The sequence below is a fragment of the Rhinoraja longicauda genome, chromosome 6 (assembly GCF_053455715.1).
Source record: "Rhinoraja longicauda isolate Sanriku21f chromosome 6, sRhiLon1.1, whole genome shotgun sequence".
Taxonomy (NCBI): Eukaryota; Metazoa; Chordata; class Chondrichthyes; order Rajiformes; family Arhynchobatidae; genus Rhinoraja; species Rhinoraja longicauda.
The window spans coordinates 56,241,159-56,313,247 of NC_135958.1; the positions used below are offsets into that span (position 1 = coordinate 56,241,159).

A 72,089-nucleotide genomic window follows, 5' to 3' on the forward strand; every position below is an offset into this window, starting at 1 on the left:
TTATTCAATTGAAAGTCATCTCGTGTGTATGTATGTACATCATCTAGCTGATTATGCAAAATTATTCCCAATATATTCAACTTAAAGCAGCAGCAGCAAACAACTATTTATTTTCTTCATGAATACTAACACAATTATTCTTATCGAAAATTATCATACAATTGCACTACACTGCTTTGTATGGACAGATTCCCAATGTTTCAATATACGTTTTACATTAATGCAAACCTTAGATTAATATTAGAAAGATTGAATTTTGCCGCATAAAAAACACATCTCCCGTTTTCTTTCTCCAGACTCGGGTAGAATTCTCCTTTAATTGCTTGCAACACTCTGCCTTCACAATTCTGTGCTTTGCACTTTCTCTGCTGTTTTGTAAAGGCCTGTTTCCAATTACATATAAAAGGGAAAAGCAACTTCATTTAAAAGAAGATGTATTTCTATATTAGAAGGTGTTGCTCCACGATTGTGGTTAAGTGACGTGAAATCATCTCCTGGAAGCCCCTTCATCCTGTCTGAGTTCAACCAATGTTGGAATTAGGTTCTACCCAACACCAGAGTTATGTTCATTTCAAGGCATTCCCCACTTCATAGAGACTCAGTGACACTTTACTCCAAATCCCAATGTTATTTCAGTTTAAATTTAATTTTACCTTCCGAAATGATGGAACCTTGACCAGAAGAAACCAGATGCACTAAAAATAATTCCGTGCATTAGGCATCCTCTAAGATTGGTTTACACAGGTTAGAAAAAGCCACCATCTGTTAACATTAAACCTTTTCACAGCAAGAACACTATGAGGGTGTAAGGTATTGACTTTTAATGTTGTTTCCCAATTATATATCTGAGTGAATTGGGACATATACATTTTATAAAGTGCAATAAATGCTGCTTGGTTATCATTCTGAAAACAAAATAATTTGATCAGTCCCATTCTTGTAGAATACTTCCCGTGCATGGTAAACATATCACGGAAATTAGGTTGATGCAAATTATAGTTATTTGTATTCCTCCTGCAACATTCAGGAAACAAGATGTAAACAGGTTCAACCCATGGGAACCTTTCCAAGTTTGATTTCTCAGTGAAACCACAACAAATAATCTCCGTACGCCACAGACCATTCTTAAGTTTGAGATTATATATAGTTGATAATGCAGAAAACATTTAAAGCAATTGCTTTAACCTTCAACTATTTCACATGTTCTTTCCACCTACAATTCATCGGTTGCATGGTTCTTTTGATGTTTTCGTTCAAAATACATGGGTGACATTTATCTTTTCATCATCCAGTCTCAGTTTTCAAAACTATTATTGCTTCCAGTTTGCTTGATGTTTTTTCATTTAGATGTTAACTATTGGAATCTTTCTTTGACTTGGCGTCTAAAAATTGAGATCTCCTTGGGTGCCTGCTTGTTACCAAAGGTGAGCAGTGCATCTTGATAAAGTAAATTTCAGAACAGCAAGAAACAAGGTTCAGAGCTGCAGGGACACAATCTCCCTCACACGCAGAAGAGGTTTAGTGTAGTTTAGTTTAATATTGTCACGTGTACCGAGGTACAGTGGAAAGCTTTTGTTTGCTTGCTATCGGGTCAACAAACAGACTACACACGATTACAATCAAGCTGTCCATAGTGCACAGATAAAGGATAAGGAACATATTGAATTGTGACAGCCATGTTATTTATGATCATTGGTCTTTAGACATAATAACGGATATTTTCAGATCAGTAACAGTAATAGTGCAGACACAAGAAACTGCAGATGATGAAAGCTTTAGCAAAAAACTAAATGCTGGAAGAACTCAACTGGTTAGGTAGCACCTGTGGAGGGAATAGCGTGATGACATTTCAAGTCGTGCTTATTTATCTTTCTGAACAAAGTTCCGACCCAAAACATCGTCCGTTCATTCCCTCCACAGATACTGCCCGAACTGCTGAGTTTCTCCAGCACTTTGTTTCTGTTCAGTAATAATGCAGTTAAAATGTATTGGATTCTAATCCCAATTTCAATTTGAATCAAGTTGTAAAATTTCTATTTGCATGAATATTGTATGCTGCAAATTTGTATTCCAATGTAGGTGCTGTTATTTATTACCACATAATAAGTTCATATTTTTTTACTAATTATAGAAAAATACTGAGAACGTATACTTCAAACCAAGATTTTTTTTAATCACAAAACTAATTTTATTAATTAAACAATAGTTGTTTAAGTTGATTATTATTTTAATGTAACTGCGGGTTAAATTTACACTTCAATATGATTCTAAACAATTAAAAAATAGAATCATATTGAAAGGTAAAGTTAATCTGCAGTCACATAAAAATAGTAAATATATATGTTGACAGTCTTCATGTGAAATACCAACTCAAAAATATTGATAAATAATTGTTAAGAAAATTTTAATTCAATCTCCTCATAGAACATGGGAGAGTACAGCCCCTTCAGAGTCACAAACTAATTGAACATAAATGAATACAAGGTAGACACAAAATGCTGGAGTAACTCAGCGGGTCAGGCAGCATCTCAGAAGAGAAGGAATGGGTGATGTTTCGGGTCGAGACCCTTCGTACCATTAAGAATTTAAAGAAACAAATGTACAAAATAAAGAATATGGCTCAGAACATAAAGATAATGCTGGCAGATATACTATTTGTTAGCAATATTTTTGTTCAAACTAAAGGATTATTTTCATGTTAAATTATATTTGCTTATCAAATTTTTTCCCTTTTCACAGCAAGAAGGTATTGACTTTTAATGTTGTTTCCCAATTATATATCTGAGTGAATTGGGCCACATACATTTTATAAAGTGCAATAAGTGCTGCTTGGTTATCATTCTGAAAACAATATAATTTGATCAGTCACATTCTTGTGGAATCCTTCCCGTGCATTGTAGACATATCACGGAAATTAGGCTGATGCAAATTATAGTTATTTGTATTCCTCCTGCAGCGTTCAGGAAACAAGATGTAAACAGGTTCAACCCATGGGAACCTTTCCAAGTTTGTTTTCTCCGTGGAACCACAACAAATGATCTCTGTACGCCACAGACCATTCTTAAGTTTGAGATTATATATAGTTGATAATGCAGAAAATATTTAAAGCAATTGCTTTAACCTTCAACTATTTCACATGTTCTTTCCACCTACAATTCATCAGTTGCATGGTTCTTTTGTACGCTTATTTTTGTTGTTGGTCTTCTTCAAAATATCCGTTCCATTCTTAATAGGCTTTCCTCTCCTTCCCTATGACTCTTTCAGACTCTCTTTCTTTTCCCAGCAGAGTCTCTATATTCGGAGGACCTAACATGGTCCAATAACACTGCTGCGCTGGTCAAGAAGGCACAAAAAGACTGTTCTACTTAAGAACACTGAAAAAGTCTGGTCTACCCCAACAGCTGCTGACGACCTTCTACCGCTGCACCATAGAGAGCATCCTAACGCATGGCATCCCTGTGTGGTACCTCAGCTGCACGGAGGCAGAAAGGAAAGCTCTACAGCGGGTAGTCCATAGAGCTCAGAGGGCCATCGGAACACAGCTACCAGACTTGGAGGACATCTACAACACACGATGCCTCAGAAAAGCCACCAGCATCCACAAAGACTCTTCACACCCCTGCAACAGTCTGTTCAAACTCCTTCCATCGGGCAGACGATACAAGGCCTTCTACGCCCGCACCTCCAGACTCAGGAACAGCTTCATCCCCAGGGCCATAGCTGCTATGAACCGGTCCTGCTGAGCCGGATGGCCACAACGCATAGATCAGCTTGCACTTTACCCTGTCTAAAAACTGTTACAATTGTTTCGTTTCATTGGGTTGCTGTTAATTACTTAAATTATTGCATCGTATGGGAGGCGTATTCCCAATCTCGTTGTACCCCTGGGTACAATGACAATAAAGATATATTGTATTGTATTGTATTGTGTAGCCGGTGCCATGTGTTTTGCTCCCATCGGGCAAAAGGGATATGTGTGAAAACGCACACCCCCAGATTCAGGGACTGTTTCTTCCCAGCTGTTATCAGGCAACTGAACCATTCTACCAACAACTAGAGAGCAGTCCTGAGATGCTATCTACCCATTGGAGACCCTCGAATTATCATCGATTGGACTTTACTGGACTTTATCTTGTAGTAAATGTTATTCACGTTATTCCCTTTATCATTTATCTGCCAGCACAGAGCAGAAGATGGATTGCTTCTCACAGGCCTGTGACAACTTTGGTCTCTCCATTAGCACCAAAAAGTTTGAAGTTATGTACCAGCCTGCGCCTGGAAAGCCCTACCAGGAACCACACATCACGGTGAAGGGGCAGAATCTACAGGCAGTCGACAGCTTTACCTATCTGGGCAGTACACTCGCGAGTGGTGAGCAGAGAGGACTCAGCCTTACCACCAAGCTGAAGGTCTACCGTGCAGTGGTACTCACCACTCTTCTCTATGCCAGTGAGACCTGGACTGTCTACAGCAGACATGCCAAACAGCTCAACCACTTTCTCTTGAGCTGCCTACGCAGACTCCTTCACATCAGGTTGCAGGACAAAATTCCCGACACAGAGGTCTTGGAACGGGCCGGAATCCCCAGCGTCCACACCCTCCTACGGAAAGCCCAAGCCAGATGGGCAGGCCATGTCGTCAGAATACCCAAGAGTCGACTGCCAAAACAGCTTCTGTATGGAGAACTGTGTCAGGGCAAGCGCTCAGTAGGAGGACAGAAGAAACGGTTTAAGGACTGCCTCAAAGTGTCCCTCAAAGCCTTGGACATCAGCACTTGGGAGTCTCTTGCTCTGGACCGTCCAACCTGGCGTAGCAAGCTCACCACAGGAGCCCGTGCAGCAGAGAACAGACGCACTGCAGAGGCCCAGAGGAAACGCACCGCGCGCAAGGCCTGGGCAACCTCCACTTCCACTGCAGCAGCCATCCACTTGTGTCCTACGTGTGGGCATGCCTGCCGGGCCCGGATTGGCCTCACCAGTCACTTCCGGACCCACAGTCACCAATCCTCCAACTGAAAGTGAAGTCATGGTCATCTTCGAACCCGAAGGACGAACAACAACATTTATCTGTACACTGTGGATGGCTCGATTGTAACCGTGCATTGTCTTTCTGGTTAGCATGCAACAAAAATTTTTCAGTGTCCCTCGGTACACGAGACCATAAACTAATCTAAATTTGTAATACATGCTCTTCTTAAATCCAGAGCAGCTTCTGAGCTGTGCATTTAAGGCTGTCATCTCGGCTTCTTTAAAACATGTAAATCCTTCCTTGAGCAAAACACAAAGTGCTGGAGTAACTCAGCAGGACAGGCACATCTCTAGAGGGAACATTTTGGGCTGCAACCCTTCTTCAGACTATTGTGGTTGTCAGACTCCTTGTGTCTCCTTGTGTCTCCATTGTTGGCAAACATACTATCATGCATAAGAGTGTTCCTTTGAAATTCAGATTTGTTATCTTCAATTAAATGTCTTTGTAAATGTTATACAACTTGACAATGTCACTGTTCGGATTTTTCATATCCATCCATAAATTAATTTCTGGACAGTAATTTTTAGTTGTGCACTATGATCGACCTTGTCTTATATCCATTCAAAACATTTATAAAAAAACTAGTGTTGACATGTGCGATGTCTTACTTTAGTTTAGTTTAGAGATACAGAGTGGAAACAGGCCCTTCGGCCCACCAGGACCGTGCTGACATGTGATCACCCTGTACACTAACACTATCCTACACACTTAGGACAATTTTTTACAATTTTACCAAAGCCAATTAACCCACAAACCGAAACATTTTTCGAGTGAGGGAGGAAACCGGAACACCCGGAGAAAACCCACATGGTCAGAGGGAGAACATACAAACTCCATACAGACAGCATTCGTAGTTAGGATTGAACACGGATCTCTGGCACTGTAAGGCAGCAACTCAACCGCAGTGCCCCTGTGCCGCCCCTCTTATTTCTTCGTTCATTCTTAAAAGAATTGCTTGAGGTTGTGCAAAATAGGTAAGCTTTCTTCTGTTTTCATGCAGATGTTGGAGTGCCTTGGTCTGCTTCACATCTAGACCATGGGCCACAATCATGCACATTGCTTCTTTATGCTTCCCTTGTCCCTATCATTATGCAGGCTCACATGCAGTTCACCTTGGTGCTGTACGCAGCCTCAATGGGAAGGCCTCAACCGGCAAGCTGTGTGGTGATGTCCAACTGATTCCTTTCAATCCTTGCAGCAGCATAAACAGTTTTTTTCCTGCGTGCATTTTGTGTCCAAAACAGGGTCGAAACATCTTCTAATATCTTGTGCTTTCTATGTAGATGATTCTTTTTCTCAACAATTGACATAGAGTCATGGAGTCATACAGCACAGAAACAGGCCCTTCAGCCCAACCCGTCTACGCCAAAATGCTGGAGTAACTCAGCAGGACAGGCAGCATCCCTGGAGAAAAGAAATGGATGACGTTTCGGGTTGAGACCATTCTTCAGGCTGACCAAAATACCCCTTCTACGCTAGTCCCCTTTGGCCACATTCAGCACATATCCATCTAAACCTTTGTTATCCATGTACGTGTCTTTTAAATGTTGTTGTTATATCTGCCTAAACCACATCCCGTGGCAACTCGTGCCAAATACCTACCACCCACCTATAATGTAATTGTTTTTTTTGTAGTTGCCTCAGTCTATTTAATTTCTTTGCATTATGGATGTGGAAAGCAGTTATTTTTTGTGACGCAATCTTCTCAGGTAAATGTTGTTTGCATTTCAGGTATTTCAAACAAGAGGAAAGTCTATCAGAAATGGTAATTTTGCAAGCCAGAGTTTTCTGACCGCCTTCTGAGGCCAAAACTAATTCAGGTTTTATCTTTTTCAACAGATTCCTCCATGTGTCATCCGTGTGAAAGCAATTTCCTTTATTGTAGTTGACCCGGCCTTCAGCATCAAGAGGTTAGAACAGCAATCGAGGTTCAAGACGTGATATTGTAGACTCAGTCAAAGCAAGATGCCTTCTCACTGGTGATTGATGGTAGATTTTCTCTGCAACACAAAAACATGATTCTAATCAGTACCAAATATACTAACCACATTGTTTCCAAGTACATCATTGTGGATGAAAACTCTTGAATAATTTATTTGGGTTTGGCCTTGCAAGTACTTCTAAAATTATTATGCACTATGTCATCAATCCTGATTAACTTCTTTGCAGAGAGAGTGTTTAGCATTTGAATGGGATGAATAAAATCAATGCATTTGAGAGGAAGCTAGATTAGCACGGGAGGGAGGAAGGGATGGAAGATATGCTGATGAAGAGGGGTGAATGGAGCCACATGTGGCAAGAAGGATCTGTTGGGTTGAGTGACTTATTCTAGTAACAATTATGGTAGCTCTTGGATTAGCGGTTCTAGGTGGCAATCAACAAAGAATAGCTTTGTATCAACGGAATGATCAAATCAAACAGAATCATCATGTGAACTCGAGGGCCTAAGCTGCAGGGAGAGGTTGAACAGGCTAGGACTTTATTCCTTGGAGCGTAGTAGGATGAGGGGTGATCTTTTAGGGGTGTACAAAATCATGAGAGGAATAGATCAGGCAAACACACAGTCTTTTGCCTAGAGTTGGGGAATCGAGAACCAGAGGACATAGGTTTGAGGTGAGGGGGGATAGATTTAATAGGAATCTGAGGCGTAACTTTTTACACAAAAGGTGGTGGGTATATTGGAACAAGCTGCTAGAAGAGGTAGTTGAGGCAGGTACTATCGCAACATAAAAGAAGAATTTATACAGGTACAAGGATAGGATAGGTTTAGAGGGATGTGGGTCAAACACAGGCAGGTGGGACTAGTATAGATGGGACATGTTGGTCGGTGTGGGCAAGTTGGACCTATGGGCCTGCTTCCACGCTGTATGACTCTATGACTCTATGTGCGACAGTAGACAATGAATAACAGAACATATGAGATTAGATCATTGAGTCTTCGATCCTTGCTCTGTTATCTACTAAAATCACAGCTGGTGCAATTCTAACTTTAACTCTTTAGGTTTAGGTTTATTATTGTCACGTGTACTGAGGTACAATTAAAAACTTTGTTTTACATGCTATCGTATCCACTTGATCGGAATTTTGCATAGTATTATGATAAAGTCAAACTTAATAGATAGAGCAAAAGAAAAGGTACAGAATGTAGAATATAATGCCTTGGAATAGTGCTTGATTTAAAAGTGGAAAAGAGATTTTAAAGAATTGGATGATTGTATTGGATGATATTAGATCTTCCACTGGTATAGCCCTCAAAGGGTCACACCATTCTTCATTCCCCATTTAGTATATCAAGAATCTCTCTGCCGTGAAAATCTCAGAGAATCTCTCTGCCATGAGAATATGAATACACTCTGTTTCCATTAGTTTAGTTTAGTTCACTTTAGTTTATTGTCACGTGTAGCGAGCAACAGTGAAAAGATTTTGTTGCGTGCCAACCAGTCAGCGGAAAGACAATACATGAATGTCCACAGTGTACAGATACGTGATAAAGGGAATAATGTTTAGTGCAAGATCAAGTCCAGTAAAGTCCAATTAAAGATAGTCTGAGGGTCTCCAATGAGGTAGATGGTAGCTCAGGACTGCTCTCTAGTTGTTGATAGATGGTTCAGTTGCCTGATAGCAGCTGGGAAGAAACTGTCCCTGAATCTGTCCAAATACCCTTTGTGGAAGAAAATGCCAAAGGTGCTTGATCCTCTGAGGGAAAGGAGCTCAAGTCGTTCTGTCCTCGCCTTAAACCTATGTCCTCTAGTTCTCAATTCCCCAGCTCTGGTCAAGAGACTCGGTGCGTTTACCCGATCTATTCCTCTCATGATTTTGTACAGCATACTGACCATACTGAGGTTGCAAAATCCTCACCCCTACATATAAACACTCCTTGGCCTCGTTCACCTCTTTCTTTGTTGTTTTCTCCAGCCTAAAACTTACAAATGATGAAAGACAGAGAAGGGTGGATGTGCCTAATTGACTGACATCTGTTCTTCCTTCTTTTGTTCTGAACCTTTCCTCCCTTTATAACTCTATTTCTTCTTGCGTGGCTTCTGAAAATTTATCTCTTCCACATTGCTTTTTATTGCATTTGGATTGTCAGTGCTAAGGGTTTCTTGTAATGGAGAGCAATGGATCAGTGTTCTCATAGAACTCCCTGTAAGTACTCTATTAACCTGACACAAGTCAGAGAGCACCATTTGGGACCAAGAAGCACATTATACCTGTTAGCTGGAGAAATAACCTATCTAATCAGCAGAGCGAATTTATGTTCCAAGAATCGCAATCCCTCTGCACATGCTAAAGATAAATGTGACTAAAAATTCAATGAAGTCTGAAGAAGGGTCTCGACCCGAAACGTCACCCATTCCTTCTCTCCTGAGATGCTGCCTGACCTGCTGAGTTACTCCAGCATTTTGTGAATAAATACCTTTGATTTGTACCAGCATCTGCAGTTATTTTCTTATAAAAATTCAATGTAGAAGTTACTGAATATAAAACACGGATACAATTATTTTAATTCCTGCAGCATTACTAAATAAACAATCAAAACCTGTTATTAAAATGTAATTGAACACCTTGAAAATTCCTTTCCTTGATGATTGAAGTTGGCCTGTTGAAGTAGCATTGAAGTCGATATAGCCAATGGATGTCTTCTGGGAACTACCTCTAGTTAAACATCTATCTTAGAGTCATGGAGTCGCGCAGCATGAAAACTGGCCCTTCAGCCCAACTGGTCCATGCTGACCAAGATGCCTCATCTAAGCTAGTCCTATTTGCATGTGTTTGGTCCATATCGTTCTAAACATTTCTCCCCCATGTACCTGTCTAAGTGTATTTTAAATGTTGTATTAGTACCTGACTCAACTACCCCTCTGGCTGCCTGCACCACCCTCTGAATGAAAAAGTCATCACCCTCAGTCAATCTTTGAATCTGGATACAATAGTTCTCCCATAATATGATCACTTATAAAATGTCTTTTAAGATATCAGATTATTTATTAATCTTTTCTCATTGCACAATAATAAATTTAAAATAGTCCGTTGGCTTGTTGCTTTATCAAAATACTGATTTAGTCAACTAGTCTCTTATACTATATTCTGCACTCTGTATCTTCCCCTTTGCTCTCTACCTATTGTTCTTGAGTTTGATTTGATTGCATTTATGTCAGAGTATTGTCTGATCTGCGTAGAAAGCAACTGCAGATGCTGGTTTATACCGAAAATAGACACAAAGCGCTGGAGTAACTCAGCAGGTCAGGCAGCATCTCTGGGACTAAGTCAGAACCCTTCTTCAAACTCGGGAGTTTGACTCAGTCTGACTCTCAAACTCAGTCTGCAGAAGGGTCCCGACCCGAAATGTCACCCATCCTTTTTCTCCAGTGATGCTGTCTGACCCGTTGAGTTATTCCAGCACTCTGAATCTATCTTTGGTCTGGTCTGATTGAATCGTATGCAAAATAAAACTTTTCACATTTCAAGGTATCTTGACAATAATAAATCGAATAAATCTAAACATAACATTTGTTTTTTGTTTGATTACTGTTAGTTTGCACAGCCTATACATAGATTTAAATTTCTCAGAATGATATATCACTGATGTTGATATGTCTTTGAAAAAGGAAAAAAAAACTGCAGATGCTGGTTTAAATCGAAGGTAGACACAAAATGCTGGAGTCACTCAGTGGGTCAGGCAGCATCTCGGGAGAGAAGGAATGGGTGACGTTTCGGGTCGAGACCCTTCTTCAGACTGATTTAATTTCCTGATTTCTTGTACCTAGCACAATACTCCAGGTTGGGTTCCAGCAACCCAAGTTCAACCCTGACTTCTGGTGCTCTCTGTGTGAGTTCATTACTATGTGGACTTCCCAAGGTGTTCCAGTTTACTCCGAACAACCCAAAAGTAAGTCAATTGGCCATCAATTAGGTGACTGATAGCATCTGCAGACAATTAATGGGATATTGGTAAGAAGAGGTCACCATGAGGAATGGACTTGATGCACTGAAAGTAAAATTCAAAGGACTGAGGTAGCATCCATCAATATTTTAAGAATTTAGAATATTGTATTATACTTGTGTATCATATGACGTGATTTAATTATATAGCATGTAAACAAAAGCTTTTTACTGTATCTTGGTACATGTGACGAGAGTAATCCAATACCAATCTATGCCTTTTGCTCAGTGCACATCCACCCCTTAACCCTCACCAGCCACCTTTCTTTCCTGTCTATCCCAGAAACTCAAAACTTTTGTTATCTCTTTTTTTTTTCCCCAGCTCTGATGTAAAGTCATTGATTGGAAACATTAATTGGTTTATCCCTTCACTGATGCTGCCTGCCCTGCTGAGTTTTTTTTTGTTTGATATTTCTCTTTATGTTAATTCATTCTTCCAGACAATGCTGACAAACCCTAGCAAACCACGGATCATGATTTGCAAGGATCAATAACTGGCTCCTGAACGAACCACAACTTGAAAATAAGTTAGCTGATTCTGGTTAGTTCCCTGTATTGAAGAATTGAGCAGAGAAACAGATAGAATTTCATTGTAAACTTTTATGAATCTGGATTAGAGGGTTCCAGCTACAGGGAGAGGTTGGATTGACTTGGATTGTTTTCTATGGAACATGAGAGGTTGAGGGGAGACTTGATAGAAGTATATTACACTTTGAGATGCATAGATCGGGTAGACAGTCTGACCCTTTTTCCCATGATGGAAGTGTCCAACACTAGAGGGCATATAAGGTGAGAGGGGGAAAGTTTAATGCAGATGTGTGGGGCAAGCTTTTTTTACACAGAGAGTGGTGGGTGCCTGGAACACATTGCCAGGGATGGTGGTAGAGGCAATTATGATAGAGGCACTTCAGAAGGTTTTATATAGGCACAGGGAAGTGCAGGGAATAGAGAGATATGGATCATGTGCAGGCAGATGAGACCAGTTTAACTTGACATCATGCTCAGCACAAACATTGTAGGATGAATGGCCTGTTCCTGTGCTGTATTGTTCTATGTTCCATGTAACATAGTAAAAGTCAATGTGCTTTTTGTACACAAAAACATATTGGTACGCACGACCAATAAATAGACATGTCACGTGGCTGAAAAATACAATTGTGACGTTTTAATATTTTAATATTTTAATATTTTAATATTTTTTTTATTTTTATTTTTTTGTGACTGTACACACGGATACGTGTGTACGTGTGTACAGTCACAAAAAAATGCAATTAAAATTAGAACTGCCAGCTCTTTTTGGTGATAACACTTATCTGGTTGGCCTGTTTATTTTAATATCTACTTTGGCAACACAGACCTTCCAACCCTTTCTCCTTTCTCCGTTTTGGCAGCTCATACAGGTCCACCACTGATTTGGCAGCTTATACAGGTCCACCACTGATTTTCTGGCAACGGATGGTCTGGCACCTCCTTTAATCCAGACAAAATTACAAGTGTGCACTTGAAATCCCCCTGAAATTCCCCCCAAAAATGTAGCGCCTAGGCCGGGTGAGGAGGCCGGTCTCAGTCTCATCGGGACTTCCGCGCTGATCGGCGTGTGGAATTTGCCCCCCCTGTGGCCATGGCTCTGGAACTGCGGTAGATCCATTCCCATAGCAGACTTCCAAGGCCAACTTTGCCGGCCGGTATCACGGACCCACCGAGGCCGTGGTCTGTGTAGGTCCGGCAAAACAGACAATACAGCATGACCCTGGAACCAAGGGTGCCGGAAAATTGGTGGTGGATCTGTACTGTACCCGTGTGACAAAAGAGGTGCCCATTTACATATTAGTAATGACTCCCTTTGAGTTAAAGACCATTCATTATTCTTTTGCTTATTCTCCAAAACTACCCTATTTTGTTTTGATATATTATTTCTATCACTTCAGAAATGTTCATTTCAGATCTCCTAAATTATTCACAAATACCGGCAAGTATTTGTGACAGACAAGTATTCATTATTTTTAAATTCATTTATCTGTTGCATCTATTTGGGCGGCACAGTGGTGCAGCAGTAGTGTTGCTGGCTTATGGCGCCAAAGTACCGGGTTGGATTCCATGTACCTGTCCAAATGTATTTGAGACAAGGCCAGAACAAATGAAGGCCGGAAACACATGACCAAAGAGGGGTGGAGCCCATAATGGCCCATTGTTGGCTGGGGAAGGGGTGATAATCAATAGTCCAGATCTCAGGCTATTAGTCCAATGACTTAATGACTGTCCCACCATCTCCTTGGTGTGTGTACAAATTGAAAACAAAATTACCATGATTGAATCTGGGCCAAAAAATTTGGTCATTAGTCATCTTATATACACTGTTGCTTTCCAATGTAGGTACTTTGGGGAGCTAGCCGCTTAAAGACTGTTCAACCATATAAATGGACACAATCTAATTACATTAGCAATAGAACAATAGAGTTATTAACTGGTTGAGGGCAAGAAGGAAGCTGGAGTACTAGCCTCTCAAGCAGATTCCACCATTTGGTTAGATCATGAATGCTCTATATATCTAGTATATGATTTGTATATCACAACTGGACAGGTTAGGTTTACAGGGTTACGGGACAAGTGTGGGCAGATGGGACCATTGTAGATAGGTCATGTTGGTCAGCGTGGGCATGTTGGGCGAAGGGTCTGTTTCCACACTATGACGTTATCTACCCCACTAACCCAATCAGGCTCAATAACCTTTAATACTGTTGATGAATGTAAATCTATAAATCTCAGTTTAGAGAAGGATTCCAACCTGAAATGTCATCTCCAGAAAAGCTGCATGACTCGCTGAGTTACTCCAACACTTTTTGCTTTCCTCAATTCAGATATGTTATGGTTACACATGCTTTTTGCTTTGTGCCAGCCAGCTCCATAACATATTCCACTGCATAAGCTTCTTATAGTGATATTTCCAGATTTTCCTCACAGTCTCTGCCTCAACACCTGAGACCTGGGTTCATTCCTGACCTTGGGAGTTGTCTGTGTAGAATTTGCCAGGGAGACCAGGAGGGTTCACTTTGGCTGCTCCAGTTTCCCTCCAAATCGCACAGATATGCGAGCCGGCAGTTAATTGGCCACTGCCAATCGCCCTGAGTGTGCATGTGATTCTGTGTTTCATCAAAACTTTCCTTCTGCAGACTGTACGATATTTCATTCCATTTCCAGCTCCTCAGCAAATGAAGTATGATCGAGACAATATTTGGGCATAGTGCTCAGTCTCAGCCTCTCCCTGTAGCTCAAGCCCTCAAGTCCTGGCTACACTCTTGTAAATCTCTTCTGTACCTTTTCAATCTTAACAACATCTTCCCTATAATAGGGTGACCAAAACTGTACACAATACTCCAAATGTGGCCTCAGCAATGCCTCATATTCCTAAATCTCACTGGTTGCCCCATTGTTATGAGCTACTGAACTATTTTCCTCATTGCAATGTGAATGGTAATACACGTTGCTCGGTGAAGTCCATCAGGTATGAACATCACTGTGTGACATAATTTAATGTAAACAAATTTATATTATAGGGTTTTCTATATCTTCACCCGAGTAATTTATTTATCATGTGAAAAACCAAAGCCCCAGTAAAAATCCCTTGGAAACATGACTAATTGCATATGCCAATTTTGTAAAATATCTATTATCCCCGTAAACTCTGTACTCTCTTAACTAATTCCACGTCTAAACCAGTAGGTTACCTCATGTCCCGTATACACTCCCTTTTGTAATAATATTTTGAACAGAACCTTATCAAAGGTCATTGAGGGGGTCCAGTTAAATATTATCATCTGCTTCCCTTTACCTCCTAAAAAACAATCAACTACATTTCATAGATTTTACAAATTCATGCAAGGCATCTCTGATCAACTCATTTTTCCTCAAAAGTGAATTGTGTAAAAAAAATGAATTGCAGACCTCCTAAATGGTTTGGCATAAACGTTTTGCTTCATTCTATATTTAATTCTACTACATCTGAAACTGTGCAATTGAAAGAAATGGTGTTTAGTCTCCAATATTAACTTCTGTCATTTAGAGCTGTACAACATGGAAACAAACCCTTTGGCCCATCATATTAATGCTGACCTATTTGGCATACTAGACTAGTCTAATTTGCTTGCATTTGGCCCACATCCCTCTAAACCCTTCCAATCTAAGTATCTGTCCAAATGTATTTTAAGAATCGTAGCTGTATTCCCCACCCCCCACCCTCTCACCTTAAACCTGTGCCCTCTAGGTTTTGAATCTTCTACCCTGGGAAATGGAATCATGGTAACATGTCATGAGAATGAAGAATAAAAGTGACCACATAGCTTCTTTACTTTCACCTAATTTGGACAATCACAGATGACATTAATGTACAAAAAATCTTGTGCCGGATTATCTGGAGAAAAGGAATAGGTAACGTTTTGAGTCGGAATCCTTCTTCAGACTATGAAGAAAGGTTCCAACCAGAAATGTCACCTATTCCTTTTCTCCAGAGATGCTACTGACCCGCTGAGTTCCTCCAGCATTTTGTGTCTATCTTCGGAATAAACCAGCATCTGCAGTTCCTTCCTACACGCCTTGCCTGATAATGTTCGTTGGATTTTTGTTCCAGTTTTAGAGCAAAACTTGCTAAATTTTACTTCTTTTTCAAGCTTAATTAAAAGAGAAATAAAATCCTACCAGGTTTTTTTGGGGGAAATTTTAATGCACCTCAATTGAATTAATTCTTCTGTCTTTTAGGGAGAATATATGAACACATAAAGTGAACACGAGAATATTAGGAACATGAGAATATGTTTCTTAACAGGTTGGCAAATGGTTTGGTTAGACTTCTGCCTTATTAACTGTAAGATTACTGACTGAGGTAATGAACTAAGTAGATTTTCAATGTATCAATTATCCATAAAATAAATCACTAGAATGATCTTTTCAAATTTTGTCTTCTAAGTATTATTCTAGAGTAGGGAAATCTTACTTACCTTTCCGTAGCATGTAATGCTATTCTAATAGAGTCTTGTGGATTATGTTCACTCTTTCATTTCTTTTTATAATAGGCCCATGGATTATCTTGATTAAACAAACATAAAGCCATGTTTATAACATGAGATTTTCATCTGTTCTGGGAATCAAATTTGGTCCTCTTATCTATCTTTCGATAAAATGCAGGAGGCTGGACTGCTTTATGTTTGGGCTAATGCCTGTAAATGTTTTATTATAATCGGTGAGGAGAAAATAATACAAGCTTCATGGGCTCAGGATATAATAAAAGTCGACAAAGGATTAATCAAATGGCTTTTAATCAATTAAGGAATGCCCGATGCCCTTTCTAAATTAACTGTTCAATTGCACCTTCATTTTGAAGCAGGAATAACTGAATGGTCGAGCTTAGGAGGATAATCTTTGAGAGACAGTGATAACTCTGAAAGAATGTCGGGAATTAATTTAACTGACAATTCGATATTGACCTAAGGCAATGAAGTAACTCAGTGGGCCAGGCAGCATCCCTGAAGAACAAAGATAGGTAACATTTTGGGTTTGGACCCTTTTTCAGACTGCAGAAGTGTCGCGGCCCAAAGCGTCATTTATCCATGTTCACCAGGGATGCTGCCTGACCCACTGAGTTACTCCAGCTTTATTGTCTTTTTTCTGTAAACCAGCATCTGCAGTTCATTGTTCTACGCCCAATACTGACCTACGGTTTTGCTATTTTGGGTACATTCCTCATTGTAAGAAAAGCAGTTGTGAGAATAGATTTCTATAACTGATAATTTATCCAGTGGCCTGTGGCCATTTGGTATTTAGTCTGTTGATTTTAACCCTACAATTTAGATTGAATGTCAGATTCATGATACAGAGGGCCGATCAATTTGTTAAATGCACAAATTACATTTCCTTCAAATTTACAACTGGGAATCATTTTATTCTGAAGTTAAACTGTTTTCTTTTCTGGAATATGCAAAATTAGCATGCAATTTATTTTTGATAAAATCAAAGCAAAGATTTTTTTTACTGACGAATAGAAAAGTTATTACTAAAAATATAGCATTTACAAATATCTGTCAACGTTCTGTATGAACTAAATTTATATTCGGGATATGTAATTCCAGTTCAGTTCCACAAGGCTAATCTTATTCCTGTTATTCATTCACTTCAACCAGTTTCCAGCAAATAAACAATTAACGATCCTAGATGATTAGTTTCCAATTTATTTACTTATTTATTTATTACATTCCACAGCTCACTGAATATGTTGTAAAAAATGCTGAAAAAATTGATTAGGATAAATAAAAACATCATTGCAATTCTGTTAGTGTGTCATTTTTACATTGGTGATTACAAAATGTCAAATAAAGAAACTGTATATGTATCTGAATGGATTTGTACCATGAGTTTAGCAATGTTAAGCAATGTTGCAGCAAATTAGACTTTTCTCTGTAGGTAATTGTCATGTTTTAGATGAAACATTGATCATTTTCAGTAACTATCTGCCCATTCTATCTATCTTAAGGAAGAACATAGTAACAGTCTGAATCGGCCTATTATTGTAACGCGAGATTAAAAAATTGGAAAGTTACGTTTACTAAATTTTAAATTATACTTTCTTCAAAAAAGCCCTCAAAGACTTAAACATTAATGAAACAAAACAAAAAGAATTACCATAAATAAATACATCATGGCAATTCTGTTAGTGTGGAATTTTTTACCTTGGTAATTTCAAAAGTGCCAAAGTAACACTAAAAATCTAGCACTGATAAACGTTCTAATAAGCAGAATGGTAAATTGAAAACACCAAGACTACCTCACGGAAGAGTAATTCGTTAGTTAAGTTTACTTGGTTAACTTTCGTTCTGTAATCACTCAAATTTATTGTCCACTTGGTCTTATTACAGCTGAGAAGAAGCTAAATGAGTTCATATACCACAGCACACATTGTTAGAAAACTCAGGAATTCACAAAAACCCCAGATGTAAATGTGGGAATACTATTGGTTTTTAATCAGGGATCTGAAAAAATCCGATGCGGAAAGTCAATGACTATGTTGAAGATGCATGCTATAATTAAGTTTCCAAATGATTACTCTGGGGGGAAACGAAAGTCCCCAAATTATACATAGAACCATCCCATATTTTCATTGCAAAATTGAGTTATAATTTGACTTTCTGCTGTTTGTGGGTAACCCCATGAACTAATATTACTTATTCTTAAAAACCTCCAGCTTTCTAATTTTTTTTTTAATGTTGGCATTTGTTACAATTGAATGATCATATCTTTAAGAAGAGTATTTTAAGTAGTTAAAGGTAGACACAAAATGCTAGAGTAACAGCGGGACAGGCAGCATCTCTGGAGAGAAGGAATGGGTGATGTTTTGGCTGGAGACCCTTCTTCAGTCTGAAGAACCAAAGTTTTATTATTGCCTAAGACCAATGAGCAAACAGTACTTTCTGCTGGAAGTCAGAATTATATAGTGTGTTGGATGCAGATGGAAGTATGATGCAAATATTATAATTCATACAGTAATATAGTTTATCATTGTACCTGTTCTAGCCTGAGAAGAGGGGTTTGAAATTATGTGCAAGGGAATGAATTATAAACATGCCTTTTCCATCAAAGAAGAGAGGGAAATTTATTTCCTGGAAATTCAGTTCGATTAAAGTGGTCCCTTTAGGAACAATTACGTCTTGATCTACAAACAGTGCCACGAATGTTTGAGCGTCTGCAGTACATGATAGATGTTGGTTGGGATGAGAGCGGTGTGGCGGTGAGATAGGACGTCTCTCTCTGGCGGCCTTACCTAGATGCAGTTGGTGTTTGACCCCGTGATCTGGCTGAGGTTCACGGAATCGGTGTACTGTTGGCTACTGGTGGACAGGGAGCGACGGCAGGAGCGTTTGAAGCGGTGGCTTCTCCCGTGGAAGGAGCCGCTGCCCCTGTGCTGGTTGCCCAGGTACTCCTTGTAGTTCTTGGTCAGCAGCGTGTAGAGGAACGGGTTGATGCAGCTGTTGCTGTAAGTCAGGCAGGTCATCAGATAGTTGATGTGGCTCCTTGTCTCCTGGGTCAATGAGCGAGGGGACTGGAAGTGCTGGATCATCTGCCAGACCCAGAAAGGGAGGAAGCAAACCCAGAAGGCCACTACGATGGCAAAGATCATGTAGAGGACCTTCTGGTTGGGCGTGCGCCTGGTTTGTTTATTGTTAAAAGTGGTCACTTGGGAGACCCAGTATGTCCTCGCCAACCGTATGTAGAGATACCCAATGATTAACCCAGGGGCGAGGATACTCGTGATGAACAAAGCGCTCAGGTAGATCCGGAAGACGTGTTCGCTCCAGGTGGGGTTGCAGATGTCTTTGCCCCGGGTTCGGGTCAGCCTGACGGCAATGATCATGGGCAGTGTCAGAAGCAAAGAGGCGAACCAGACCACCAGGGCGATGGCTTTCCTGTAACTTTTGGACCTCTTGACCGTGTCCAAGGGTTTGACCACGGCCAGGTAGCGCTCGGTGCTCATCACGGTCAAGGTGAAGATGCTGGCGTGCATGGTGAGGAGGTCGACACTGAAGAGGACCCTGCAGCCCACGTCGCCGAAGTACCAGCCTTTCAGGAAGTAGGTGCTGACGATGAAAGGGATGGAGGAGAGGTAGAGGAGATCGGCGAGCGCCAGGTTGATGATATAGATGTACATGGAGGCGGCCGACCTCATGGCCTGACACATCACCGCCAGCGTGTAGATGTTCCCCGTCACCCCGACGATGAACATGAGGGACAGGATGGTCCCAATGGAGCAGGTCACCACCAGCTCTTCCACCGAATCCGCCGCTGGTAGCCGGGCAGTCACTGAAACGTTGGCGGAGAGAGTACTGTTCCACTCAGGAAGACCAGATACAGTGGCCATCTCTCCAGAGAACAAGTCCCAGTTGGGAAAGTCCACCTCCACTGGAGTCTCAGCGGTTAGAATGCACGAAAGTTTCTCCTTTGGGCATCAGGACTTTATTTCTCTCTTGATAAAGCAACATCACACAAACTCCCCAGTAACACCCCGTTACCTCCTTCTGGGGGGGGGGGGGGGTTGAGTTGTACCTTGAAGAGTAGAGACGAGAAACTGCAAGGTGCTGGTTTATGGAGAGGAAAAAAAAAGATGCAAAGTGCTGGAGTAGCTCAGCTGGTCAGGCAGCATCTCCGGAGAACATGGCCAGGTGACTTTTTGAGTCCAGACCCTCCTTCAGAAGATTAGTAGCCAGTCTGCGATCCTTTGGTCGAACCGTCACAGATGAGCAAGACGCAAAAAGAACTGCATGTGCAGGAATCTTGAGCAAAACCCAAAGTGCTGGAGGACCTCAGCGGATCAGGCAGCATCTGGGGAGGAAAATGGACAGGTGACGTTTGGGGGGGGGGGGGGGGGGGCGGGACCCTTCTTCAGACTGAGGAGGATGGAGTCAGTGGACCTTCTGAAGCTCCCCGTCTCTCTGGCTTCCAAATGTAACGACCGCGGTGCGTTCTCCACTGTCCCGCCGATTGCTTTTTTATGCCATGGATGACGCTGACTTCTGCTTCCCCCTTGTTTGAAACGCCGACAGTCTCTGAGAGCCTTTCATTCGTTGCTTGCATTGCTGTTTCTGGTCAATAAAATGATCTGCAAGAAGCGGCAACGCGTGTGAGTGTGTGTGTGAGTGTGTCGGAGGTGGGGGCGTGTTGTCCAATGCAGGTCCCAGTACAAGCCGGCACTAGCGTGAGTAGCCAGAGATCCCTGGTGTGGTGGAGCTGGAATCCTCAGGAAGCGAAATAAATCAGTAAACTCTTTCACATCACTCCAAAGTGCGAATGAATGCATTTAAAATGCACTATTGTGCAGGAAGGAACTGCAGATGTTGGTTTACACCGAAGATAGACAGGCGATAGACTATTTACATGCACATGCATGCATATGCACTATTTTCATGCAATGTAATGACTGCATTCTTTTAAATTACATTAAATAGAATTCTATGAAGGAGAATGGGATTTGGTGCTTTTTTTCCTTAACATTTTAAGGTTTTTGTTTTTTTGGAATTACTCTGATATTGTTCAAGATTATGATTATTTTGGGCAGATTACAACGGTTTGAATTGCAATGTTTCTCCTGCCCCTTTTGGGAGCGATTTTGTGCATTGCTCTCTCCAACACGGAGTGCAGTATTTTTTTTTTAAACAGACCGTGCAAGTTGTCTTTTAATCGCTTAACAATTAAACGAGACCCTTTCTAACGTCGTGTGTTTTCTTGTTAGTTCTTGCAATTGATCCCATTCACTTTCCCCATCTTTCAAGAACGCGTCCTTTTTAAAAAACGTTTATCCCATTTTTCCTCCGCGTCCAGATCTCAGGTGCCCATCAGTGTCAAAGAGAGGAAAGAAATATAGCAAGGAAACGAGCCCACGCCGATCTGCGATCACCTGTTCACACTAGTTCTGTTTTCCCACTTTCGCATCCACACTAGGGGCAATTCACAGAGAGCCAATTAACCGACAAACCTGTGAATGTCTTTGTGAATGTGGGAGAAAACTGGAACACGTAGGAAGCCCACGCGATCACAGGGAGAACGGGCGAACTCCACACAGACAGCACCCGAGGTCAGGATTGAACCCGCGTCTCCGGCGCTGTGAGGCAGCTGTACCGCCCTTAACTAATCTGCCTCCTCCCTGCTCTTGTACAACAAAGCTGAAGACGTGTGACTAACCCTGATATACAATAGGACATCATATTTTAAAAGCGCAGTCGTCCTGTGTGATTGTGCCCCGCACACAGTCTCTTTCTCATTGATCTTTGTGCAATCTTCAGCTAAATATCATCTGTAAAAAAACCTTCCAGTTTGCTTTGTTGAGTCTACCACTTTATAAGTGACAATTTACACGAGCAACAGAACAATTAAATGCCTTTTCCCGATCCAAAACATAGATATGACCATATTTTATGATAATCTGAATCTATAGTAATAATGGCTCAGATTTGTTAAATTTGCTATCGTAATAATGGCTCAGATGAGAATAGAAGTTGGGAGGTCATGTTTCAGTTGTGTTGGTGAAACTGCATTTAGAGTATTGTGTTCAGTTCGGGGCACCATGTTATAGGAAAGATATTGTCAAGCTTGAAGAGGTTCAGAGAAGATTTACGAGGATGTTGCCTGGGCTAGAGGGTGTGAACTATAGGGAGAGGTTGAGTAGGCTGGGACTCTATTCCTTGCAGCGCAGGAGGATGAGGGGTGATCTTATAGAGGTGTATAAAATCATGAGGGGAATAAATTGGGTAGATGCACAGAATCTCTTGCCCAGAGTGGGGGAATCGAGGACCAGAGGACATAAGTTCAAGGTAAAGGGGGAAAGATTTAATAGGAATCTGAGGGGTAACTTTTTCACACAAAGGGTGGTGGGTCTATGGAACAAGCTGCCAGAAGAGGTAGTTGAGGCTGGGACTTTCCCAATGTTTAAGAAACAGTTAGACTGGTCAACGTGTCCCAGCTACACTAGTCCCACCTGAGTGCATTTGGTTTGAAGGGATATGGACCAAATGCACTCAGGTGGGACTAGTGTAGCTGGGACATGTTGGCCAGGGTGGGCAAGTTGGGCCAAAGGGCATGTTTCCACACTGTATCAGTGTATGACAATTAGGCATTCAATAAACTGCAGCCAGTGACACAGCTGGTAGAGCAGCTGCCTCACAAACATGTATTCCATCCTGACCTTGTGCGCTGCCTGTGTGGAGTTTCCATTTTCTTCTTGTCAATGCATGGGTTTCTTTTAGGTATCCCGGTTTCCTCCCATGTCCCAAAGACATACTGACAGCACCCATAGTCAGGATCAAACCCAAATCTCTGGCGCTGTAAGGCAGCAACTTCACTATGCCACCCATGTGATCTGGAACACATGACAACAGCTTCACGACCCCCCCCCCCCCCACCCCTCCTACATCAACCAAATAGGTTTCAGAATCCCAATAGTTTATTTCAAGATTTCAAGATTTCAAGATAGCTTTATTTGTCATCCAAAAAAAACGGATTTTTTGAACGAAATTCAGTCACCCACAGTCCAACAATAAAAGCATTAAAATAGGCAGATTACACAATAACCATTAAAATAGGCAAATTACACAACCCCAAAAACACACAAAAAAAGAAACATCCATCACAGTGAGTCTCCTCCAGTCCCCTCCTCACTGTGATGGAAGGCCACAATGTCTTAGTTCCCTTCCCCTGCCGTCTTCTCCCGCGGTCAGGCTGGTGTCGTTGCCACGTTCCAGGCCGTGCCGGACGGTGGAAGGTCCGCAGCGGGCCGACCCAGGCCCTTCACCCCATCTCATCCATGCGGACCAGGATGATCCATCCAAGCTAGCCCCATTTGCACGTGTCCCACTCATATTCCAAATCAGAAAGCAAAATGGGATTATATAACAAGTTATAATTAATGTATACCAAGTGAAATAAAGATTTGGGTAGTGAGGTGGAATTAATGGAGAAACTTTGATCATATAATGAAACGTAATAACATCAAGCAAATATTTCTGTACCTGTTAGTCTTCTAAAGTTCCACACATAAAATTAACTTTGCACAGTGAGAGATATTTATCACTATTAATTATGCCAATCAAATTCATTTCTCTGGCTGAACTAATAGGTTCTAATTCCAACAGATTTTATTGCAGCAGTATTTTTTTAGTTTAGCTTATTATCACAAGTACCGACGTACATTCAAAAGCTTTTTGGTGAGTGGTATCCAGTTAGCGGAAAGACAATACATGATTACAATCGAGCAGTCCACAGTGTACAGATACAGGATAAAGGGAATGACGTTTAATGCAAAGATAAACTCCAGTAAAGTCCCATTAAAGATAGTCCATGGCTTTCCATTATGATAGACAGTAGCTCAGGATTGCTCTCTAGTTGGTGGTAGGACGGTTCAGTTGGCTGGTAAAAGCTGGGAAGAAACTGTCCTTGAAACTGGAGGTGTGCATTGTCACACTTCTGTACCTTTTGCCTGATGGGAGAGGGGATGATGGCGGCGCTGCCCTAGCAGCTGCGGCTTACCTGCAGTCCATTTGTCTTTGTGTTTTTGTTGTTTTTGTTGTCTTAATTGTAGTTGTGATGTGGTGTTTTTGTGTTTGTGTACTATGTGTGTATGTGGGGGGGAGGGGGGGAACTGTAACATTGTAAATATGTGTCCCTTCCGAACGGAGACCCGACCTTTGTGTTCTGGGCCGTGTCTCCGTTCCTGCTGCGGCCTACCATCGGCCCAACTCCTGGAGCTGGCGGCCTCCAGGGCTCCGGTTCGCAGAGCCAGCGGACCAGACTCACCATCAGCGGAGCCGGCCGTTCTCGGAGGCTGCGGGAGCGGCTGCGACTCGCCTTAGGCTCGGGCAGCGTGGATGCCGACATCGGGAGCTCCGGCAGCGGCAGCGTGTTCGCCCGCCCCGGATCGCGGGGCTTGGGTCGGCCCGCCGCGGATATTTCACCGTCCAGCGCGGCCTGAAATAGGCCACGGAATTTTCTCTGCTCGGCGGGGGCTTCAATGTCGGGAGCCCCGACCGCCCCGACTTACAGCGGGGCTTGGGTCGGCCCGTTGCGGACATTTCACCGTCCGGCGCAGCCTGGAACATGGCAACGACAACAGCCTGACCGCAGGAGAAGACGGCAGGGGAAGAGAAAAAGACATTCTGGCCTTCCATCACAGTGAGGAGGGGACTGGAGGAGACTCACTGTGATGGATGTTTCTTTTTGGGGGGTTTTGTGTTGGTTGGGGTTGTGTAATTTGCTTATTTTATTGCTCTTATTGTTGGACTGTGGGTGACGAAATTTCGTCCAAAAAACTTGTTTTTTGGATGACAAATAAAGATATCTTGAATCTTGAATCTTGAGAAGGGGGAATGTCCAGGGTGAGACTGGAATGTCCAGGGTGACTCTGGTCCTTGGTTATGCTGGTGGCTTTGCCGAGGCAGCGTGAAGTGTAGGTGGAGTCAATGGAAGGGAGGATGATTTGTGTGATGGCTTGGAATGCGGCCACAATTCTCTGCAACAGTAATGCTTAATGTGCTGAAGTTCACAAGGCAATGATTTCTGTGTTGATTTTGTGGGAGAAAGTGGCAACAGCACACAGTGTGGAGAAGCAAGGTATCACTGATAGTAGTTTTTGAATTTCTGCTTTTGACTGCTCTTGACGGGACACTAGAGGTTGCTGTCAGATTTATTAGGTTGCAGTATCAAGTCTGGGCAGACTCAACGTTTCTGACACAGCAAATTCCAGACCACTGCAGTCTCCATTAATCCTTATTTTTTAGCCTTATCCCAATTTCAATCAGGGAACAGGGACCAAGGTTTCTGTTTGTTCCTATTTTAAAGCACTTCCAACAATCCTGCGTTAACACAAATATTTAGCGTTTAGAGATACAGCAGCAGGGAGGCACAGCGGTAGAGTTGCTGCCTTACAGCGCCAGAGATCCAGGTTCGATCCTGACTACAGGTGCTGTCTCTATGGAGTTTGTACGCTCTCCCTGTGATTACGTGGGTTTTCTCCGGGTGCTCTGGTTTCCTACCACATTCCAAAGACGTGCAGGTTTGTAGGTTAATTGGCTTCTGTGAATTGTCCCTAGTGTGTAGGATAGAAGTAGTGTGCAGGTGATCGCTGGTCAATGCGGACTTGGTGGGCCAAAGGGCTTGTTTCTGTGCTAAACTAAATTCCAAACTCTTTAAACTAAAGTAAATAACATCGCAACAGGCCCTTTGACCCACTGGGTCCATGCCAACCATTGATCACCCATTCACACGTTCTCTATTATCCCACTTTCTCATCTGTTCCTTACACACAACACAGAGGCCAATTAACCTACAAACCAGCATGGCTTTGGGATGTGGGAGGAGACCGGAGCACCTGGAGAAAACCCACAAAGTCACAGGAAGAACGTACAAACTCCATACAAACAGCACCTGTAGTCGGGATCGAACCCTGGTCTCTAGTCCTGTATGGTGTCAACTCTACTGCTGCGTCACTGTGCTGCCCCAAGTTGCATGTATCAGTTGCTGCGTAACATTTTATACAACGATACACACCTTAAATGGTAAAATGGGACAATATAAAATCCACAACAAATACAATATATATGGCCTCACCTTATTTTTAGTTTTTGATTTGTTCAGAGATATTCTTTTGCTTTTCATTTTTTGGCAAAATCTGTATCATCTGTTATTAAGAAAAGCCTCAAGCATCTTTCATTTTCTGTGATAAATTGGCATTGAGAGTGATAAATATCTTTACATTCCAAGCTGTCCATCGCAGTCCATGTTTTCCCATTCTAAGTCTCTTGCTCCGAGTTATTCTGTAACATCATTGACTAGTACATTCTATTACTTGTTAACAGACAGAGTGACTGGTTGGTACTGTAGGCATAATATGCAGAGTTTAGAAACCATATTCTCCAAGGGTATATGTTGCCAGCATCGTACTTTACAGGTACATAAAAATAAACTTTTGGCGTTTTTTTTTGTTATTAATTGCTTTTGATTAAAAATATAGCCCACTATTATTTTGATGCCATCTAGAATAAACAGAACTTCAATATTTAATTTAGTTTAGTTTAGAGATACAGCATGCAAACAGGCCCTTTGGCCCACCAAGTCTATGCCAACCATCGATCACCCATTCACACTAGTTCTATATTATCCCACTTTCACATCCACTCCCAACACAACAGCGGCAATTTACAGAGGCCAATTGATCTACAGGCCCGCAAGTCTTTGATTGCCCAAAATTAGTATGATCCTTAATTATATAAGTGTGCCTGAGATTACAAGGGCATTCAAATATTGGATAAGGATTAAAAATTATGTACCCATTCAACTCTAAACTCTATTCCACCATTCAATTAGATCATGGAGCTCCAGAGACCTATCTTTGCTTCATACCCTCAAGAATTTTGCTTTTAACAAAACATCTGTCAAAGTCCAGGTTTTAAATTAGCACTTGATCCCAGCTTAATTGCAATTTTGCAGAAGAGAATTTCAAATCGCCTCCAAAGTTTGCACATGGCAAGCTGAAAAAGTTCCCCCATCTTTTTCATCAGCTCCCATTGCTATTACTTGAAGTCTCTGTTTCACTGATCCCCTCAACCTTTCAAATACTGTCCTTGATGCAGGATCCTTTGAAGTCCAAATATCATTCCAGTAAATCTAGTAGACGTGTACAAAGTCATGAGAGGAATAGATCGGGTAGACACACAGTCTTTTGTCTAGAGTAGGGGAATCGAGAACCAGAGAACATAGGTTTCAGGTGAGGGGGGAAGGATTTAATAGGAACCTCAGGGGAAACCTTTTTACACAACGGTTGGTGGGTAAATGCAGTGAGCTGCCGGAGGAGGTAGTTGAGGCAGGTCCTATTGTAATGTTAAAGAAACATGTAGACTTGTACATGGATTTTGAGAGATATGGGCCAATGCAGGCAGGTAGGACTAGTGTAGATGGGGCAGGTTGATCGGTATGGGCAAGTTGGGCTAAAGGGCCTTTTTCCACACTGTGTGACTCTATGACTCTATGACACTAAATCTAACTTGCTTTTTCCCCATGGATGTTATATCCTTCCTAAAAAATGGTTCTCAGAGCTACTGCAATTAAATTGATGCAACCCAGACAAGACTTCATATTTGAATATTAATTGAAGCGGTTAAGAACATTCTGTTCCATTGACTGGAGACTGAAATCGGAGCATTTATATTTCTGGCAAGATGAATCCAAATCAACCCAGAAATAAGTGTTAGGAATTTACATATTAAATAGTGGTACAGCTGGCAGAGCTGCTGCCTCACAGTGCTTGAGACCAAGGTTCGATCCAGACCTTGGATGCTCTGTGTATGGAGTTTGCAAGTTCTCTCCCTGTGACCACGTGGGTTTCCTTCGGGTGCTCCGGTTTCCTCCCACATCCCAAAGATGTGCGGGTTTGTAGATTAATTGGCCTCTGTAAATTGCTTTTCGTGTGTGTAGGGAGTGGACGAGAAATTGGGCTAACATTGCACAAGTGTGAACGTGGATCGAGAGTCGACATGGACTCGGTGGGCCGAAGGGCCTGTTTGCATGCTGTATCTCTAAGGTAAACTAAAATTAAGGTTCCAAGGTAAACTATTCTCATTCCTGTTTCACTCCAGTTTCTATAGAATTGACAGCACAAATTGGTAGCTTCAACTCAAGAAATAGAAAGCAAGGGAATGGAAACCAAAAAGAATAAAAATCATCCCAGACGTTATTAACTTTGGTTTGGAAAATAAAAAGACAGATTATTATCTGTAGGTAGATTGTTTAGATTAGTTCAGTTTAGAGATACAACATGGAAAGGGGCCCTTTGGCCCATCTAATCCACATTGACCATCAACCACCCATTTACACTAGTTTTATGTTATCCCACTCTCTCACCCATTCCTTGCACACTAGGGACAATTTACAGAGGACAATTAACCTACAAACCCGCACGTCTTTGGGATGTGGGAGGAAACCCACACAGTCACAGGGAGAATGTGCAAACTCCACACAGACAGCACCCAAGGTTAGATTTGAACTTGGGTCTCTGGTGCTGTGAGGCAGCAGTTCTGCCAGCTGTTCCACCATGCTGCCCTAAATGTTCTCGCACTGCATTTAGATATTTACCAGAGTTTACACCCGATCTAGAACCTTAATTCTTCTTCTTATCTTGTCCACACATACTAGATATTGTGTTTCAGCCAAAACTGAACACAATTCTTGGTAATATCATATTCTCTGTGAGGTCCTCAGCTTTGCATTCGTGCTACAATAGAGGACATCTCAATAGGTGCTCCACAGTTTGCGGTTCAGTGCCACATATGCAGAAGACATCTTCAGTGTCTATATAACCCCACTTCTTGAGAGTTACTTTACAACGACCAGTACCAGCTCTCGGTCTGTTGAGGCATTTCCATTTAGCCCAGCTTGATTCGGCCCCAGCAGGAAGTTCTTCTTTGGCACTTATGGACATGGATGTCGTTGATGGGAGTTTGGCTAGTCTCTCTTCCCATAATACAACTCTAGTACCTTCAGCTTCAATCTAGAACCAAGTTTTGGTGAATAAGTGAATTTCTTTGAAATGCCTAACAATCTTGTGGGCATGAGGGGGGGAGATGCGGGGAATATGTTTCCCGAGAATCACAACCTCAAAATATTGCATCAGCCATTCAATACACAATAGACAATAGACAATAGGTGCAGGAGTAGGCCATTCAGCCCTTCGAGCCAGCACCGCCATTCAATGCGATCATGGCTGATCACTCTCAATCAGTACCCCGTTCCTGCCTTCTCCCCATACCCCCTCACTCCGCTATCCTTAAGAGCTCTATCCAGCTCTCTCTTGAAAGCATCCAACGAACTGGTCTCCACTGCCTTCTGAGGCAGAGAATTCCACACCTTCACCACTCTCTGACTGAAAAAGGTCTTCCTCATCTCCGTTCTAAATGGCCTACCCCTTATTCTTAAACTGTGGCCCCTTGTTCTGGACTCCCCCAACATTGGGAACATGTTTCCTGCCTCTAATGTGTCCAATCCCCTAATTGTCTTATATGTTTCAATAAGATCCCCCCTCATCCTTCTAAATTCCAGTGTATACAAGCCCAATCGCTCCAGCCTTTCAACATACGACAGTCCCGCCATTCCGGGAATTAACCTAGTGAACCTACGCTGCACGCCCTCCATAGCAAGAATATCCTTCCTCAAATTTGGAGACCAAAACTGCACAAAGTACTCCAGGTGCGGTCTCACCAGGGCCCGGTACAACTGTAGAAGGACCTCTTTGCTCCTATACTCAACTGCTCTTGTTACGAAGGCCAACATTCCATTGGCTTTCTTCACTGCCTGCTGTACCTGCATGCTTCCTTTCATTGACTGATGCACTAGGACACCCAGATCTCGTTGAACTCCCCCTCCTCCTAACTTGACACCATTCAGATAATAATCTGCCTTTCTATTCTTACTTCCAAAGTGAATAACCTCACACCTATCTACATTAAACTGCATCTGCCATGTATCCGCCCACTCACACAACCTGTCCAAGTCACCCTGCAGCCTTATTGCATCTTCCTCACAATTCACACTACCCCCCAGCTTAGTATCATCTGCAAATTTGCTAATGGTACTTTTAATCCCTTCGTCTAAGTCATTAATGTATATCGTAAATAGCTGGGGTCCCAGCACCGAACCTTGCGGTACCCCACTGGTCACTGCCTGCCATTCTGAAAGGGACCCATTTATCCCCACTCTTTGCTTTCTGTCTGTCAACCAATTTTCTATCCATGTCAGTACCCTACCCCCAATACCATGTGCCCTAATTTTGCCCACTAATCTCCTATGTGGGACCTTGTCGAAGGCTTTCTGAAAGTCGAGGTACACCACATCCACTGACTCTCCCCTGTCAATTTTCCTAGTTACATCCTCAAAAAATTCCAGTAGATTTGTCAAGCATGATTTCCCCTTCGTAAATCCATGCTGACTCGGAATGATCCCGTTACTGCTATCCAAATGCTCATCAATTTCGTCTTTTATAATTGACTCCAGCATCTTCCCCACCACTGATGTCAGACTAACTGGTCTATAATTATCCGTTTTCTCTCTCCCTCCTTTCTTAAAAAGTGGGATAACATTTGCTATCCTCCAATCTACAGGAACTGATCCTGAATCTATAGAACATTGAAAAATGATCTCCAATGCTTCCACTATTTCTAGAGCCACCTCCTTAAGTACCCTGGGATGCAGACCATCAGGCCCTGGGGATTTATCAGCCTTCAGTCCCATCAGTCTACCCAAAACCATTTCCTGCCTAATGTGGATTTCCTTCAGTTCCTCCATCACCCTAGGTTCTCCGGCCCCTAGAACATTTGGGAGATTGTGTGTATCTTCCTCAGTGAAGACAGATCCAAAGTAACGGTTTAACTCGTCTGCCATTTCTTTGTTCCCCATAATAAATTCCCCTGCTTCTGTCTTCAAGGGACCCACATTTGCCTTGACTATTTTTTTCCTCTTCACGTACCTAAAAAAACTTTTGCTATCCTCCTTTATATTATTGGCTAGTTTAATAATAATAATATTCATTTATTGTCATTGCAACGAGTACAACGAAATTAAAAAATAGCCAATCCTGACGGTGCGTACAAACATATATGCAATAAATGCAAAAACAAATAAATACATAAATACAATTAAATACAATTATATTAAGTACAAGATTTTTTAACGGTGTTGCCTAGTGCAAAGGTAGTGTTCAGTTCTCGTATGGCCCTGGGGTAAAAACTGTTCTTAAGTCTGTTTGTTCGGGATTTGATCGACCTGAAACGTCGACCAGAGGGCAGATGAACAAACAGACGGTGGCCGGGGTGGGATGGATCTTTTATTATTTTGCCTGCTCTACTGAGGCAGCGTAGTCTGAACAGGTGCTCCAGGGAGGGCAGTGAGCAGCCGATGATCTTCTGGGCCGTCGTGATGACCCTCTGAAGGGCCTTCCTGTCCTTTTCTGAGCAGCTGGCATACCATGTGGTTATACAGTATGCCAGCACACTCTCGATGGAGCAGCGATAGAAGGACAACATGAGCTTCTCCTGCAGGTTGGTTTTCCTGAGGATCCTCAGGAAGTGGAGTCTCTGCTGTGCCTTCTTTACTGTGGTGATGGTGTTGGTAGACCAGGTAAGATCCTCTGCGATGTGCGTACCCAGGAACCTGAAAGCTGGTACCCTTTCCACACAGACCCCATTGATGTAGAGTGGGTCGTAATCTCCACTGGTTTTTCTAAAGTCAATTATAAGTTCCTTTGTTTTGGAGGAGTTCAGGACCAGATTGTTCACTGAACACCATGCTGCCAGCCTTTGGATTTCATCCCTATAGGCTGTCTCATCTCCTTCTGAGATGAGTCCAACCACAGTCGTGTCATCCGCGAACTTGATGATGGTGTTGGTGGGATGGGTGGGGGCGCAGTCGTGAGTGTAGAGGGAGTAAAGGATGGGGCTCAACACACAGCCCTGTGGTGAGCCGGTGCTCAGTGTAATGGTGGGGGAGAGGTGAGGGCCTATTTTGACGGTCTGGGGGCGGTTGGTCAGGAAGTCCTTGATCCATTGGCAGATGGTTTGGGAAAATCCAAGGTCGGAAAGTTTGGTGACCAGTCTGCTCGGAATGACCGTGTTAAAGGCAGAGCTGAAGTCGAGGAAGAGCATCCTCACATAGCTCCCCTGGTGTTCAAGGTGGGTCAGTGCAGTGTGAAGAGCAGTGTCGATGGCATCCCCTGTAGACCTATTTGCTCTGTAGGCAAACTGGTGTGGGTCGAAGGTGGGTGGGAGGCTGGCTTTGATGTGCTGCAGGACCAGTCTCTCGAAGCACTTTGTGATGACCGGTGTGAATGCTACCGGACGGTAGTCGTTAAGACCGCTGATGACAGACTTTTTCGGCAGTGGGATGATTGTGGCGGACTTCAGGCAGGGAGGGATGGTGGATTTTAAAAGGGACAGGTTGAAGATTTTTGTGAAGACCTCAGATAATTGGTCTGCACATTCCCGCAGCACTCTGCCCGTCACACCATCGGGGCCTGCAGCTTTCCTGGGATTCACTGCTCTGAGCACGCGCTTAACATCATACTCCTGCACAATGAAGGTGTTGCTGTCAGGTGCTGGAGAGGGTGTTATGTCTGCCACTGTAGCTTTCACCTCGAAACGAGCAAAGAAACAGTTAAGTTCCTCTGCCAGCGAGGCGTCGCCGTCGGCAGTCGTGCGGTTGCTGGTCTTGTAGTTGGTGATGTGCTGGATGCCTTGCCATACCCGCCGTGGGTCATTGTTGGAAAAGTGGTCCTCAATCTTCCTCTTGTAGGACGCTTTGGCATCCTTGATGCCTCTCTTCAGGTTGGTTCTAGCAGCACTGTATAGAGCTCTATCACTAGACCTGAAGGCGGTGTTACGGTCCTTGAGGAGAGACCTGACATCCTTTGTCATCCAGGGTTTTTGATTGGGATACAACCGGATGCGTTTGTCGACGGTGACATTGTCAACACAGTTTTTGATGTAGCAAAGTACAGTTGATGTGTACTCCTCCAAGTCATGATCCTCAAAAATATCCCAGTTGGTCCTTTCGAAGCAATCCTGCAGCTGCGAGGAAGCTCCTTCAGGCCATGTCTTAACAGTCTTTATGGTGACTGGAGCTTTCCTCCTGAGTGGGGTGTATGCTGGAGTTAGGAATATGGACAGGTGATCTGACTGCCCCAGGTGTGGTAGTGGTGCTGACCTGAAACCCTTCTTAATATTTGAGTAAACCTTGTCTAGTGTGTTTTTCCCCCTGGTAGCACATCTTATGTGTTGTTCAAGTTTCGGGAGAACTGACTTTAGGTCTGCATGGTTGAAGTCCCCGGCTATGATGTGGGCTGCTTCTGGATATGTGCTCTGTTGTGAGTTTATTGCACCGAGCAGGTAGCCTAAAGCTGTGCTAGCGTTAGCATTCGGTGGGATGTAGACTGCTGTTACTATAACCCCTGTAAATTCGCGAGGAAGGTAAAAAGGCTTGCATTTAACTGTTAGGGACTCCAGATCAGGAGAACAGTGGCTATCTATGATTTGGATGTTAGTGCACCAGCTGTTGTGCACGTAAATGCATAACCCCCCCCCCCTTGCTCTTACCGGAGTCGATGTTTCTGTCCCAACGAAACGCTGTACGCCCGGCTAGCTCAATGGCTCCGTCTGGGATAAGTGGATGAAGCCATGTCTCTGTTACTAAGAGAATGCAACAGTCCTCCACGAGTTTGTTTGCTGATATCTGTAGTTTTAGTTCGTCCATTTTGTTGATGATGGATCTGGCGTTGGTGAGAAACATGCTGGGTAGCGGTGGTTTGTGTGGCTGTCTCTTTAGCGTGGCAAGTATACCGGACCGGCATCCTCGCTTTTGCTTCCTGTTTCTCCTCCGCCTGCGACGCCTGTTCGTGCCGACAACTATCCACGGAGCGCCCGGTGTCCTGGCTATCTCTTCCGGTATATTTCGCGGGTGTGGAAATTCGCGCACAAGGTCCCGATTGCACTGGAATCCTATGAACAGAAGATCCTTTCGGTTGTAGGTAGGATTTGCCTGATTTTCCTGATTTTCCTGACTAAATTTGACTAACAGACATAACACAGATAACACACATAAAACGCACCGAAAGGGAGAGCTGTGAGCCGCTGCGTCCGTGCGCGCCGCCATCTTTACCCTCGTACCTCATCTTTTCTCCCCGTATTGCCTTTTTAGTTAACTTTTGTTGCTCTTTAAAAGACTCCCAATCCTCTGTCTTCCCACTCTTCTTTGCTATGTTATACTTCCTCTCCTTAATTTTTATGCTGTCCCTGACTTCCCTTGTCAGCCACAGGTGTCTCTTACTCCCCTTAGAGTCTTTCCACCTCTTTGGAATAAATTGATCCTGCAACCTCTGCATTATTCCCAGGAATACCTGCCATTGCTGTTCTACCGTCTTCCCTGCTAGGGCCTCCTTCCAGTCAATTTTGGCCAGCTCCTGCCTCATGCCTCTGTAATCCCCTTTGCTATACTGTAATACCGACACTTCCGATTTTCCCTTCTGCCTTTCCATTTGCAGAGTAAAACTTATCATGTTGTGATCACTGCCTCCTAATGGCTCTTTTACCTCTAGTCCCCTTATCAGATCAGGATCATTACACAACACTAAATCCAGAATTGCCTTCTCCCTGGTAGGCTCCAGTACAAGCTGTTCTAAGAATCCATCTCGAAGGCACTCTACAAACTCTCTTTCCTGGGGTCCATTTCCAACCTGATTTTCCCAGTCTACCTGCATGTTGAAATCTCCCATAACCACCGTAGCATTACATTTTTGACACGCCAATTTTATCTCCTGATTCAACTTGCACCCTATGTCGAGGCTACTGTTTGGGGGCCTATAGATAACTCCCATTAGGGTCTTTTTACCCTTACAATTTCTCATTTCTATCCATACTGATTCAACATCTCCTGATTCTATGTCACCCCTTGCAAGGGAATGTATATCATTCCTTACCATCAGAGCAACCCCACCCCCTCTGCCCACCTGTCTGTCTTTTCTATACATTGTGTACCCCTGAATATTCAGTTCCCAGCCCTGGTCCTCTTGTAGCCATGTCTCAGTGATCCCTACAACATCATACTTGCCCATGACTAACTGAGCCTCAAGCTCATCCACTTTATTTTTTATACTACGCGCATTTAAGTACAACACTTTAACTTCTGTATTTACCTCCCCTCTCACATCGGTCACAATTGGCCCTGCCCTTAATTTCTTTTCCCCTCTTGAACTTCTGTTCCCATTCTTCCGAGAGTCTTTTGCAATATCTCCTGTATTCCCTTTTACCTCATCTTCATATTCACAATTTGTTAACCCCTCCCCCCACTACTTAGTTTAAAGCCACAGGTGTCACACTAGCAAACCTGCCTGCCAGAATGTTTGTCCCCCTGCTGTTAAGATGTAACCCGTCCCTTTTGTACAAGTCACCCCTAGCCCAGAAGAGATCCCAGTGGTCCAGAAATCTAAATCCCTGCTCTCTGCACCAGCCCCTCAGCCATAAATTCATACCCTCTATCTCTCTGTTCCTGGCCTCACCAGCACGAGGTACCGGTAGCAGTCCAGAGATAACCACCTTCGACGTCCTACTTCTCAGTGTTTTTCCCAACTCTCTAAACTCCCGCTGTAGCACCTCCTTCCTCTTCCGCCCGACGTCATTCGTGCCCACATGCACAACGACTTCAGGTTGATCGCCTTCCCTCACTAGGATTTTCTGAAGCCGGTCCGTGATGTGTTGAACCCTGACACCAGGGAGGCAACAGACCATCCTCAAGTCCCTCCTGCTGCCACATTCGGGACAGAGATGAGGAAAGGTTTCTTCTCCTGGAAAATATCTTTGGAACTCTGTTCTCCAGAGATCTCAGGAGGCTCAGTCACTGCATCACCCAGAGCAATAGATCCATGGGCTTTTAGATATTGAGGGCGTCATTGGATACGAGGTTTGTGCAGAAAAGTGCAGTGAGGTAAAAGATAGTCTGCGATCTTATTGAATAGTGGAGGAACAATGTGAGAGACTGAAGTGTCCACATCTGTTTCTCTGCGGTACATTCTTAACCCATTCCCTGGACTCATAGAGTCACACAGTGTGGAAACAGACCCTTTGGCCCAACATGTGAATGCCAACAAACATGCCCCAGTTACACCAGTCCCATCTGCCTGCATTTGGCCCATATCTCTCGAAACCTATCCTATCCATGCACCTGTCTAGATGTTTCTTAAACCTTGCGATAATACTTGCCTCCTCCAGCAGTTTGTTCCATACACTCACCGCCCTTTATGTAAAAGTTACCCCTCAGTATTCTATTAAAGTAAATCTTCAGTATTCTATTAAAGTAAATTCAATAAATTAATAACTGTAATACTAGTGTAAAACATCACAAATGCAACCAAGATGGTCCATAGAAGTTCATAGTTGTTGAGGTTAGTTTAGTTTAGAGATACAGTGCGGAAATAGGTCCCTCGGCCCACGAGGTCCATTCCGACCAGCGATCCCCACATATTAACACTATCGTACACACACTAGGGACAATTTTTACATTCCAATTAACCCACGGATACGTCTTTAGAGTGTGGGAGGAAAACCGAAGATCTTGGCGAAAACCCACGCAGATCACAGGGAGAATGTACAAACTCCGTACAGACAGCACCCATAGTTGGGATCGAATCTGGGTCTCTGGCGTTGCAAGCGCTGTAAGGGAGCAACGCTACCACTGCGCCACCGTGCCGCTGTTAGTGTTCAGTGTACAATAGACTGATGGTTGGTGGGAAGAACATTTCTTGAACCCAATGATCACGGTTTTCAGGCTTCTCTACTTTCTTCCCGATGGAAGGAATGAAATGAGAGTGTGGCCAGGGTGATGTGGGTCTCTGATGATGCCGGCTGCCTTTTTGAGGCAGTGCCTCGTATCGATCCCTTCGACGGTGGGGTGGTCAGTACCTATAATGACCTGGGCAGTGTCTACCACTCTCTGCAATCTCCTTTGTTCCTGGGCGATGTTGCTGAGTTCCTCCAGCTTTTTACAAGGGATTCCAGCATCTGCAGTTTCTTGTGGATCCAGCTTCAGTGGTTAGGTCTGAATTGAGAAAAGATAGGTACATAGCTTCTTGAAAGTGGTATCACAGGTAGACAGGGTAGTCAAGAAGGCTTTCGACACATTGGCCTTCATCAGTCAGGGTATTGAGTATAGAAATTGGAAGGTTATGTTACAGTTGTACAAGACGTTGGTGAGGCCACATTTGGAGTATTGTGTTCAGTTTTGGTCACCCTGCCATAGGAAAGGTATTGTTAAGCTGCAGAGAAGATTTACGAGAATGTTGCCAGGACTCGAGGGCCTGTGTTATTGGGACTATTCCTTGGAGCTCAGGAGAATGAGGGTGCTCTTATAGAGGTTGAGAAGATACCGAGGGGAATAGTTGGGGTAAATGCACAGATATCTTTTTGCCCAGATTGGGGGAATTAAGAACTAGAGGACATAGGTTTAAGGTGAGAGGGGGGGTTGAGGAAAGATTTAATAGGAACCAGAGGGGGAACCTTTTTACACAATGTTTGGTGGGTATATGAAACGAGATGCCAGAGGAGGTAGTTGAGGCAGGTCCTATCATAACATTGGGTCAAGTACATGGATAGGATAGGTTTAGAAACATAGAAACATAGAAACATAGAAAATAGGTGCAGGAGTAGGCCATTCGGCCCTTCGAGCCTGCATCATCCAGCTCAGTAACCTGTACCTGCCTTCTCTCCATACCCCCTGATCCCTTTAGCCACAAGGGCCACATCTAACCCCCTCTTAAATATAGCCAATGAACTGGCCTCAACTACCTTCTGTGGCAGAGAATTCCACAGATTCACCACTCTCTGTGTGAAAAAAAACTTTCTCATCTCGGTCCTAAAAGACTTCCCCCTTATCCTTAAACTGTGACCCCTTGTTCTGGACTTCCCCAACATCGGGAACAATCTTCCTGCATCTAGCCTGTCCAACCCCTTAAGAATTTTGTAAGTTTCTATAAGATCCCCCCTCAATCTTCTAAATTCCAGCGAGTACAAGCCGAGTCCATCCAGATACAAATCTCTAATATACATCATTATATTTTTAACTAAACTTGAGAGCCTAGCTTTATTGACATTAATATATTCAGATATCCTTCTACTTTACAATCAAAATTGGCTTTAGACTATAGATACAGCATGGAAGCAAGCCTTTCGACCCACAAGTTCGCATTGAGCAGCGATCCCTGTACGCGAACACTATCCTACACACTAGCGAGAATCTACAATTTTTACCAAAGACAATTAACCTACAAACCGGCACGTCTTTGGAGTGTGGGAGGAAAGTGGAGCTCCCGGAGAAAACCCACGTGGTCACAGGAAGAACGTGCAAACTCCGTACAGACAGCACCCGTAGTCAAGATTGGACCCGGGTCTCTGGCGCTGTGAGGCAGCAACTATGCCGCTGCGCCATTGTGCTGACTTTATTCCTATTTCACTTGTTGAGGCAGTTTCCTTTGGTTAAAATTATTTCCTTATTCTTTGATTCTGACACAGAATGATCAAATAAGTAAGAATAAAATAATAGCTTTGATTGGATGGAGGATTTGTTATAAAATTACATGAGCAACTATATATAGCAACTATTTACATCGCACGGCGCGGCTCGGCCGCGGGACTTAGCAGCGTACGGTACGGTCGCGGGGCCTTCCATCGCCCGGCTCGGCCACGGGACGTTTCAGCACCCGGTGCAGCTCGGCCGCGGGGCCTTCAATCGCCCGGCTCGGCCGCGGGACGTTTTGGCGCCGGTGCGGCTCGGCCGCGGGGACTCCCATCCCCTTGCGGGGACTGTGCGGGTCGGTCGGGGACGAGCTGTCTGTCCGTGGGCGTGGGGAAGAGAGTGGAAGTTTTGTTGCCTCCATCACAGTGAAGGGGTGTTTGGTGTTTGGAGTCACTGTGATGGACGTTTGTGTTGGGGTCATGTGTCTTGTGTTCTTTTTTTTTGTGTGACTGCTAATGTAATTTCGGTACCGAATGACAAATAAAGCTCTGTATTCTGTATTCTGTATATTATTTTTGTGACCTAATTTGTTCTTTATCATCCAATTATTTTTTCTTTTTGTTTTTTTGCTTTTTATCTTGATAAAAATATTTCTTTTGTTATTCTGCTTCAGGGTGACATGGGACATAAGCAGGAGAAATAATAATTAATTGGTACATGAATGGATTTGTTTGGGTGCATACTTTTGAAGTGGGAGTCTAATTGAATATTACGAGGCACATACAATTCAGAGCTTCAAGTTTTTATTGGAACTTAACTAACTGAACTACAAAGACAAAATAGCCAAAAAAATCACTTGATCCAAAACAAAATCATTTCTCTTCCGATGTAGATTTAAGGGGACATCAAAGAAAATCAGAAATTAAATCCTCTCCTGTAGTTGTTCATTTGTAAGGCATATTTAAGGTGACAGTCCAGGAATCTCTTCAATTCACAGAGCAAGTGCTCAGCCTTTTGTTTGTACAGGATGTAATTTGAAAACTTGTTTACAGCGGATTTCTGCCGAAGGCAGATACCAAATGTAAGAGTATAGCAGACAGCAAATATCCAGCCCAGACAAACATCTTTAACATTTTCAGTTTTCGGTGTTGCTGTCAGTTCCTATCTTGGTTAAGAGAGTGGGTCATGTATAATCTCAGCCAGGACTTGCCATGAAATTTCTAACAGTCAGCATCAATTATCCTGTACCGTTGACATCAGTGGTGATCATTGCTCACCTTATCTTCATGGGAATGAGTCCGTATGAGAGGGAAAAGATTTAGTGGGAATCTGAGGGGCAACGTTTTCCACATAGGTGGATAGAGCAGCCAGAGGAGGTCGTAGAGGCAGGTACTATAACAACATTTTAAATATTTGGATGGGTATGTGAATAGGAAAGGTTGAGATGGATATGGGCCAAACGCAGGCAGGTGGAACTAGTGTAGATGGGGCATCTTGGTTGGCATTGGCAAGTTGGGTTGAAGGGCCTGTTTCCATGCTGTGTATCTCTATAACTCTATACATTCATAAGTCATAGGAGCAGAAGTAGTCCATTCAGACTATCAAGTCTACTCTGCCATTCAGTCATGGCTGATTGAACTTTCCCTCTCAACCACAGTCTCCTGCCTTATCCCCATTGCCCCTGACACCCTTACTAATTAAGAATCTGTTAATCTCTGCCTTACAAATACCCAATGACTTGGTCTCCACAGTCATCTGTTGCAATGAATTCCACAGGTTCACCACCCTCTGACTAAAGAAATTCCTCCTCATCTCTTTTCAAAAGTTGCGTTCTTTTATTCTGAGGCTGTGCCCTCTGGTGCTACACTCTCCCACTAGTGGAAGCATTCTCTCCACATCCGCTCTATCCAGGCCTTTCATTATTCAGTAGGTTTCAATAAGATCTCCCCCCTCATCTTTCTAAACTCCAGCGTGTACAGGCTCAGTGTCGTCAAACGCTCATCATACGCCCATTGGGGAGACCTTGCCCAAGCTTTCCCCTTGTTTAAATTACATAATGAAACACAATCAACAGTTCAAAACAAGGAGCTTTAGCCAAACATCGGCACTTCTAGCAAGCACACATAAACTTTCAAAAACTTTACACACATTTAAATTAACTAAGTGGTGCAAAAAATCAGATGACACACTTCTGTTCTTCTTCAAACTTATTGCTGAAAAAGTGAACAAAATTTGTAAGCAACCAAATAATAACAAAACTTCATAAGCACGCAGAAAAATATTGCAGGGCCATAAATAAATGATAAAATGATCTTGAAATAGTAAGAGGTCTGTAGAGTTAAATCAGATCTTGGGGCATAAGTCCATAACGCTCTGAAAGTGGCAACACAAGAACATAGAGTAGTAAAGAATGTGTATAGTATGCTTGCCTTCATCTGTCGGTGCATTGAGTATAGGAGTCGGGAAGTCATGATGCAGCTTTATAGGACAGTTGGAGCACTGTATGCAGTTCTGCTTGCCCTATTATAGGAAGGACATGGAGGCTTTGGCGATGGTGTGGAAGATGTTTACCAGAATGCTACCTGGGTTAGTGGGTATTGGATAAAAGTAGAGGTTGGACAAATGTGGATCATTTTCCCCTAGAGCTTTGAAGGCTGAGGGAGGGACCTGAGAGAAGTATATAAAATTATGAGAGGAATAGTGTAGACAGTCAGAACCATATTCCCAGAGTGGAAATGTCAAAAACTAGAGGGCATAGCTTTAAGGTAAGAGGGGTAAAGTTTAAAGGAGATATGCCTGGCAAATGTTTTTATATACAGAACCCTACATGTGAGTACAATCCAGCTGTACACAAGTACAACAAGAATGAGAAAAATATCAGTGTGCAGAATATAGTGTTATAGCGTTGTAATGTTATAGTTACAGAGTAAGTGCAGGTTAAAAAAGTGGAAGGTCCGTAATGATGTAGTTTGGAAGATCAGGACAAGGTAGGAGGATGGCCAATCTTCTGATAACAGTGGGGTAGGAAGCTGTTCCTGAATCTAGTGGTACATGCTTTCAAGCTTCTGTATCTTCTGACCGATGGGAGGAGGAAGAAGACGGAATGAGCCGGGTGAATATAATTCTTGATTATGTTGGTTGGCTTACCGAGGCAGCATGAAGGGTCGATGGGACGGGGAATCTGTTTTGTGTGAAGGACTGGGCTGTGTCCACAACTCAAATTCTTACGTTCCTGAGATTTCCTGCGTTTCTGGGCAGAGCGGTTGCCAAATCAAGCTGCAGTGCATCGCGATAGTATGCTTTCAGAATGTCCTGGGCTTGCTCAGAGACATCTCAGTGAGTCACCACACCACCCTGGAGTCTCGCTTGCACAGGTCTGTGCTCATGACCATAGAGACTCCATCACTGCCGCTTGCTTACATTTCAACCCTGCCTGCTGTACAACAGAAGAGTTCATTTCAGCTTTAGTTTAGTTTAGAAATGCAGCACGGAAACAAGCCCTTTGGTCCATTGAGTCCACGTCAACCATCGCTCACCCATTCACACTAGTTCTATGTTATCTCACTTTCTCAACCACTCCCCCCTACACACTAGGTGAAATTTACAGATGCCAATTAACCTACAAACCCAAGATAGACACAAAGTGCTGGAGTAACTCAGTGAGTTAGGCAATATCTCTGGAGAAAAAGGATGTTTCGGGTCAGGACCCTTCTTCAGACTCTGTAGAAAGGAACTGCAGATGCTAGTATATATTGAATATAGACACTAAATGCTGGAATAACTCAGTGTCCTGACCCGAAACGTCACCCATCCTTTTTCTCCAGAGATGCCGCCTGACCCATTGCGTTACTGCAGCAATTTGTATCCATCTTTTGGTATTTACCAACATCTGAGTTCCTTTCTACACAACCTACAAGCCCACACCTCTTTGGGATGTGGGTGGAAACCAGAGCAACCGGAGCAAACCACACAGTCACAGGGGGATCGTGTAAAACTCCGCACAGACAGCACCGAGGTCAAGATCGAACCAGGGTCTCTGGCACCGTGAGGCGGCAGCTCTACCAGCTGTGCTGTTGATGTTGCTGATAGTCCATCTCCACAACAGTTTCCAAAGTGGTGGACTTGTTTGAGAGAGGAAGGTCGCTCCTACATTACCTGCCTGCCTCCCTTGGCTATCACCTTTCTGTCTGCTAAAACCTCAGTGGAAAGACTGGAACATATCGGCCTTGAAAGGATTTAACATGAAACACCATCTGATCATATCTGCTAACCGAGAGAACGAGCAAAATATGTCAGAAGTTGCTAAAAACATCTGGCTCCAGAAAACCCCCAGAGCAATTCCAATGACATTTGGAGATAATGAAGGATGAGAATGCGACGTGACAAGGGCTTAGCCTTAACAATTCGGTACATGTAACCAAAATCCTGACATGTTTTATTGCAACGGACATTGAGATATGAATTAAAAAACTTTAGAGTGTTAAAAGCACAATGATCCAAAATGTTTTTTTCATCGCTATTGTTGATTTTGGAGCCAACTGCAATCTTGAAAGGGAATGTCTATTTTTGTTTGTAAAATTAAGGCAAAATACATCACTCAACCTATTTCATTACCAGATCTCCTAAAATGTGCTCGAGTAGAAATTAGTCCTCGATCACATGAACAATCCACATTTGGCCAACCTCTCCTTGTACCTAATCCCCTCTCATCCAGGCAGCATTCTGGTAAATATCTTTTGCACCCACTCCCAAGCCACAACATCCTTCCTGTAATAGGCAACCAGAACTGCAAGCAATATTCCAAATGCAGCCGAACCTAAGCACCACAAAGCTGTATCATAACTTCCTGACTCTTGTACTCAATGCCCCGACCGATGAAGGCAAGCATATCATACGCCTTCTTTACCACTGTTCATAAAAAGGCGCAAAGTGCTGGAGTATCTCAGGTCAGGGAGCATCTCTGGCGATCATCGACAGGTGATGTTTTGGGTCAAGACTTCCTCAGACACACTATTTGCGATATAAGGTTGTGTTGAAGTTAATGGAACCCCCACATTGGGTGGAAAGTACAGAACAGAAATATTGTCTCATCTATTGTATTAACAAACATTGTCTAATCTTTACTACCAATCTTTTTTTATACACAAAAATGTGCTGGCATGCTTATCAATTAAAAATTAAACTCATTTACCAACAACTTTTTTCATCAATATACCTCCTTGTATAAAAGTATAAAATCAACGTGTTAAAAATGAAACATCTTATTAAAATAATATACAATTGTATATTCAAAAATCTATACTCAATGCCTTGGCCTATGAAGGCAACCATAGGTAATGCCTTCTTCACTCCACTTCATTGCATTAAACTCCATGTTATCAAGATGTTTAATACACTAAAATAAATCTTCTACTATAAATTTAATGGAAGATTACATTAGATCTAACCCAGAAAATAGCTTTTACTCAAATAATTTAGGAATCTCAATGTTTATTCAATAAGTATAGCTCCAACTCAATGTGAGTAGAAGGTTCAAATGTACAGTGCAATTTGAAGAAGAGAACTGCAAACTAACCAATAAAAGTTATTCAGGCTAAATCCAGGAACTGTAATAAATTTAATTAGAGCTATAAAGTTGAGGAACAAGGAACTGCAGATGCTGGTTTACAATGAAAGGCACAAAGTGCTGGAGTAACTCAGCCGGTCAAGCAGCATCTCTGGAAAACATGGATAGGTGCGATTTCAGGTCGGGAACTTTCTTCAGACCGATTGTTTTTTTTGGGGGGGGGGGGGGGGGGAGAAAGCTGGAAGAGACACGGGGACTGGACAAAGCCTGGTGAGTGATAGGTGGATACATGTGCGGGAGGGTTTCATAGGCAAATGATTGGACAGATGAAAAGGCAAAAGGTGTGTTAAGAATAGAAGTGAAGCTGGTGGAATGGTACAGGAAGAGGGGGGAGGGGAGAAATAGTGGGAATGAGTACTATTAAGTAATTGTTCAACAAGAGAACAGCATTGAGCATTACACACCTAATTACAGAAAGTTGAGGGTTAATGAGCAGAATTAAATTTGAAGTACAGTCATTTAGATAAACCATGTAGGAATGTAACAATTCACATTAGAGCATGGAAATGTCCCAAAGGTTATTAACTGTTCAATGAGCAATTTGATTATGATTTTTATTTAAGTCGGCAGATGAACTAATATTATTTTTGGAAGCTTTGAGAGGTAATTGGAAGAACAACTTACTTTGAGGTTCATTGGTGGCTTGGCAATATCTGACATAGTCATAGTGTTGGGCAGAAACAAAATACAGCATTGGATATGAAAGAATGCACTATAGAAAACTCCAGTCTGATCCAATGTGAATGAATGGGGTGGTACAATGGCACAGCGGTAGAGTTGATGCCTTACAGTGCCAGAGACCTGGGTTCGATACGGACTATGGGTGCTGTCTGTATAGGGTTTGTACATTCTCCCTGTGGGTTTTCTCCGGGTGCTCTGGCTTCCTCCCACACGCCAAAGATGTGCAGGTTTGTAGGCTAATTGGCTTTGGTAAAATTGTAAATTGTCCCTAGTGTGTAGGCTAGTGCTAGTTCACTGGTCGTCATGGACTCGAGCCGAAGGGCCTGTTCCTGTGCTGTATCTCCAAAGTCTAAAGTCTAATCAATCATAAATAATTCCTTTTCCAAAATTAATAAAGCAGATGACCAATAAACATTCACTTACAATTTATGATTATAAATGCATAAAAACATAGGGTAAATTTGTACCTTGTATTACGCCTGTTCCCGAGCAAACAAGGGTAGACAATCATTTAATCTATATGTGAAGGTAGAAGTGGGTAATCGCAGAAAGTATAAGATGAGACAAATGCCTTGGAAATTCATCCTGGGGTTAGTATTGTTAAACCCACATTTGATTAAGCATGGTCTTTGTGTTCTGCCTATGAAACTCATTGCATTGATTTCAATTTTGGAGATGAAGTACCATGTGCTGACCTTAGTAAAAGATATGGTTGGCAACATCGATCAGAGGCAGCTTTCATCTTGAGTACAGAATAGAAATGGAAGATTGCATCATCTTTTTTAACAGTTATCAAAAATATAAATTGATGTAAAGTAGAGCAGCACAGTGGCGCAGTGTTAGAGTTACTGCCTTACAGCGCAAGAGACCAGGATTTGATCCAAACCTCGGGTTCTGTCTGTACGGAGTTTGTACGTTCTTCCTGTGACTGCGTGGGTTTTCTCCAGTTGTTCCGGTTTCCTCACACATTCCAAAGCCAAGTAGATTTGTCAGTTATTTGTCTTCTGCTAATCACCCCTAGTGTGTTGGACATAGAACTAGTGTGTGGGTGATTATGGTCGGCATGGACCCGGTGGGCCAAAGGGCCTGTTTCCACGCTGTATCTCTAAAGTAAACTAAACTAAACATTGAGATTTAACATTAAGTAATATTTTTTTGACCAAGGTATTACTGTTTTACCAGTTCATGCCCATGGTTTCCACATTAAAATAGATGCAAGCTCATGCCTTGATGTAATGTTTGGTGAAAAGCCAATTGCCCATAGAGGGTAAGGGAATAGAGTGGTTTTAACTTTTATGTTGTGAATCTGTAGACCAGTTGGATTATTTTGCCAGTATTACTTTATTTATGGATACTGGTCCATGGTCTAAGAATGTTCTGAAAAAGAATTTTATTTTTGTGCAAATTTCCATTTGGTCAAACACTCTATTTTGAGTGGAAACGGAGTTATCTGGACTCCCAACATCCTCTTGATCTCCTGTTTAGGACTTTGGGCTTTGTTTTCTGCTCAAGATATAATGAGGCATTTTAATTTAATTCTTCACAGTCTGTAGGATTCTGATCCAGTGGGATAAGTAATCTTCATCTGAATATCCACAGCGTGACACAGTTTGATAACCTGCAGAAGGACTATTGTTTATTTTGTAATGGCAATCGAGCAGCAGGTAGAGCTGCCACCCGCAGTGCCAGGTGTCTCGGCAGCTATCTGTGTGGAGTTTGCACGTTCTCCCGGTGACTGCATGGGTTTCCTCCGGGTGCTTCAGTTTTCGCCCACATTCCAAAGGTTTGTAAGTCAATTGTCCTCTGCAAATTGCTCCCATACGTAGGGAGTGGATGAGAAAGTGCGATAACATAGAACTAGTGTGATTGATGGTCAGTAGGGATGCAGTGGATTAAAAGCCCTGTTTCTATGCTACACCTTTCAATCAAACTATGATGCTCTGATATGTAAAAGGCCAACAGGGTCAATATTCAAAAAATTGTACTTAAAAAATTGTTTATTTTCTAAAAGAAAAAACATTGGCAGAATGGTTAGATGATCTATATCTGCCAGGAATACTAGAACTAGTGAATGGGTGATTGGTTGATCGTGGTCGGAATGGAGTCGGTGGGCCGAAGGGCCTGTTTCCTTGCTCTATCGCTAAAAGAAAACTATCCATGTTCTCCAGGGATATTGCCTGTCATCCTGAATTATCCCAGCTCTTTGTATCTTTTCATGGTAAATCAGCATCTGCAGTTACTTGTTTCTACAATGCACAATGACAGATGTGGTGCCTCTTGTCTCTCTGAAAGTCGCAGCTTTTCACTTCAGCGACACATATGAGGAAGTCCAAGACTCACTGAAGTTTGAAATCTGACTTTTAGCAATTCCTAACTATGGTGAGATATGCCTCATCGCATTTATTAAAAGCTGAGGTAAATAGATACAAGTGCAGACATAAGTAACTGCAGATGCTGGTTTACAAAAAAAAAGACACAAAGTTTTGGAGCAACGCAGCGTGTCGGGCAACATCTCTAGAGATCATGGATTAGTGACGTTTTGGGTCAGGACCCTTCTTGAGTCTGACCTGAAGAGTCACCTATCCATGTTCTCTCCAGAGATGCTAGACACAAAGTGCAGGAATAACTCCATGGGTCATGCAGTATCTCTGGAGAAAAGGGATGGGTGACGTTTCGGGTCAGGACACTGAGTTATTCCAGCACTGTGTCTATCTTCAGTATATACTAGCATCTGCAGTTCCTTTCTGCAGTCTGAAGAAGGGTCCCGACCCGAAACATCCTTTTTCTCCAGAGATATTGCCAACCAGAAATGTTACCCATTCATTTTCTACTGAGGTGCCGCCCGACCCACTGAGCTACTCTAGCACTTTGTGTCTGTCTTCGGCATAAACCAGCGTCTGGTTTACACATTCTCCAGAGATGCTGCCTGATTCGCTGAGTTACTCCAGCACGTTGTGTCACAAAGAGGTGCAGATGCTGGAAACTTGAGTCCCCTATTTAGTCCCTTGACTGTTTGAAGAAGGGTCCCGACTCGAAACGTCACCTGACCATTCCCTCCGGAAATGCTGCCTGACCTGCTGTGTTACTCCAGCACTTCGTGTTTTGAGGTAAGTAGATATTTGGATCATAGGGGATGCAAAGATTAGCTGTGAAAGTGAAAATAAGGATGATACTGCGTGGTTAGGAGGCTCTAGGTGCCATGGTGCATATTCCTGCTCCTAGTTCTCAAGGTTTAAATCAAACCTTCAGAATGTGTAATTTAATGACAATCTCCATTTCTCATTCATAAAAGATCCAGTGTTTGTGAAGTAAAACAGATGGACCACACATTCTATACATCAGCATCTGGTTGAATAATTTGTATCAATTTTATGTACCTTGCGGTTGGCTTTGACACAACCAATTTAGCATTATTTTTGGAGACACATGGAGCTGAAGTTGCTGGTTTCTAAAAAAATTCACAAAGTGCTGGAGGAACTTTGACTGGAGAAGCAAGTCAGGCAGCATCTCTGGAATGACATAGGTGACATTTCAGGTTGGACCTTCTCCCAATACAAAGCATCGCCTATCCATGTTCTCCAGAGATGCTGATCCATTGAGTTACTCCAGCACTTTGTGTCTTTATTGGGTTTGTTTTTACTCTGGCGGCATGGTGGTGCAGTGGTAGAGTTGCTGCCTTACAGGCCAGAGACCCGGGTTTGAACCTGACTACGGGTGCTGTCTATATGGAGTTTGTACATTCTCCCCGTGACTTGCATGGGTTTTTTTCTGGGTGATCCGGTTTCCTCCCACACTCCAAAGACGTGCAGGTTTGTAGGCTAATTTGCTTGGTAAAATTGTAAATTGTCCCTAGTGTGTGTTGGATAATGTTAGTGTGCGGGGATCGCTGGTAGGAGTGGACTCAGTGGGCCGAAGGGCCTGTTTCCGCACTGTATTTCCAAACTAAACTAAACTAAAACTTTGAAACTTTGCACTAAGAGGATTACGACTGTGGTATTCCTGGACTGACGGCGTCATTGGCAAGTATTCTAACTGCTTTTTTTGTGCACCTGCGTGAAAGGACATTGTTAATATCTGGACATGGTGCTGGCCTGACACTATACCTAGGAGGTCCATGAAATGCCATTGGAGCAATGGAGGCTCTCTCCGGCTGGGAAATCTTTCTGAAGAAGAGTTCTGACCCAAAATGTCACCTATCCATGTCCTCCAGAAATGCTGCCCGATCTCCTGGGCATCTTGAGTTTTATCAAGATTCAAGTCAAAGTCAAAGTCAACTTTATTGTCAATCCTCAGCCAGTTTACACAGACAGAAAATCGAAATACCGTTTCCCACAACCCCGAGGAACAAAGTGCATAAAATTAAGTTAAAATTAAAAAGGCATAGCAAACAACAATCAACATAAAATATAAAATATAGTCACTTCAATGACTTCAGATGAAGATGAATATATTACAATACAGTAGTGCAAAGCCTGTCCATAGCAGCGTTAAAAAAAAGTGTCTGGTGCTGGATGTGCGTGTGTGTGGGGTGTTAAAGTCCAGGTCCAATGGGGGCAGGGGAGAGAGGAGGAAGGGAGGGGAGAGAGTTCAGCATCCTGACAGCCTGGTGGAAAAAACTGTTCTTTAGTCGGGTGGTGCTCGACCTCAGGCTGCGAAACCTTCTCCCTGAAGGCAGGAGGGTGAAGAGGCTGTTGGAGGGGTGGGAGGGGTCACCCACAATGCTCAATGCTTTGCGGGTGAGGCGGGTGGTGTAAAGGACCAGGAGTGTTGGGAGTGAGGCGCCAGTGATCCTCTCAGCAGTGTTCACTATGCGCTGCAGGGTGTTGCGGCTGGAGGCTGTGCAGCTTCTGAACCACACAGTGATGCAGCTGCTGAGGATGCTCTCGATGGCGCCTCGGTAAAAAGTGTACATGATGGGTGTGGGCTCTCTTCAGTTTGCGGAGGAAGTAGAGGCGCTGCTGGGCTTTCTTGGCGATGGACGTGGTGTTGTTGCTCCAGGAGAGATCCTCGGTGATGTTCACCCCCAGGAATTTGGTGCTGCTCACCTTCAACGTGGCCAAATGGAAGTGGTGACAGTGCAGAACATCTTCGAGACTGCAGTTTTCACAGTTTAGATTTGGCACTGTTATACTGCAGTTAATACAAATTATTCAACAAGTTGCTAAGAATTCAAAGACCATCTGTTTTACTTCACAAACACTGAATCTTTTCCGAATAAGTTAAATGTTTTAGGGTAGAAATGAACACTTTAACTTGCAGTGTCCCACCGATGAAAAGAATTAAATTAAAAACAAGTTTTCTGTTATTGAAAAATACACTAAATTACTATTGTCTTTTACAAAAACACCTATCACTGATCAGTTTTAGATTTGAAGCATGTTCTAAAAGATTTGTTTCCAATGTTGATTTACATTAATATGAGATAAACTTTATCTAAGGGAAGAAAATGCTACTATTTCAAAATGGGAAGAGATGCTGATCATCCAGATAATTTAATCTGACTTCAATCTAATCCAGAGCATTTAATTCAGGCTTGAGTATGAAGAAGGGTCCCGACGCGAAATGTCACGAGTCCATGTTCTCCAGGGATGCTGCTAGACCCGCTGAGTTACTCCAGCATTTTGTATTTTTCCTTTGCACTTAATTCTCAGTTCTTTTTACTTCTGACTACACCACCTTAAATAAATCTTTCCTCATTGCAAAAATCAAGGTGGATTGGGTAAAACACACATATGAGACAGCACTAACGATAGCAAAAACATTATTGGTCCCCGACAAGAAGTAGAATTCAATCAATGCTTGTTAATTAAAGCATCAGCTAACCATGGTCTCCAGAGATGCTGCCTGACCCGCTGAGTTACTCCAGCACTTTGTGTACTTTTTTGTAAACCAGCACCTACAGTTCAGAGGTGTCAGAGGTTATAGGGAGGAGAATGGGGTTAGGAGGGAGAGATAGATCAGCCATGATTAAATGGCAGAGTAGACTTGATGGGCTGAATGACCTAATTCTGTTCCTATTATGATCTTATGAGTTCCTTGTTTCTCCATCGCCTTTAAATTTTGCCCCTCTCACCTTAAAGCCATGCCCCATAGTCTTTGACATTTCCATTCTGTGAAAAGGGCTCTGACTGAAAATAAAACAGTCAAAACTTCAGTTCTGAAGATAGGACATTGATTTTAATTATTTGCTCTGTTTCACTTTCAAAAGGTTGAGACTGAGTATTACTGAGTATTTCCAGCATTTTTAGTTTAATAGAGTATTTATTAGAAAATAGAGCCTGTAAACAGGCCCTTCATGTGTTCCAAGGTACAGTGAAAAGCTTTTCATTGCGTTCTATCCATTCAGCGGAAAGACTATACATAATTCCAATCGAGCCGTCCACAGTGAACAGACGCAAGGGAATAACGTTTAGTGCAAGATAAAGTCCAGTAAAGTTCAATTAAAGATAATTCAAAGGTCTCCAATGAGATAGATGGTAGGTCAAGACTAACTCTGTAGTTTGTGATTGTTGCCTGAGAACAGCTGGGAAGCTGTCCCTGAATGTGCGTTTTTACACCTCTGTAGCTCTTGCCTGATGGGAGAGGGGAGAAGAGGGAGTGAGCCTTGTCCTTCATTATGCTGGTGGTCTCACAGAGGCAGTGTGAGGTGTAGATGGATGAAGCCTGCTTTCCAACATTGGTTTTGTTTAAGTATCTCTTTTGCACATTGACAGCAAGTTAAAAGGATAATTAAAAGGATAATTTGATCCTTTTCCTGAAAGCTGGTTAATGGAAGGTTATTTATGCTATCAGGAAATTAATTGTACAATTGGCAGGTGGTGCTCAGTTAGTCGGATGTAAGTGAAGCCAAACACACAGAGGGAGTGTAGTGTTTGGGGTCATGGTAACTGCAGTAATATATTAAGTGCGTTCTTGTGTTTTCTATTTATCTGTCTGCCTGGCAGATGTTTCCGTTACAACAGACAGGCTGCTAAAGGTGAAATATAATGAGTTGCTGAACTTCCCTGTACAATTCATGCACAATTCTTCATGAAGGTATTTAGAGTGACCAGCATGCTGGAACAAGGAGGAATGTTGCAATATCCTTGCCCAAACCTCTGGTCAGGACCATAAGCATAATAACCACAATGGGGGCAGCACAGCGGCACAGCGATGAGTTGCTTCCTTACAGCGCCACAGACCCGAGTACGATCCTGACTACGGGTGCTGTCTGTACGGAGTTTGTACGTTATCCGGGTCTACACCAAACCCAAACCATCAGGAGTAGATGAGGGCATTCGATTCAATTTGAGATACCAGCTATCAAGACAGATGTGTATAGCAATTCATTCTTCCCTCGCACAATGAAAGCATGGAACAGTCTTCACCCTACTATAGTTACTCAACCAGACGCAACTACATTTAAGGCAGCTCTTCTTCTCCAAGAAGCCCTTCTTGCTTAAGTCCAAACTCTGCCACCTCCAGTTTAAATTCCATTTGGAATATTTTGGAGGACCAAGAACCAAGAACTAAGAACCAAGAACCCGCACACTAATATCATCCTACACACACTAGGGACAATTTACAATTTTACCAATGCCAATTAACCTATAAACTTGTACGTCTTTAGAATGTATGAGGAAACCGGAGCACCCGGAGAAAACCCACGTAGATGTGGTGATCTATGTGGTAATCAGCGGGGATTGCTGGTCGACGCAGACTTGGTGGTTGAAGGACCTGTTTCCACGCTGTATCTCTAAATTAAACTAAATTAAACTAAACTAAACTAAACCATAATGATAATTGTAGTGATGGATGCATGACTGTGCATAGACTAATTGGGCATTTTGTATTTTGCGTATTGGCCTTCATCGCTCAGAGTATTGAGTGTAGAAGCCGGGCCACTATATTACAGTGTACAACGTTGGTGAGGCCACATTTGAAGTATTGTGTTCAGTTTTGGTCACCCTGCTATAGGAAGGATGTCATTAAGCCGGAAAGAGTGCAGAGATGATTTGCCAGGATTCGACGGCCTGAGCTGCAGGGAAAGATTGGGCAGGTTAGGACTTTATTCCTTGATGTGCAGGAGGCTAAGGGGTGATCTTTTAGAGGTGAATAAAATCGGGAGGGGAATAGATAGGGTGAATGCACAGAGTTTTTTACCCAGGATAGTGGAATCAAGAACCAGAGAACATAGATTTAAGGAGATAGGGAAAGATTTAATAGGAACCTGAGGGACAACTTTTTCACACAGAGTGAAGTGGGTGTATGGAACAAGCTGCCAGATGAGGTAGTTGATGCAGGTACTATAACAGCATTTAAAATACAGATACACGGATAGGAAGGACGTGGAGCAAATGCAGAAAGGTGGGAATAGCATAGATGGGGCATCTTGGTCATTGTCGACAAGTTGGGCTAAGAGGCATGTTTCCATGCTGTATGTCTCCATGACTCCATCTGTGTTCCTAATGTTCTCAAACTGCATGTGCAGATTTTGGCAGCCTGAACTTGCATTCAGGAATTGTATTTGCAAAACTCATTGCTTCTGCTACTAGCGGTCCTGAAATCCATTCCCTGTTCCACTTCTATTCTTCATCTTCATTTCCCCCCTCTTCATTATCCCAGTCTTTTTCCTAGTGAAGGTGTGTCGTGAGAGTGTGACGATTGACACACAGTGCTGGAGTAACTGGGTCGGGCAGCATCTCTGGAGGACACGGGTTTGTGACGTTTTGGGTCGGGATCCTACTTCGTGAACCCAAAACGTCGCCTGTGCATGTCCTCCAGGTTCAACTGCAATTCAGTGGGGGACGTTGTTATTTGAGAGATATCCTATAGATTTGTGGGGGAGGGACAAGTTAAAAAAAAAATTGACCAAGGTGAAATGAAATATGAATTTAGCACTTCAAATTATCTCAATAAATAAAACATATCCCTCAATACTTTACACATCTATTTCGGTGGTTTTGTAAATGCTATTCAGTTATTCTTACTTTTATTAACTCAAGCTGCAAAAATACTATATTCCTGGATAAGCCCTGCTTTCTTTAAATACAGCTCATTTAGTTTTAGAGATACAGTGTGGAGACAGTCCCTTCGACCCAATGGGTCCATGCCGCCCAACATTCACCCGTACACATATTCTATTCCATACACAAGGACCAATTTGTAGAAGCTGAATAACCAACTTTGGAATGTTGATGGAAATGGGAGCACCCGGAGAAAACCCACGCGGTCACAGGGAGAATGTACAAACTCCATCTAGACAGCACCCGCAGTCAGAATCGGACCTGGGAGTCAAGGTTGTAATGCAGCAACTTTACCTCTGCGCCACCGTGATGCCTTAATGTTGGCCTTAGTGAAAATGCAATACAAATTCTCCACATTTATGCAGTAAGATTTGTATTTGTGCAGTAAGATTGATTTCTGACTCAAATTAAGCATAAGATATAGGAGCAGAACTAGACCATACAACCCAAGGAGTCTGCTCCACCATTCAAAGATGGCTGATCTATTTTTCACACTTATTCTCTTACCTTCTTCCTGTAACCTTTGACACCCTTACTAATCAAGAACCTATCCAACTTCGTTTTAAAAATACACAATTACAGCCGCCTATGGCAATGAATTCCACATATTCTCTGGCTAAAGAAATTCCTCATCTCTATTCTCAAGGTACATCCTTTTATTCTGAGGCTGTGCCCTCTGGCCCCAGACTCTCCCATTACTAGAAGCATAGTATCCACATCCACTCTATCTAGGCCTGTTAATAAACAATTCAGAATAACTTTAGTGAGCCTCAACCATTAAAAAAATCAAAGGGAGGACATAATCCATCTAATATATTTGCTGTTTGACAATATTTATAAATAACAATATGCTCCCTGATTAGTTCTCTTGGGTATTGTTTTTCTGAGACACTTATGGTTATCTGGCTGAAGATATTTGTGCTGAAATCCTCCCATCATTTCAACAAACAAGAAGGTTTGATCCCTCTGTCATTCATAGTCAGTATTTTATCCAACATTCCCAGTAAACTGGAAAGTGTGCAATGACACGGTCAGTTCTTAGCTAGTTTCATATGCCCAATATAGTCCTCAACACAAAATATTTGGAAGATCTGCCTCTAGCTCTTATCCTTTACAAACTTCATGCTTGCAATGTTATTCCTTTCGTGATATTGTCCCATCATTAAATGATCTCTCAAAAGTAGTCAGCTCCTCAAGGTCCTCCAGTGTTAGTGATAATGGAAAAAACTTGTCCTCCCTTGCTCACAACAAAAATAGTTAGTCTTTAGAGACAGAAGGAATACAATGAGTAAATGCAAGGAGTCCTTTACCCAGGGTAAGATATTCAAGAACCAGAGGACATGGAGTGAGTGATGAGAGGCAAGACTTAATAGGAACTGATGGGCAACTTTTTCACTCAGACAGAATGAGCTGCCAGAGGAGGTAGTTGAGGCAGGTAATATAACTGGATTTAAAAGACACTTGGACAGGCACATGGATAGGAAAGGTTTATGGTTATACTAGACCGAGTGGGCCCGTTGGGCCCGTCCTCGTAGGGTTTCCATTGTAACCGGGATGGGAGGAAAGGGGGAGGGTTGGGGGAGGGAAGGGGGAGGGAGGAGGGGAGGGAGGGGGGGAGGGGAGGGGGGAGGGGGGAGGGAGAGGGGAGGGAGGGGGGTAGGGGGGAGGGAGGGGGGAGAGGGGGGGATGGGAGGGGGGAGGGGGGAAGGGAGGAGGGTAGGGGGGGAGGGAGAGGGGAGGGAGGTGGGTAGGGGGGAGGGAGGGAGGGGGACCTCCCCTTTTCCCAGTACCCCTCTTTCCCCATTGTGCCCGTCCTCGTAGGGTTTCCATTGTAACCGGGAGGAGGGAAGGGCGGGAAGGGGGAGGGAGGGAGGAGGGAGGTGTGGAGGGAGGAGGGGAGGGGAGGGAGGGGGGAGGGGAGGGAGGGGGGTAGGGGGGAGGGGGAGGGAGGGGGAGGGAGGGGGAGGGAGAGGGGAGGGGGGAGGGGAGGGGGAAGGGGGGAGGGAGGGGGACCTCCCCTTTTCCCAGTACCCCTCTTTCCCCGTTGGGCCCGTCCCCGTAGGGTTTCCATTGTAACCGGGAGGGGGGGGAGGGAGGGTGGAAGGAGGGGGGAGGGGGAGAGGGGTGGAAGGGTGGAGGGAGGGGGGGAGGGAGTGGGGGAGGGTCGGATGGAGGGAAGGAGGGACGGGTGAGTTAGGGGCTGAGTGGTGAAGGAGGTTGGGATTGAGGGGGGAGAGAGTGGGGATGGAGGTGGGATGGAGGGGGGAGGAAGAGGTTGAGGGGGGAAGTTGGACCTCCCCTTTTCCCAGTACCCCTCTTTCCCCCACCACCAAGCCCCCACCGCAACGACCCCTGTTGTCCCCCTCCCCAGTCCCCATTCTCAGACCCCCCCCATTCTCTTGGAATAAAAAAAAATACTTTAAAAAAAAAAAGTGCTTTTTAATTGCTTGTTTTGAAACATTCGCGGTTAAGTGCTTTTTTAAAAAACATTCGCGGTTAAGTGCTGGTTTTGAAACATTCGCGGCTACTTAGTGCTTCTGTCAGCTGCTTTTCGAAACAATGTTGCAACCATCTCACACAAGCATTGGGAGGATGGGAGGGAGGGAAGGGGAGGGAGGGAGGAGGGAGGTGTGGAGGGAGGAGGGGAGGGAGGGGGGAAGGGGAGGGGGGAAGGGGGCGGGAGAGGGGAGGGAGGGGGGATGGGATGGGGAAGGGGGGAGTGAGGGGGACCTCCCCTTTTCCCAGTACCCCTCTTTCCCCGTTGGGCCCGTCCTCGTAGGGTTTCCATTGTAACCGGGAGGAGGGGAGGGAGGGAAGGGGGAGGGAGGGAGGAGGGAGGTGTGGAGGGAGGGGAGGGGGAGGGAGGGGGGAGGGGAGGGGGGAAGGGGGGGAGGGGGGAGGGAGAGGGGGAGGGAGGGGGGGAGGGGGGAGGGAGAGGGGTAGGGGGGGGAGGGGAGGGGGAAGGGGAGGGAGGGGGACCTCCCCTTTTCCCAGTACCCCTCTTTCCCCGTTGGGCCCGTCCTCGTAGGGTTTCCATTGTAACCGGGAGGAGGGGAGGGAGGGAAGGGGGAGGGAGGGAGGTGTGGAGGGGAGGGAGGGGGGAGGGGAGGGGGGAAGGGGGGGAGGGAGGGGGGGTGGAGGTGGGAAGGAGTGGGGAGGAAGGGGTTGAGGGGGAAGGGGGGGGGAGGGAGGGAATAGGGACCCCATGCTGATCTGTATATGTTAAGTGACTCGCACAACTTTAAAAAACTGGCAGTTGCTTTTCGCAACAATGTTGCAACCATCTCACACAAGCATTGTGACGTCACAAGCTGAAGACCTTGAAAAAAAAGGTCAGAAAAAAAATTATGTAAATTTAAAGTAGTAAACACCCAATAGCAGCCGCTTGTCCATCGCGAGCTGATCTCTCATTGGTGCACGGGTGCCATTGTGACATCACGCGCTGAAGCCCCTTCAAGAAAAGGGTTAGAAATGAAAAATTTAAACTTTAATATCTCTCTAGCTTTAAAAAGGTAGCTTCAATTTGAACGAAAGTACTTACAATAGTTGCCCATGTTAATGGTGAATACGGCGGTACAAAAATCGTAGCGCTTTGGTGTACCGTCTGGGAGGAGTAGGGTTTGGCCCCTTCAAGAAAAGTGTTAGAAATGAAAATTTAAACTTTAATATCTCTCTAGCTTTAAAAAGGTAGCTTCAATTTGAACGAAAGTACTTACAATAGTTGCCCAGGTTAATGGTGAATATGGCGGTACAAAAATCGTAGCGCTTTGGTGTACCGTCTGGGAGGAGCAGGGTTTGTAAGTTATGGACAGAAATCTTCGGAATGTTGGACCGCAGAGTTTTAGTAGTATATAGATGGGCCAAATGCAAGCATGTGGAACTAGCTTCAGTGGGGCATCTCGGTCGACATGGGCAAGTTGGGCTGAAGGGACTTTTCCACGCTGTATGACTCTATGACCTATGATTCTATAACTCTATGACTCTATAATTGCAGATGCTGGAATCTTTTCCATCTCTCTCCACCCCTACTCCATCAATCTGAAGACAAGTCCCGACCCAAAACGTCCCCTGTCCTTTCCCTCCACAGATGCTGGCTGACCTGCTGAGTTTCTCCAGCACTTTGTGTTTTGTTCATGTCTTTCTTTATGGATATTATAAAACAATTAAAAATGGCTTATATGAAAAAAAACCTGTCCTTAACAATATATAGGAAGAGGTTGGAAGTAAGCAATGAAGAAGATATTGTTAGAATAGAAACCTGGTATTGTATCAACTACGTGAAATACATGGTATGTGGATAGGAAAGGTTGGGAGGGATATGGGAAAATGTGTGCAAATAAGACTAGCCTGGATGGAGCAATTTGGTTAGCGTAAGATTACTTCTCATCCTCCTGCGCTCTTAGGAATAAAGTCCTAGTCTGCCCAACCTCCCTTTAGCTCAGGCCCTTGAGTCCAGGGTCAGCCTGATAGTGCTGGGATCATCATAAAGCAAAGGTGTAAACTCCAAAGAGATCTAATAAGCCATTAAAACATCGAATCATAGAGCTGTATAGCATGGAAATAGGCCCTCCTTCCCACTTTGTCCATTACAACTAAATTGGCTTGTTGAGCTGGACCCATTTGACTATGTTTGGCCTATAGACCCTCCCTGTCCATATATGTGTCCCAATGTCTTTTAAAACTTCTAATGGTGTCCGGTTCTGCAGCTTCCTCTGGCAGCTCATTCCACATATGGACTACCCTCGGAGTGAGAAATTGCACCTGAGATCTCTCTTAAATCTCTCCCCTCTCACTTTAAGCCTTAACCCTCCAATTTGAGAATTCTAAAAGCATTCAATCTGGCAGATAAGTTTAAGATTTTTGATCTTTTGGCAAATATCGATGAACATAACGCAGTCATAAAATAGATTTATGCCAGTTAGCGGGGAAGTCAGGATTTTTTTCACAGCTTGTCAAGCTTTGTCAATAAGGGTGCAGAGAAGATGTACGAGGATGTTGTCAGGACCCAATGACCTGAACTATCAGGACATGGTGAGCAGGGTAGGACTTTATTCCTTGGAGTGCAGGAAGAGGAGGGGTGATCTTATAGAGGTGTACAAAATCATGAGAGGAATAGATTGGGTAATCACGCAGTCTTTTGCCCAGAGAAGGGGAATCGAGAAGCAGAGGACATAGGTTTATGGTGAGGGGGGAAAGATTTAATAGGAACCTGAGGGGTAACCTTTTTACACAAACGGTGGTGGGCGTATGGAACAAGCTGCCGGAAGAGGTAGTTGAGGCAGGTGCTATCAAAACATTTAAGAAACATTGGACAGGTACATGGACAGGAGAGGTTTAGAGGGATATGGGCCCAGCATGGGCAGGTGGGACTAGTGTTGGTCGACGTGGGCAAGTTGAAGGACCTGTTTCAAGCTGTGTGACTCTGCTTCTCGAAGGGATAGTGAAAGTGTGGAACAGTTTCTCAACAGGTACTTTACATTGCATTAAAATAGAAGTTTAATTCTGAGATTTGTAGATGTTCATGAGGTGAGCTAACAGGGTTCATGAAGACATAGTGGGCAATGGAGCTGGCTTTTCAAACGTTGATGCTATCTCTAGAATCATACTTCAATCACAATCATTGTGAGTTTAGAGGCCGTGATTGCAGCAATCCTTCATTCCATTCTTTCCCATACTTAGCCAAACATTTTTTTGATTAGCTGATGAAAATCAAAAGAAGTGCAAATGTTGGAAAGCTGAAAACAGAAAATTCTGGAAACAGAAAAATACACAAAACAATGAAATTACAACTTTTTAAAGACAGATATCTGGATAGGAAGGGTTTAGAGGGCTAATGAACAAATTTGAACAAATTAAAAACACAATTACATAAGTGCTAACTTGGTCAGCATGGGCAAGAAGGGCCAAAGGGCCAAAGGGCCTGCTTCCATGCTGCATAGCTGTGTGACTATAAATCTGGATAAAGAGACACAGAGTTAATGTTTCCAGTCAAAACTATAGGGTCTTCAGATGAAGGACTTTGATCTGAAATATTAGCTCTGCCTGATTCCTCCTGACCTGCTGAGTGATTCCAGTATTTTTCTCTTTTCTTGATTATTTGCCTGTTCTCCAAATATAGATGACAAAGTTCTACCAGCAATCACCCGTTCACTAGTTCTATCCGACACACTAGGGACAATTTGCAGAAGCCAATTAACCTACAAACCTGCACATCTTTGATGATGCGAGAGGAAACCAGAGAACCGGGCAAAAACCCATGCGGTCACAGGGAGAACGTGAATACTCCTTGCAGACAGCACCCGTGGTCAGGATCGGACAAGGATCTCTGGTGCTGGAAGGCAGCAACTATACCTCTGTGCCACTGTGCCGCCCCGTGCATGGATATGCAGAGAATGGAGGGATATGGATCACGTGCAGGCAGAGGAGATTAGTTTAGCTTGCCATTATGTTCTGCATGGACATCGTGGACCAAAGGGCCTGTTCCTGTGCTTTACTGTTCTATGTTCTGTGTTCTGTGTTTGTACTTCTGACCCCAACTTTTTGAGATGTGCCTTACTTTGTTTAAAATCCCAGTTTGCTTAAAATGCATTGAAGTCACTTGCTGATGCAGAGGCGAGGTGCAATAAGAGTGACATCTCAAACCACCTACTCCTAACATATTCAGTGCTACCAACCAGATTGGAATTCTAAGAATATTTCATGATATTGCCCTTGTTTGATTCAGCGCTCCATAATTACACTTACTGTATAATTCCCAGTGATAATTTGTGCCTTTCGATTCCATATTTCCACTTTTAACCTAGTCTGCTCTGCCATGGACATTCCTCCAGATTGAATTTACTTCTGAACTCTTTTTCATTATAACACCATTTGTCTTAAATCCTGATTTTCCACCTATTGGTTTACCCTGGTGACAATCTGGCCCCAAATATTTCTGTTTTGTTATGTTCATACGTTCACAATTCTAGGAGCACAATTAGTCCTTCAGCCCCATCCAGTCTACCCCACCATTCAATTATGGCTGATCTATCTCTCCCTCTCAACCTCATTCTCCTGCCTTCTCCCCATAACCTCTGACACCCATACTAATCAAGGATCTGTTAATTACCACATTTAGATATGTAAAAAGGAAAAGATTAGTGAAGACAAATGTAAGTCCCTTACAATCAGATACAGGTGAATTTATAATGGGAAACAAAGAAATGGCAGAACAGTTAAACAAGTAGTTTGGTTCTGTCTTCACTAAGGAAGGCACAAACAATCTCCCAGGAATACTAGCGGACCGAGGATCTAGTGGGAGGGAGGAACAGAAGGGAATCCACATTAGTCAGGAAATGGTGTTAGGGAAATTGTTGGGAATGAAGGCAGATAAATCCCCAGGGCCAGATGGTCTGCATCCCAGAGTACTCAAGGAGGTGGCCTTAGAAATCATGGATGCATTGGTGATCATTTTCCAATGTTCTCTCGACTCTGGATCAGTTCCTGTGGACTGGAGGATAGCCAATGTAACTCCACTTTTTAAGAAAGGAGGGAGAGAGAAAACGGGGAATTATAGACCAGTTAGCCATAAATTGATAACAGGGAAGATGCTTGAGTCGATAGTTGAAGATGTTATAGCAGCGCATTTGGAAAGCAGTGACAGGATCGGTCAAAGTCAGCATGGATTTATGAAGGGGAAATCATGCTTGATTTCTGAAATGTTTTGAGGATGTAACAAGTAGAATGGATAAGGGAGAGTCAGTGGATGTGGTGCATCTGGCCTTTCAAAAAGGCTTTGACAAGGTCGCATACACAAGATTAGTGTGCAAAATTAGAGCACATGGTTTTGGGGGTAGGATATAGACATGGATAGAGAACTGGTTGGCAGACAGGAAGCAAAGTAGGAATTAACCGGTCCTTTTCAGAATGGCAGGCAGTGACTAGTGGGGTGCTGCAAGGCTTGGTGCTGGGACCCCAGTTATTTACAATATATATTAACGATTTAGATGAGGGAATTAAATGTGACATCTCTACGTTTGCAGATGACACAAAGCTGGGTGGCAGTGTGAGCTGCGATGAGGATGCTATGAGGCTGCAGGGTGACTTGGACAGGTTGGGTGAGTGGGCAAATGCATGGCAGATACAGCATAATGTGGATAAATGTGAGGTTATCCACTTTGGTGACAAGAATAGGAAGGCAGATTATTATCTGAATGGTGTCAGATTAGGAAAAGGGAAGGTGCAACGAGACCTGGGTGTGCTTGTACATCAGTCACTGAAAGTAAGCATGCAGATAACAGCAGGCAGTGAAGAACGACCTTCTCCTCTCCTCTGACGCCGGTAACCTCAACATTCTCATCCTCCTCGACCTCAGTGCCGCCTTTGACACCATCAACCACTCCATCCTCCTCACCCGACTTGAAACCACTTTTAACATCACCGGCACTGCCCTCTCTTGGATCAAATCATACCTCTCCATTAATAACTGCAAATCCCCCACCGCTCCCCTCCCCCAAGGTGTCCCTCAAGGTTCAGTTCTCGGCCCCCTCCTCTTCATCCTGTACCTGTTCCCCCTTGGTTACTTAATCCGCCGTCATGGTCTCCAATTCCACTGCTTCGCCGATGATATCCAGCTCCTCATCTCCACCAAGTCAATCTCCCAGCCCAACCTCCCTTTAGCTCAGGCCCTTGAGTCCAGAGTCAGGCCCTTGAGCCCTTGAGCCTGATAGTGCTGGGATCATCATAAAGCAAAGGTGTAAACTCCAAAGAGATCTAATAAGCCATTAAAACATCGAATCATAGAGCTGTATAGCATGGAAATAGGCCCTCCTTCCCACTTTGTCCATTACAACTAAATTGGCTTGGTGAGCTGGACCCATTTGACTATGTTTGGCCTATAGACCCTCCCTATCCATATATGTGTCCCAATGTCTTTTAAAACATCTAATGGTGTCCGGTTCTACAGCTTCCTCTGGCAGCTCATTCCACATATGGACTACCCTCGGAGTGAGAAATTGCACCTGAGATCTCTCTTAAATCTCTCCCCTCTCACTTTAAGCCTTAACCCTCCAATTTGAGAATTCTAAAAGCATTCAATCTGGCAGATAAGTTTAAGGTTTTTGATCTGTTGGCAAATATCGATGAACATAACGCAGTCATAAAATAGATTTATGCCAGTTAGCGGGGAAGTCAGGATTTTTTTCACAGCTTGTCAAGTTTTGTCAATAAGGGTGCAGAGAAGATGTACGAGGATGTTGTCAGGACCCAATGACCTGAACTATCAGGACATGGTGAGCAGGGTAGGACTTTATTCCTTGGAGTGCAGGAAGAGGAGGGGTGATCTTATAGAGGTGTACAAAATCATGAGAGGAATAGATTGGGTAATCACGCAGTCTTTTGCCCAGAGAAGGGGAATCGAGAAGCAGAGGACATAGGTTTATGGTGAGGGGGGAAAGATTTAATAGGAACCTGAGGGGTAACCTTTTTACACAAAGGGTGGTGGGCGTATGGAACAAGCTGCCGGAAGAGGTAGTTGAGGCAGGTGCTATCAAAACATTTAAGAAACATTGGACAGGTACATGGACAGGAGAGGTTTAGAGGGATATGGGCCCAGCATGGGACTAGTGTTGGTCGACGTGGGCAAGTTGAAGGACCTGTTTCAAGCTGTGTGACTCTGCTTCTCGAAGGGATAGTGAAAGTGTGGAACAGTTTCTCAACAGGTACTTTACGTTGCATTAAAATAGACGTTTAATTCTGAGATTTGTAGATGTTCATGAGGTGAGCTAACAGGGTTCATGAAGACATAGTGGGCAATGGAGCTGGCTTTTCAAACGTTGATGCTATCTCTAGAATCATACTTCAATCACAATCGTTGTGAGTTTAGAGACCGTGATTGCAGCAATCCTTCATTCCATTCTTTCCCATACTTAGCCAAACATTTTTTTGATTAGCTGATGTAAATCAAAAGAAGTGCAAATGTTGGAAAACTGAAAACAGAAAATTCTGGAAACAGAAAAATACACAAAACAATGGAAATTACAACTTTTTAAAGACAGATATCTGGATAGGAAGGGTTTAGAGGGCTAATGAACAAATTTGAACAAATTAAAAACACAATTACATAAGTGCTAACTTGGTCAGCATGGGCAAGAAGGGCCAAAGGGCCAAAGGGCCTGCTTCCATGCTGCATAGCTGTGTGACTATAAATCTGGATAAAGAGACACAGAGTTAATGTTTCCAGTCAAAACTATAGGGTCTTCGGATGAAGGACTTTGATCTGAAATATTAGCTCTGCCTGATTCCTCCTGACCTGCTGAGTGATTCCAGTATTTTTCTCTTTTCTTGATTATTTGCCTGTTCTCCAAATATAGATGACAAAGTTCTACCAGCAATCACCCTTTCACTAGTTCTATCCGACACACTAGGGACAATTTGCAGAAGCCAATTAACCTACAAACCTGCACATCTTTGATGATGCGAGAGGAAACCGGGGAACCGGGCAAAAACCCATGCGGTCACAGGGAGAACGTGAATACTCCGTGCAGACAGCTCTCGTGGTCAGGATCGGACAAGGATCTCTGGTGCTGGAAGGCAGCAACTATACCTCTGTGCCACTGTGCCGCCCCGTGCATGGATATGCAGAGAATGGAGGGATATGGATCACGTGCAGGCAGAGGAGATTAGTTTAGCTTGTCATTATGTTCTGCATGGACATCGTGGACCAAAGAGCCTGTTCCTGTTCGGTACTGTTCTATGTTCTGTGTTCTAGATTTTTTTTTTAGATTTAGAGATACAGCGCGGAAACAGGCCCTTCGGCCCACCGAGTCCGCGCCGCCCAGCGATCCCCGCACATTAACACTATCCTACACACGCTAGGGACAATTTTTACATTTACCCAGTCAATGAACCTACATACCTGTACGTCTTTGGAGTGTGGGAGGAAACCGAAGATCTTGGAGAAAACCCACGCAGGTCACGGGGAGAACGTACAAACTCCGTACAGACGGCGCCCGTAGTCAGGATCGAACCTGAGTCTCCCGCGCTGTATTCGCTGTAAGGCAGCAACTCTACCGCTGCGCCACAGTGCCGTACTGTGTTTGTACTTCTGACACCAACTCTTTGAGATGTGCCTTACTTTGTTTAAAATCCCAGTTTGCTTAAAATGCATTGAAGTCACTTGCTGATGCAGAGGCGAGGTGCAATAAGAGTGACATCTCAAACCACCTACTCCTAACATATTCAGTGCTACCAACCAGATTGCAATTCTAAGAATATTTCATGATATTCCCCTTTTTTGGATCAGCTCTCCATAATCACATTTACTGTATAATTCCCAGTGATAATTTGTGCCTTTCGATTCCATATTTCCACTTTTAACCTAGTCTGCTCTGCCATGGACATTCCTCCAGATTGAATTTACTTCTGAACTCTTTTTCAATATAACACCATTTGTCTTAAATCCTGATTTTCCACCTATTAGTTTACCCTGGTGACAATCTGGCCCCAAATATTTCTGTTTTGTTATGTTCATAAGTTCACAATTCTAGGAGCACAATTAGTCCTTCAGCCCCATCCAGTCTACTCCACCATTCAATTATGACTGATCTATCTTTCCCTCTCAACCTCACTCTCCTGCCTTCTCCCCATAACCTCTGACACCCTTACTAATCAAGAATCTGTTAATCACCACATTTAGATATGTAAAAAGGAAAAGATTAGTGAAGACAAATGTAGGTCCCTTACAATCAGATACAGGTGGATTTATAATGGGAAACAAAGAAATGGCAGAACAGTTAAACAAGTAGTGTAAGGACACGGGGATTGGTCCAGGCCATCGAACCCTCTGATTGGTAGACCGGGTGAGGTGGTACGCAGGTAAAGGGAACGAGGCGGTCTCGTTTAGTCCTCCAGCGGAGACAGTAAGATTTATGGTTGTCTGTCGTTTGATGCGTTGATTGTCACGGTTGTTAATGTTATAATAAACGGCTACTTCAACGTACTTTGCCTACGACTCACCATAGTGGTGACCCCGACGTGATCACAGATCACCAAGATGTTCCATCAGGAGGCATCGACGCCAAACGCAGTCGGCGTTCATCTGCCCCCGTTCTGGGCCCACCAACCACGCCTGTGGTTCGCCCAAGCGGAGGCACAGTTCCACCTCCGGGGAATACAGGAGGACGCGACCCGGTTCTACCACCTACTGAGCGTCCTGCCGTCGGAAACGTCCGCACGGGTCGCACAGTACGTCACCGAGCCACCAGAAACCGATAAGTATGCGGGCCTCAAGTCGCTGCTGCAGACGTTACTTTCGGGGACCCAATGGATTTCGCAGAAAAGGCGGACGCACTGGTCGCGGCAAAGGCGAGGCGCCCCGGGTCAGTAAATCGGGTTTCAACACAGGTGAGCGACCGACCGCGTGGCCAAGATGGCGCCCATCCGCCCGCCACTTTTCAAAAAGCCCGCCAAGCTGCTACGTCGACGGCGGCCATTTTGAAGCAGGCCCGCGACACAGAAACACACCAGCGCGGCTGGTGTTTCTTTCATAGAAGATGGGGAGCAGCGGCACGCAACTGTAGAAGCCCCTGCACATTCTCGGGAAATGCCTCGGCCGATCAAATGTAGAGGCAATCTCGATCGGCCAGAACCATCGCCTCTACCTGACGGAGCAACATACGGGCACCGTTTTCCTCGTGGACACCGGGGCGATCGTCGGCATTGTGCCTCCATCCTGCCAAGAAGCGCGATCAGATAAGACCGGCCCCCCACTCATTGCGGTCAACGGCAGCCCTGTCCGTACCTACGGAACAAGGGACATGTCCCTGTCCTTTGGTTCCAGGACCTACAACTGGACTTTCATCATCGCAGATGTAGGCCAGGCAATCCTGGGAGCGGATTTCCTTTGGGCTTTCTCATTGATCCCTGACGTCCGCGGGAAGACCCTGCAGCCGTCGTCCAGTAGCGTTGACCCCCCCGCTCCTTCGGTTTTTGCGTGTCATCCACCCCAACCGTCCAGGCCGTCACTACGACCTCCGACCCGTTTGCTGCGATACTCGCTGATTTCCCGGAGCTCCTAGTCCAGCGATTCGACACACCTGCTGCCAAGCACGGAGTCGTACACTTCATCCCCACAGAGGGACCGCCTGTTTTCGCCCGAGCCCGACGCCTACCCCCCGATAAGCTGGCAGTCGCTCGCGAAGAGTTCCTCACTTTGGAACGACTGGGGATCATACGCCCGTCAGACAGCCCGTGGGCCTCACCGTTACACATGGTCCCAAAAGCATCTGGGGGGTGGAGACCATGTGGCGATTACCGACGCCTGAATGCCATCACCACGGCTGACCGATATCTGATCCCGCATATTCAGGATTTTTCAGCCAGCCTAGAGGGTGCCACGGTTTTCTCAAAACTGGACTTAATCCGAGGGTATCACCAGATCCCGGTTCGCCCCGCAGACATTCCTAAGACCGCCACAATCACCCCGTTCGGGCTTTTCGAGTGGCTGCGGATGCCTTTCGGCCTCAAAAACGCCGCCCAGGCGCTTGTTCCAACGCCTCATGGATCATGTGGGTCGGGGTATGCCTTTTGTATTCATATATCTGGACGATATTCTCGTGGCAAGTCGGTCGGCTCACGAACACCGGTCCCACCTGCGCTCCATATTCCAAAGGTTGCAGGACCACGGTCTGATCCTACACCCGTCCAAATGCCAATTCGGACTATCCTCAGTAGATTTCCTGGGCCATCGGATCACACAGGCAGGTGCTGTTCCCTTGCCCGAGAAGGTGGCTGCTATCCGCTCCTTCCCCCACCCCGACGCTATCAAAGGGTTACAAGAGTTTGTAGGGATGATAAACTTTTACCACCGTTTCGTCCCGGCGGCAGCCCAGATCATGCGCCCCCTTTTCCAATGCCTCGCGGGTAACCCCACCGAGCTCGTGTGGTCCCCTGCTGCCGACACGGCTTTCACAGCAGCTAAGCTGGCCCTCGCGAACGCCACCATGCTCGTCCACCCGCGCGCCTCTGCCCCCACTGCCCTCACCGTCGATGCCTCCGGCGTGGAGGAGGGGGGTGTCTTAGAACAGCAGGTTAACGGCCTCTGGCACCCTTTGGCCTTTTTCAGCCGCCAACTTACTCGCCCCGAGATAGCGTACAGTGCCTTTGATCGGGAGCTCCTGGCCCTCTACCTGGCGATCCGTCATTTTCGCTATTTTTTAGAGGGTCGCTTTTTCGTGGCTTTCACTGACCACAAGCCACTGACGTTTGCTTTTTCGAAGGTTTCCGATCCGTGGTCGGTCCGCCAGCAGCGACACCTCACTTACGTTTCGGAATTTACCAGCGACGTTCGGCACATTGCGGGAAAACTAAACGCCGTCGCGGATGCCCTGTCCAGACCGGCTGTTTCCCCGGTGGCCGAGGTAAGTTCCGGGGTGGATTTCCAGGAGCTCGCGGAGGCTCAGCGCCTGGAAGACACCCCCTCCCTGTACCCCCACCCCACCTCGGGGCTGCGGTTAGCACAGGTAGCCTGTGGTCCCACGCGTACTAAACTCTGGTGCGACGTTTCTCTGCCGCGCACCCGCCCGGTAGTACCCACTTCCATGCGGCGCCAGGTTTTCGACACTATTCACGGCCTGGCACACCCGTCCATACGGGCCACTTCGGCTCTCATTGCGGCTCGATTTGTCTGGCACGGGCTGCGGAAGCAGGTGGCCTCCTGGGCCCGCGCCTGCATTCCGTGCCAAACCTCCAATGTCCACCGGCACACTCGGCCCCCCGTCCAACAGTTCACGGTCCCCGCAGTCCGATTCCTCCACATCCATGTGGATCTCGTCGGCCCGTTACCCCACTCCAGGGGCTACACCCACCTCCTCATGGTAGTCGAGCGGTTCACCCGGTGGCCAGAGGCGCTCCCGTTGTCCGACATCTCAGCAGCCTCCTGCGCGCGGGCCCTGGCGCTAAATTGGATTGCCCGTTTCGGCGTCCCGGACGTCATCACTACCGACCGGGGCGCCCAATTCACCTCATCCCTGTGGGTGGCTCTGACTCAACTGTGCGGGTCCCGGTTACAACAAACCACCGCCTATCACCCCCAGGCCAACGGGATGGTGGAACAGTTCCACAGGCAGCTTAAAGCCTCACTCACTGCCCGCCTGTCCGGCCCCGACTGGGCCTACCAGCTCCCATGGGTTCTCCTGGGTATCCGCACGGCTCCAAAGCACGATCTCGGAGCTTCCTCAGCAGACGTGGTCTATGGCTCGCCCCTGCGGGTACCAGGCGACGTTCTCCCTCAATGTTCTACCCCCCCTCCCTCCATGCCAGCACTCTTAGCTGCACTCCGAGCGTGGGTGGGGTCCCTAGCCCCGGTCCCTGCTTCTCGTCATGGGGATCCCCCTTCACACGTCCCGCCGGCTTTGGGCGACTGTGAGTTCGTTTTCCTGCGCATCGATGCCCACCGCCCCCCTTTCCAACCAGTTTACCAGGGTCCGTTCAGGGTAGTGAAGAGAGGCACAGTCACCTTCACGTTAGAAGTGGGTACAAGACAAGAGGTCGTCTCGGTGTCCCGCCTCAAGCCTGCCTATTTAGACCCAGACCAGCTCGTCACAGTGGCTCAACCTCCTCGTAGGGGCCGCTCTCCGGCCGCGGCTCCCGTACAGCAGTTTTCCCCCTCGCTGCCCCCGTTCGGGACCCCGCTTCCCCAGGTCTCCTTGCCACTGCCCCCTCCGGCTCCGGCAGTTTCACCTTCTCCCGCCGTGCCGGTTTCCCCGTCCCCACCCCCGGCAAGGCCCCCCTCTCCTCTCCGCACCCGCTACGGTCGGGTGGTCCGGACACCTGCCCGGTACCGCACCGAGGGTTCTGGGGGGGGGGTCATGTAGGGACACGGAGATTGGTCCAGGCCATCGAACCCTCTGATTGGTAGACCGGGTGAGGTGGTACGCAGGTAAAGGGAACGAGGCAGTCTCGTTTAGTCCTCCAGCCGAGACAGTAAGATTTATGGTTGTCTGTCGTTTGATGCGTTGATTGTCACGGTTGTTAATGTTATAATAAACGGCTACTTCAACGTACTTTGCCTACGACTCGCCATAGTAGTTTGGTTCTGTCTTCACTAAGGAAGGCACAAACAATCTCCCAGGAATACTAGTGGACCGAGGATCTAGTGGGAGGGAGGAACAGAAGGGAATCCACATTAGTAAGGAAATGGTGTTAGGTAAATTGTTGGGACTGAAGGCAGATAAATCCCCAGGGCCGGATGGTCTGCATCCCAGAGTACTCAAGGAGGTGGCCTTAGAAATCATGGATGCATTGGTGATCATTTTCCAATGTTCTCTCGACTCTGGATCAGTTCCTGTGGACTGGAGGGTAGCCAATGTAACTCCACTTTTTAAGAAAGGAGGGAGAGAGAAAACGGGGAATTATAGACCAGTTAGCCTTACATTGATAACAGGGAAGATGCTCGAGTCGATAGTTGAAGATGTAATAGCAGCGCATTTGGAAAGCAGTGACAGGATCGGTCAACGTCAGCATGGATTTATGAAGGGGAAATCATACTTGCCTAATCTTCTGAAATTTTTTGAGGATGTAACAAGTAGAATGGATAAGGGAGAGTCAGTGGATGTGGTGCAACTGGCCTTTCAAAAAGGCTTTGACAAGGTCCGATACACAAGATTAGTGTGCAAAATTAGAGCACATGGTGTTGGGGGTAGGGTATTGACATGGATAGAGAACTGGTTGGCAGACAGGAAGCAAAGTAGGAATTAACGGGTCCTTTTCAGAATGGCAGGCAGTGACTAGTGGGGTGCTGCAAGGCTTGGTGCTGGGACCCCAGTTATTTACAATATATATTAACGATTTAGATGAGGGAATTAAATGTGACATCTCTACGTTTGCAGATGACACAAAGCTGGGTGGCAGTGTGAGCTGCGATGAGGATGCTATGAGGCTGCAGGGTGACTTGGACAGGTTGGGTGAGTGGGCAAATGCATGGCAGTTACAGCATAATGTGGATAAATGTGAGGTTATCCACTTTGGTGACAAGAATAGGAAGGCAGATTATTATCTGAATGGTGTCAGATTAGGAAAAGGGAAGGTGCAACGAGACCTGGGTGTGCTTGTACATCAGTCACTGAAAGTAAGCATGCAGGTACAGCAGGCAGTGAAGAACGACCTTCTCCTCTCCTCTGACGCTGGTAACCTCAACATTCTCATCCTCCTCGACCTCAGTGCCGCCTTTGACACCATCAATCACTCCATCCTCCTCACCCGACTTGAAACCACCTTTAACATCACCGGCACAGCCCTCTCTTGGATCAAATCATACCTCTCCAACAGGCACCAGTTCATCTCCATTAATAACTGCAAATCCCCCACCGCTCCCCTCCCCCAAGGTGTCCCTCAAGGTTCAGTTCTTGGCCCCCTCCTCTTCATCCTGTACCTGTTCCCCCTTGGTCACTTAATCCGCCATCATGGTCTCCAATTCCACTGCTTCGCCGATGATATCCAGCTCCTCATCTCCACCAAGTCAATCTCCATCGCTACACACTCTATCCTGACAAACTGCATCATTGAAATAAAATCTTGGCTTCAAACCAATTTCCTCAAACTAAACTGTGACAAATCCGAAATCATCATCATTGGACCAAAAACGCCCACCAAATCCACCCACAACTTCACCCTCAACATCAACGGTTTCTCAGTATCCACCTCCCCTCACATCCGGAATCTTGGCATCATCTTTGATCAAACCCTCTCCTTCGACAAACACACTAAACACATCACCAAGACATCCTTCTTCCACCTCAAAAACATCGCCCGGCTCCGTCCATCCCTCTCCTCCACAGCTGCAGAAACCCTCATCCACGCCTTCATCACCTCCCGTCTGGACTACTGTAACAGCCTCCTCTATGGTTCACCCTCAAAAATCATCAATAAACTCCAATACATCCAGAACTCCGCTGCCCGTCTACTCACCCACTCGCCGACCCGTGACCACATCACCCCCGTCCTTTACAAGCTCCACTGGCTCCCCATCACCCAGAAAATCCAGTACAAAATCCTCCTCATGACCTACAAAGCCCTCCATAACCTGACCCCATCCTACCTGACTGACCTCCTCCACAGACACACTCCCACCCGCACCCTCCGCTCTGCTGCTGTTAACCTCCTGTCCCCCCCCATCCGGACCAAACTCAGATCCTGGGGGGACAGGGCTTTCTCCATCGCTGCTCCCACCCTCTGGAACTCACTACCTCAAACCATCAGAGACTCCT

At 44.5% G+C, this 72,089-nt stretch overlaps 1 protein-coding gene across 1 annotated transcript; it reads right to left on the bottom strand.

Moving 5' to 3' along the window:
• Nucleotides 1-3,621: 3,621 nt before the first annotated feature.
• Nucleotides 3,622-20,265, bottom strand: LOC144594479 (urotensin-2 receptor-like). Its single transcript, XM_078401014.1, has 2 exons — nucleotides 18,776-20,265; nucleotides 3,622-7,028 (listed from the first exon to the last, which is right to left on the bottom strand). The coding sequence occupies exon 1, from the start codon at nucleotides 19,868-19,870 to the stop codon at nucleotides 18,776-18,778; it is 1,095 nt and encodes a 364-aa protein (XP_078257140.1). The 5' UTR covers nucleotides 19,871-20,265; the 3' UTR covers nucleotides 3,622-7,028.
• Between the last annotated feature and the right edge of the window lie 51,824 nt (nucleotides 20,266-72,089).

Coding starts and splice junctions, on each gene's coding strand:
- LOC144594479 (XM_078401014.1), bottom strand. CDS start 19,870: ATGGCCACTGTATCTGGTCTTCCTGAGTGGAACAGTACTCTCTCCGCC.